The 69,941-nt window shown below is 54.7% G+C and overlaps 2 protein-coding genes across 8 annotated transcripts in view; one reads left to right on the top strand and one right to left on the bottom strand.

The window, feature by feature from the left end:
• The first annotated feature begins 13,031 nt into the window (after positions 1-13,031).
• On the top strand, positions 13,032-57,678 carry RGMA (repulsive guidance molecule BMP co-receptor a). The gene is made up of 4 exons (XM_025892988.2): positions 13,032-13,378; positions 30,547-30,662; positions 47,457-47,971; positions 55,213-57,678. Exons 1-4 carry the CDS (start codon positions 13,365-13,367, stop codon positions 55,933-55,935), a joined length of 1,368 nt encoding a protein of 455 aa, XP_025748773.2. The 5' UTR covers positions 13,032-13,364; the 3' UTR covers positions 55,936-57,678.
• Positions 57,679-67,785: 10,107 nt separating this feature from the next.
• The window catches only part of CHD2 (chromodomain helicase DNA binding protein 2), a 134,470-nt gene continuing 132,314 nt past the window's right edge, over positions 67,786-69,941 (bottom strand). For all 7 annotated transcript variants that reach the window (XM_073882290.1, XM_025893172.2, XM_073882288.1 and 4 more), the window contains one exon: positions 67,786-69,941. This exon is cut by the window's right edge and continues 1,308 nt beyond it. The gene's annotated coding sequence lies outside the window, so the exon portion shown is untranslated.

Raw genomic sequence — 69,941 nt, 5'->3', positions numbered from 1 at the left:
GGGTGCGATTCATTCGCTCTACTTTCCCTGAACTTTGGGGCCGGTAAGCGGTGTGGAGTCTCCAGGTGATGTTGAGAGATTTGGTCAAGGCCTGTACAATGTCTGCCACAAATGAGGGTCCATTGTCACTATGGATTTTTTTTAAAAGATTTTATTTATTTATTTATTTATTCATTTATTTATTTATTAGAGAGCAAGTGAGAAAGAAACGGCACGAGAGGCGAGAGGGTCAGAGGGAGAAGCAGGCTCCCCACCGAGCTGGGAGCCCGATGTGGGACTCGGTCCCAGGACTCCAGGATCATGACCTGAGCCGAAGGCATTCACTTAACCAACTGAGCCACCCAGGCGCCCGTCACTATGGATTTTTAATGGCAGGCCGAACCGGGGCACGATCTCCCACAAGAGAACTTGAGCTACTTCCCGGCTTTGCTCTGTCCTGCTCGCGAAGACTTCGACCCACCCAGAGTATGTGCATACTACTACTAGGAGATATCTGAACCCCTGCTCAGCTGCACATCTGTGAAGTCTACCTCTAGATCTTTGAAGAGGGTTGCTCCCATCCTCTGGGCAGGAGCTGTGGTGCAGACTGAGCATTATTTTTAGCACATGTTATGCATCGTTCACTCGTTGCTTGGCATAGTGCCGGCAGCTGACTGATGAAGTAGTGCTTCTTGAGAAGGGCCTCTAATGCAGTTTTCCCCAGATAAGTGAGTCGGCGGTGTTGCTTGACTAGATGCCCTCCGTTGGAACAAATATGCTCCCAACTGGCATCATCCACCATCCATTTTCAGTCAGGGTGGCCTCCTCAGCCATGGCCCATTCCTTTTCCTTTTTAGTGTAACTGGGCGGAGGGACTTCTTTCAGGGGCGTGAGGGCCATGATGAGGGAAGGGGCTCTGTCCATGTCCTCACTGGGCCTCATCTGCCGGATGATTTCCCTGCGCTATGGGTCGTCTCCGTTCTGGCGTCCCTTACAGTGCAGGATTGCTACTTCCTTTGGAAACCAGACGGCTTCAAGGAGTCTCAGTATCTCCTCCTTGTTCTTTGATAGCTTTCCCTGCTGCGGTTAGGAGGCCCCTTTCCTTGTAGATGGCTCCATGTACATGTACAGTAGTAAAGGCGTACTGAGAGTCAGTATAGATGTTGACTCGCTTGCCTTCACCGAGGGTGAGGGCTCGGACTAAGGCGTATAATTCAGCCCATTGAGCTGACCATCCAGCTGGTAATGCCTTAGATTCTAGGACTTCAGTGTTTGTGGTTACTGCATAACCCGCTTTCCGGGCACCCTCCTGTAGGTCCCGCAGATCTGGAGGGCTCGCGTAGACTTCCATCAGTCACCTCGGAGCAGTCATGGTCTGAATCCCCCTCTTCTGTGGGGAGAAAGGTTGCTGGATTTCATGTCCTTACTGTTCCGAGGGTGATCCACGGGTTTTCGCAGAGGAGCCCTTGGTGTTGTGCTAGCCGAGAGTTGGAAAGGAAGCGGTGTCCCTGTGCGGTTAAGTTCTTGCCCCAGGGTAAGTCTGTCCGCCTCCTTGATGAGTAGGACTGTGGCTGCCAGCGCCCTGAGGCACGGTGGCCATCCCACTGCCACGGGGTCCAGCTTCTTTGACAGGTAAGCAACTGGCCGTTGCCAGGGCCCAACAGTCTGGGTGAGTACCCCAAGTGCTATTTTTTCCTTTTCATGCACAAAGAGATTGAAGGGTTTTTCTACATCTGGTAGGCCCAGGGCTGGAGCCCGCCCCAGGGCGCTCTTTATCTCTGTGAAAGCGGCTTCTGCTTCCTCAGTCCAGGCAGGGGTTTCTCAATCCAGTCCCCCTAAGAGATCATAAAGGGGTCTTGCTATTGCTGAGAACCCAGGGATGCAGGTGCGGCAGAATCCTGCAGCCCCCAGCAATACTCGGAGGCCCCTTTTTGTCTGGGTTTGTGGCAGGGAGATGATGATCATTTTCCTCTCTGGCCCTAGTCCTCTTTACCCTTGGGTGAGGAGAAAACCAAGGTATCAGACCTGCTGTTGGCAGATCTGTGCCTTCTTCCACGAGGCTCCGTATCCCAAGTCTGACAGGAGCTGTAGGAGGGCCTTTGCGCATTTTGTGCAGTTCTCATGTGTCACTGGCGAGGAGAAGGTCATCCACATTTTTTTTTTCTGAGCCTCTTAGGTGCCCCCAGGGGTTGCTTTTTATTTTATTTTTTTTAAAGATTTTATTTATTTATTTGAGAGAGAGAGAATGAAAGCCAGAGAGCACGAGAGGGAAGAGGGTCAGAGGGAGAAGCAGACCCCCTGCCGAGCAGGGAGACCGACGCAGGACTCGATCCCGGGACTCCAGGATCATGACCTGAGCCGAAGGCAGTCACTTAACCAACTGAGCCACCCAGGCGCCCCTCGGGGGTTGCTTTTTAAACACACAGTTTCTGGGATATTCCCCCCATCCCACCCATTTTGATTCAGTGGGTTTGCATACGCCAGACAGTATTACACCCAGTGCTCATCACAACATGTGCCCTCCGTAATACCCATCACCTGGCTCCCCCATCCCCCAAATAGTTGCCTTTTTAACAAGGTCATCCCAGGTGACTCTTATAAAGGAGGTTTGGAAACTGCCTAAGCCTTGCTGTTCAGAGTGCGCCCAGTGGACCAGCAGGATCCGTATCGCCTGGGGTATCTTGTTTAAATTGCCAATGTCAGCCCTACCCCAGACAGACAACCGGAATCTGCCTTTGAACAGTGTAGTCGGCCCAGGAGAGGCATGGGGCAATCAGGCAGATAAAGGAATTCATGTCAGACCTTGTGGCCCCCGAGTTCGCACCGTCGAGCCTGGCAAAAGGGCTGCTGTATCACCGCGTCCCGCTGGCCCCAAAGATGGTCGCAGTCCTTTTGCTGAAAGGGGCCACTGGGGAGGTGACAACAGAATGCTTGGCCCCAGTATCAACCATAAAAGTCACTGGTTGGCCCCCCCACCTTCATTCTGACCGTGGGCTCATGGGGGCCAAGGAGGAAAGAGCCTGGTCCCCCCCAGTCTGAGTCCATTCCCTCAAGGCCTGTGAGGTCCTCCCCTTGGGGTTCGTCTTTGTAGTGGCTGGGCTTTTGAGCCTTTCCCCAGTTGAGACATTCATTTTTTCCAATGCCCTTTCTCTTTACGGTAGGCACATTGATCGCTTGCCAAGGGGGTTCTGGCTTTCCCCCCTTTCAGTGGTTGGGGTCTCCCCATCTTGGTGTTGTCCTTTTCTTTCAGGGCGGTGGCGAGGAGGCTGACTTTCTTTTTCATCTTTTTGTCAGCTTCCCATTTGGCTGCGACCTCCCTGTTCATGTAGACCTTATTGGCAATCTCTATTGGGTGATGTTCATCCCGGCAAAACCTTCTAGTTTCTGAAGTTTTTTTCTGATGTCTGGGGGCGGCCTGAGCCACGAAGGTGCTGTTTACCATCTGTTCGCTTTCCCGTGCCTCAGGGTCAAATGGAGCTTATATCCTGTAGGCTTCACATAGTCTTTCGCTGTAGTCCCTGGGGGACTCCCCTGGTTGTTGAGTGACCGAGGATACCTTAGTCATGTTCATGGGTTTCTGAGCTCCTGCCCGGATTCCCCAGAGGAGGGCCTCCAGGTACCAGCGGATGTGGGCCTGTCCCTCGGTTGTGGCGAAGTCCCATGATGGGTGCTCTTCGGGTGCGGCCGTGTTCACCCAGGCAGCAGGGTCGATGACTCCCGCTGGTGTGTACTCTTCCAGGTTCTGCCGTGCACCTTTTATTATTCTCCTCCTTTCCTCTGTGTTAAACAGGGTGCGGAGTAACTGTTGGCAGTCTTCCCAGGTTGGCCGATGAGCCTGGAAGAGGGATTCTATGAGATCTACCATGGCCTGTGGTTTCTCAGAGTAGGATGGGGTGTTACGTTTCCAGTTGAGGAGGTCGGTGGTGGAGAAGGGCTAATAATACATCATGGAATGGCCGGGTTGGACCGTCCCATCTTCAGCGCGGCTCTTGGGTTCCTGCATCTTTCATACCAGCATTTGGAGGGCGCTTGCGCCCTGGCCTGGGGCGCAGCCTGGCTGCTTGTCCTGGAGAAAGTGGATCCTTTGGGCCTGGGGGTGCCAGTGGGTCCTCTGGGCCTGGGGGTGCGGGTGAAACCAATGGCAACGGAGTGTCTGGAGCTGAAGGGCCAGGTGTAGACGATCTTGGGGGTACGTACAGTGGGGGCAGGTTTGGTTCATTCTCGGGATCTCCGGCTATGATTTGTGGAGACTGGGGCTTTTGCTGATTTTCTTTAGGTCACTTGGATGAGGTGATTAAGACCCTGGCCTGTCCCTGCCTATTGCAAGCGAATTGCACCCAGGGGGGAAGGGTCTGAGCAATTCCTAGCCAGGAGTCAATGTACAGAAACTGGCCAGGGTGTCTTGGTTCTCCTGTTATGACTCGCCATACTCGATGAATCACTGGGACATCCAATGTCCCTTCTGAAGGCCAACCGACATCAAAGGTGGGCCATTCCAACTCACATAGCGTTCTCAGCTTGCCGGGGTTCATCCTGACTCCATAATCTCCTGAAAACCCCTTCTTGAAATTTTTGATCATGGTCTCTAGAACCGCAGGTTTACCCTGCCCTGACCCCACGGTGATGTCCCCGTGTGCGGTGGCACAGAGACAGACGAGGGGGGGGTGCCTCCTGAGGTGAGGAAACCAATCAGATGCCCGTCTGGCCGTGTCCCGAAGGAGCTTAGGTGGGGCTTAGCCGTAGTGGTCTCAGCGTTGTGACTTACGGTCGGAAACTAGTTGGATGCCACCAGAGACCGTATGCCGTTCACCAGGGAATCACAGATGGGCCCACTCAGACTCCATAGGCTTCTGGGGACCTTAAGGGTGCCCGCCCGTGGAGTCACAGAATCAGTCCTCTTGAGCAAACCAGGTCGGACTGCACACTCACTCACACATTCACACTCCAGAAGTTATTACATTCCCTCCCTGGGAATCCCTACCTGTGAGACCTCGAAGAGGTCTCTGGGAGGTGATGAGGCTCCCCTTCCACCCCAACAGGGGTGGGCCTGAGTCCTGGGGCCCCAGGCCTTACCGGAATCTGACGTCGGGACCAGGTGCTCCCCTGCCAAATCTCCTCGAGTCTGGCGGGAACAGTGGATCGGGGCCAGCCCAAGGCGACAGGGGCAGGAGACTGCCAAAAATTAGGCAGGGCGCGCCTTCTCCATTACAATTCCTCATTCCATCACTATCCCGCCATTTCCCCAAACTGGTGGCAACAATGGGCCAGCACGGTTGGGTTTCCCGGTCAGGGAACCAAATGTTATGGAACCTGGACTGGATCGCCTGATGGAAGAACCAAGCGGCACCCAGAGATCTTGGAGGACTGGAGGTTTATTTAACGCCAGCGGGCTCAGAGGAGAGTGGTCTCCAAAGGTCTGAACCCCGAGCACAAACAAAGGGGGCAATTGATAGACTTCTACTTCTGCATACTTGGCACTTTTGGCGCGTGCGAGAAGCAGGGCAGGGAGAAGGACCCGGATTGGTGTGCGTGGGAAGCAGAGCAGGGAGAAGAACCCGGAAGAGCCCCTGGGCAAGGACTGGGACTCTCCCACTGGCTCCGTCGGCCATCTTAGGACACAGATTTTCCTTATCAAAATCAGTTATGGTATACCTAAGTGATGGAAGGGGAAGCTTACAGGATATGGTAGTTGTGTATTTGTTGAAATGGAAAGCAGTTCAAAATATACTGTTAAGTTGTAAGCATTTCTATAGTATAGTAAGCATAGGAGCACCTGGGTGGCTCAGTCGGTTGAGCATCTGACTCTTGCTTTGGGCTCAGGTCATGATCTCAGGGTCGTGAGACCCAGCCCCATGTCGGGCTCTGCGCTCAGTGTGGAGTCTACTTGTCCCTCTCCCTCGGCTCCTCCCCCCACTCGTGCTCTCTCTCTCTCTCTCAAATAAATAAATAATCTAAAAAAAAAGAATAACAAGTGTACATTTTTTTGGTTAATTCATCATTTCAATCAATAAATATTACTAAGCAAGAAGAATGCATCCAAGGGCAAGAGGGATAGCTCCCCACTCTCATAAAGATTGCATTTAGTGTGGTGATGGGGACTGGAGATTGGATAACAATAAGTAAGTAAGTCAGTGAGACAATTATCATAGTGTGAGAACTGCTATGCAGGGAATTAAAGTAGGGGGCATAATAAGAGATGTTTCTGAATTTTAAACTGAGATATGAATAAGAGAAGGAGAAAGGAGTGAGAGCGGTCCAGGCATAGAAAACAGCTTGTGCAAAGGTCCTGAGGCAGGACCGAGCTTTAGATGACATGTTTAGATCTAGCTGGACCATGTAGGTAAAGCCAAGTGAAGGGGCAGAGTGGTAGGTGAGGCCAGAGAGTGGGTAGGAGCTGGATCATGTGGGGTTTGGTAAACTAGGCTAAGGAACTGGGATTTTATTCTACGTGCTTTGGGAAGAATTGCAGGTCTCAAACAGGAGGTATGATCTCATCAATGTTAGTAAACTTCACCCTGACCCCTGTGTGCAAGAATGGATTTAAGGGCACAAGAATGAAGGCAGGGAGACCAGTCACGGAGGCTGCTGCAATTGCCCACACCAGGCTTAAGGGTGGCTTGGACCAGGGTAGCAGGTGGCAATGGAGAGAAATGGACACAGTCACCATTTATTTTGGAGTTAGTACCAACAGTATTTGCTAGTGGATGGATGACTCGGAGGACTTCCCCTCATCCCTCCTATTTCCCTCAGATGCTTCCAGCCCCACTTCTCTGCCAAGGTTCACCCATACCTCCTGCCTTTGGGTTCTGTGGGATGACTGGCTCCTTAAATGAAATCTCCCTTTCCTCAAACTACCTCAAGCTGCTTTTCGTTCCTTGCAAGGGAGGCCATCGAGCACCTGCCGTGTTACAATCCTCCCAATAGCCCTGTAAGGAGAGCACAGCTGTTGAAACAAGCAAATCTCAGAGAGATGAAGTGGCCTGCCCAGTTCTGAGTGGCAGAGCGAGGATTCACACCCAGGACTTCGGGGTCCAGAGCCAGCACATCCTCCTCTCCACCATGCCGGATTACTGAGACGTACCCAACTGCTAGTTGACTAGCAAATACGGCTAGTTAAGCACTGAAATCTCAGTTCCCTTGTTCCACAGAAGAAGAACAATGGCCACCAAACCACACTAATTTCCCAGCCTCCCTTGCAGCTAGGTGTGGACATCAGACTTTCTCCAGTGGAGTCTTCAAAGAAATGATGATGCAAGGAGAAGAGCATAGCTCCAACATGTTCTTTCCCCTTCCTACAGGCTGCAAGCCAGTCTTGGCAGTACGCCAGCTTCAATGATGCAGATCGCAATAAGGCTTTGGGGGGATTGTGGAACAATGACTCAGAAGGAGCCTGAATCCCTGAATGACCACATGGTGCTGAGTCTGCCACCAGCCTGGAAAGCCCACCTGGCCCGGGTATGTGAGAGAGAAAGAATATAAACTGTAATCTTTAAGTCATACTATTGTCACGTCTCTTTGTACAGCAGTTCAGCCTTAGGTTAACTGATACATCACCTCGACAAGAGCCATATATTTTAAATACCAGTGGCCTCTGTTGTTAAACACTAATTGAGCCCCTCAAACAGTACCTCCAGACAATGTGTAGATCCTTGAGTTTCCCCACTCCTGTCCATGGCTGAACTTGTCTAGTCCGTGGACTAGAGTCAATGCCTCATGCTCTCCTAGGAGTTCCTTCAAAACCCAGTTTAGGGGCACCTACGTAGCTCAGTCGGTTGGGCGTCTGACTCTTGATTTTGGCTCAGGCCATGATCTCAGAGTCGTGAGATCAAGCCCCACGTTGGGCTCCAGGCTCAGTGGGGAGTCTGCTTGAGATTCTCTCCCTCTGTCTTCCCCTCACTTCTGCTTTCACACACTCTCTTTTCTCTCTAAAATAAATAAACCTTTTAAAAAAATAAAAATAAAAAATAGAATGCAGTTTAAGTTGGAAACCAAAATCAACAAGACCTCCATCTCCATGCATGAGAATTTTTTTTACATACCATTATTTATAAAAAATATTTGAAGTATTACATGCTTCCTTAATAAATGCTTAACAATTGATAAAGCAAAATTTAAAAATCATGCAATCTAATGTTAAATCTGCTGGGAAAAGATCAATTTATTATTATTATTATTATTATTATTGAATTGGGTTTGTTCCAGAGAGGCCAGCTTCTGGGGAACACGGGATCTGGCTTTCGTATGTTAATAAATCATTTTACTTTTAAAAAATGTGGTTGGTTAGTCAGGGAGCAAGCCAAAAACCCTAGTTGATCATGATGAGAATTTATTTATATCAGCCTGTGAGCTTCTTCCCTGAGGGTCCAAATTTAGAGACCAACGTTAAGATCCACAGAAATAGGTGTGACTAAGTTACTTCCTGGTAAGTTCCACTGAATACTGAAATAAACCTAGTATCTCCCTGCACTTCTCCGTGGCTCACAAGCCTGACAAAGCCCTCCAGAGCCCACTAGGAAACAAAACCCAAGTCGATCCTGCCTCGAGATAACGAAGTCAGCTAGCCCGTCCCCTTTGCCAAGTCTCCAGGAAGGAATGCGGCATGCCCCCTGGCCTCAAGATTTCTAAATTGTCAAGGACAGGCTTCTGTGGGTGCTGTTGTGGGGCGGGTGGATGTGCTCGCTGACCACATCCCAGCTCTTCTCCTGCAACCACGGCTGCCCCAACCTTCCAGCTATTCTCATGACTAAAGCAGCCAGCAAAGCACAGTCAAGGCCCATCACCTCCTTCTGTTGTCCAAACTCATGAACAACAGTGAAGGAGTGCCTTATTGGCTTTCTATTCCTGAGGCTGATAATTCACTTTTTTCACAAAGAAAAAAAGGGCAAAACCAAAAACGAAACAAAAACAAATCCTTCATTTGCCTTGATTATAGTCCTTACCGTTAGAAAGCAAACAACTGGCCTATAGGAAAGAAGCCTATAAAAAGCAACAGTGAATTCATTAGGCCTTCTTTTTTTATGATGGGCACAGGCCCTGGGTTTTTGGCTTCAACACATATCCATAATATCAAACATGGAAAATCAAGTAATGTTCTCAGTATAGTTTTGAGGCTCCCTCCCATGCTGAGACCATGATGGTTGGTCTGATGGCCATGCACCCCTACTCCTTCCAAGCTTCTCCTCATGACTTCCCAGGCTCTGTAATGAGCACTTACTCCCTCTGATACTTTGATACCCCTCCACCTCCCAGTGAAGCCTCTGGGTCTTCCATCAGCCCCTACTTCCCTGTACACTCAGCATCTTGAGTCATGCTCTCGATAACATTGTATCAAGATTATTAGGGTCTTTTGCTGGTCTCCCACCTCCTATTTCTCCAAACCATCCTCCATTGACCTACCAAAAGTGCAGCTTTATCTGCCTCATTCCTCAGCTCAGTAACCTTCAGTGGCTCCCTATTGCTGATTCTGCCACGAAGGTTCTCCACGATATGACCCTCAACTCCCTTCTCTACCATCTCTCCCCAGTACCCACATTCCCACTAGATTTCATCACTCCTCATTGAACTTACCCACCTTTTGCCATCCCCCTGCCTTTTTCATGTGATTCCTCTGCCTGGAATACTCACCCTCCTTCCCATTCACCCACACACTAAACTCAAATCCATCCATCAGAGACCATCTCAAGGGAGACCTCTTCCATAAAGACCTTCCCAATCCTTCCAGCTAGCAATACACCTAACTTCTAAATCCCACTGGACCTTGAATTTGCACTTACTTTCCTTCTGTCTCTTGTTCCCCTCTACCTTGCAGCGTCAACTCCTAAGTGTCCATGGGGGCTTCTGAGCACGGTCTGGTTGGAAGGGAAGGTGGGGAGACAGGCCTTCAAAGCCACACTTGCAAAAGCACTGGTTTTACTAAAATGAGATGGGCAGGGAGATCAGACGGAGCTGCTCAGGCACAGACAACCCCCCACACACGCCACGCAGCCATGGAGACCTTCTTGCCCTTCTTTTCTTTCTCCCACTGGACTGCAAGTGTCTGAAGGGTAGAGGCTGTGTTCCTTATGTAAACTCCTGCCGCAGGGTCGAGCACAATACCAGCTGTGAAGAGCTTCTTGACACCAAGCGCACTGGATTTATAAGAGCAGACAGTGCCTCTGGGAGGCGTCCAGCCTGCACAGCTTCTTCCAGTCTGTGCAAAACAAACAAGTCTCCAGCACCCATTCCCTCCTGGCGTCTCACTGAGGCCAAGTGTGGGACAGTCAGTCCCTCCCCCTACGAGAGCTTCTGACCTGCTTCTCCTCTAAGCTGCCCTTTTACTTTTGAACCCGTGTTTACCCAGGAACCCATAACGGGGTGACCCCCCCATCCAAAGGGACAGCCCCCAATGCCAGCCCTGAGTGAAGAGTCCTGTCAATTCGCTTCGTGTTATTTTGCCAGCTCAGAAGACTTCCTCCATCAGTTTCATTGGGAATCCACCTTCTGAGGGTGCCCGCTCGGCCCACAGGCGCCACCCCTAATTTGAAGTAGCCAAGACAGCAAATTGCCCCACACCTTGGTCGCACCCGCTTTCCCTGCACTGGGCACGGGGCCTCCTTCCACCCGGCTCGAGCCCAGCAGCCCCACTGACACTGTGCCCTTCTCGGCAGGCGAAAGTTCTCCCCATAAAGTCAGGGCTTCCAGAAGGGGCATGGAGGGGGATCCAGCCACTGCACATATCCCTGAGCCAAAAGAGAGAGAGAGAGAGAGAGAGAGAGAGAAGGAAACAGTGGCCAAGACAGGGTGGGAGCCCCAGCTCCCCCATTTTCCTATACAAATGCAAGGCCAGATTTTGACCTCTCCCTTGGCAACTCTGCATGTGAGACAAGAGAGAAACTAATACAGACATGACTCTTGCACTGCGTTAGACATTCACTTCCCCCACCCCTTGTTTCTTCATGGCCTTACTTTTTTTTTTTTTAACACTTGAACCCAGGTTAGCCTATTTCCTGTTCCTATTTTTAAGGAATTCAGGGCCTCTGCAGTAAAGAAAGACAAGCATTCCCTGGAGCTTTCTATTAGGAATGTTTTTAGATTGTTGGTTGAAAGCATGTACGTTTGTTAACTTGCACCCTAAACACACCCCACGGCCTCATTTAACTCTGAGCACTCATATGTGTGTTGCAACTACCTGTGCATGGTTCCAACTTAATCAAGTACTTAATGAGCAGCATCAATATTCGTTGTCTTCTCCATGGGAGCCTATGCTCATCAAGTAACTGTTGGCTGTCTCCACAGCCTGTGGTTGAGCTAAGAATTGTCTGTCCTTTCTCGAGACAGTGAGCTGTTGGTCCCCCAAGATGGGAAAACCCTGCTGGGTGCTTTCCAAAGGCTTCATTTTAAAACAAGATGTTTCCACTTAACAGATCTTTTGCCAACGCCAAGCGATTTGGAAGAGCAGTAAGAGATCCACCATCTGGGTGATAGTCATTCAGAGATCCTTGTAGCGTGCCTATTATGTGCCAGACACTGGGGATCCAATGAGGACCTGCCCTCATGGTGCTTATAGTCTGGTGGGAGAGACCTACACTTATGGAAAGGTCAGCCTAAGGAATACATAACTGCAAAGTGAGATCAGGGCTTGTCAGGAAAAGCACGGGGTGCTGGGAGAGCCATTCCCTAAAGAAGAGATATTGGAGTTGAACTGAAATATGAATGTGGGGAGAGATTAGTTATTCACTGACTATTAGGTCTGGACACACACGCGCGCGCACACACACACACACACACAGTATAACTCCTCTATACCTAAAGAAACTGAGGCCCAGCAGAGCAAAATGTCTTGCCCAAGGTCAGAGCTAATTATAGAAACTGGCCATCCCAATACCTAATCCCTTCCTGCTAAATCACATGGATTTTATTTACATCCCCACCATAGATTATTTCAATACATTTGGCCAATAAAACGCAGAATATTGAGTTAAAACCACATCCCTCAAGACCACAAGCATAAATAACGATCGTGTTTTAATGTGGATGATACCTTTTCATTTTGCAAAGCCAAGTTCTCATCATATCAAAATCCAAGACAGTTTGTTTTCAGTAAGAACGGGAAGGTCATAACCCTGTCTAAAGAGCACTGGCAAATCTCTCTAACCGTGCAATGCTAATTTGGGCGTGAGCTGTGTGTTTAGGCTGACTTCATGCCCCAGCTGGGTTTCAGATTTGCACATGGCGACTGGGGGGCTCTTTGCTGTTGTACAGCAAGGGTCTCTCCCTGGACTCCGGAAGCCTCCGGGGATTTACCGCTGTCCTCGCCAGTGTGTGCCTGTGCTGCGTGGTCAAACATTCTTTTGAAAAGCCCGTGAGAATCCACTTGCAGTCTGTGCGCTTGCACGTAAAAGCCAGGTTCTGGAAAGAACCGCAGAGGATCACACTCTGACCCGAGGTTACCTCTGGGGAGCTGCTGCAATGGGGAGGGGATGTGACACGGTCTTCTTTTTATTCTAGATACGCCTGAGTTGTGTAGAATTGTACACAAGAACGTATTCGTGTAGTACGCATTTAATGCATGCGTATCAATTTTTTTAAAGAAAAATCTTTAGAAAAACTAACATCTCAATAGAACAAAGGTGCGTCTCCGCAGAGAGCAGAAGCGTTTCTTCTGGATGTTGACTGTCTATTCCCGAAACCTGAGAGTAACTCCCCCTTGACCAGCACAGAACTGAAGGTGGAAAACGTACCCTCCCCTGCATCCCAGCGGGAAATTTGGAAAGTTGGAGGCGCCTCGAGGGTCGCCGCACTTGCGGCCCGCGCCCCCCTTACGGGTGCATTTCGGCAAGTCGTGACTTCACCGCGCGCGCACCCAGACCCCCCGCAACCCCCCAATCAACCGGTGCGGGTGCCGGAGGGTGCGGCTGCGGCGGGGCGGGGCCATCCGAGCCCGCTCCCCCACCTCCTTTCGCGTCCCCTCCCCGCCAGCCCCGCCTGCGCTCGCCCCCCGCCCGCGCCCGGGGCGCCTGGCCCGCCCCCTCCCCTAGCGCGCAAACGAACCTCGCAACGCGCTCGGCGGCGGCGGGCGGGGGCCGGGCGGGGGCCGGGCGAGGGAGGGGGCTGGCCCGAGCAGCCCGACTTCGCAGTTGTCTCCCGAGCGCGGGCTGCGCCGCCCAAGCCGCTGGGCTGGGGAAGCACTAGCCGTGGGCTCCCGGGCCGGCTCCTCCAGGCGCTCGCGGGCATGCAGCCCGGGAGCAGGCGGCGTGCCCCGGGCCGCTGCTGAGCCGGCCGGGGCGGCGGGGACCAGCGCCTGCCGAGCCCCTCCCACCTTGCCCCGGGGCCGACGAGCGGCGCCCCGGCACCCCCTCTCCGCCCGCAGCCCCGCCAGCGCCACCCCCCGCGGGCCGCAGGGGCTCATGCAGCCGCCAAGGTAAGCGCGGGCCGGGAGCGGGGCGGACCCGGCTCTGACATCCCCGAGACGCCACCCGCACTTGCGGGGGCCACGGCACTGCTCTGCTCCTCCCCATCCCCGCGTCTCATCTTGCTCCGGTCTTGCCCAGATTTGGAGCTTTGCTGCGCCTCGATCGCTTTAGCTCTTGGCAGCAGTAAAGTTTTTGTGGTTTAGTATTTGCTCTTTTTTTCCTAAAATGCTCTCCCCGGGCAGCCGGCAGCGCGCGTGCTTGGACAGACCTGGCGAGCGTCTCTTCCACTGTGTGCGGGCTGGGAGCTCCCTTTCTCCCTCGCTGGCAGCCGCACCGGGCAGCCCGCGCAGCCTGGGACGGAGCCGGAAAGAGGGCTGTCCCGCCGTGAACCCCCATTGGCGCGACTCACCCGGGTCCCCTCCTTCTGCCCCGCGCCTGGCTGCCTAGGCCAGCTGCAGAGCCGCGGGACAAGCGCCTGCCCCCGGGGGCGTCGGTGCTGCACGGTGCGGGCTCGGGTCCGAGCGGTCCTTTGAACGGGGAGCACCAGCGCGCAGGAAGGTGCGGGACTTGGGTTCAGTGCTAAGGGGCCCGAGTGGCCCCGGCGTTCCTAAGTGGACGGGTGGGCCCGGCGGGCGGGGCACAGAGACGATTCCGCGCCCGGGTGGAGCGGTGGCTCATGCCAGGGAACTAGCTGAAGCAGGGGTACAGGTGTATTTAGGGGGAGGGCCGACGGGGGGTAAGGGACGCTCGGTTGCAATTCTTGATTGCATCCTGTTAATGTAATTGCATTAGATCTGCTCGGAGGCCGAATCAATTCCCCCAGATTGCGATTTTTAATGGGAGCCTGCGAGTTGCTATTATGTGGTGTGGTTTCGGAAGGCGTTGGATTGTATTTATTTTTATAAATCGGGCGTCTCGCGGACGGAGCAGGGGAAATCGCGCCATCTAGCGGAGATTGCAAGCTGCGGGTTCCTTTTAGGCAACGAAGTTGGGTGTTCTCGAAGTAGGAGACTCCAGCGCCAGGTAGAGAGAGGCGGGATGAGCCCTCCAGGGAAGAGTAGTTATGCGTGTATCTATAGTCGGGCTGAGCTGGGGCGTCCCGACACCCCCAGTTCAGCACGCCAAGCTCAAGGGACAGAATTACAGGTTGTACTGCAGGGCAGGCTGTCACCTCGAAGAGATCCGTCACCTCCGATCTGGCTTTAGGGTCCGCCGGCAAAAACATACACTGTTACCTGCCAATAAGTGGATACCCGTCATTCGAACATCTTTTGCGGGGGAAGGGGGACAGAGACTGCTGTCTTCTCCAGTGCATCATAGAGAGGGGATTTTTCAGGCAGATCTTGAGCCATGACCCCTAGGAAAGAGATTGGCGGGGAAGGGCAGCTGAAGGACAAGTGGGAAAGGGCCTCCCGCTGATCTGCGCAGGGACGGGAGAGTATACCAAAATGGTATTTTTTTTAAACGCAACAAAGAGTTTCCTGATGTTCCACTGCCACAGCGGGTGACAAGCAAGCCCCCTTTATAAGGGATATGATCTCCAGTGAACGATGGGGCTGACTTTGCTGGGTGACAAGCCCAGCGGACAAAGGCTCTGGGTGGGGCACCCACACATCCAGGCGGGCTCCACATTCTCTGTGGCTGGTTTTTGCTGCCACCTTCCAGGCCGGATGATACTAGCAATGAGCTGAGTTCTCCCTATTCTAAAGGATACCTTGGTTCCTTGGAGAGCAGCATGGTGGTGCCCTTATGGTAAAGACCCTTGCCACCTTGAAATCCTCTTTCCTGTGGTGCTGGGGAAGGAGGCCCCAGATCCCTTTTCACAATAGCTCTGCTCCTACCTCCCCCCCCCCGCCCCCGTGACAGACCAGTGCTTACATTCCAAATAGACATGTGGCATGGGGGGGACGCAGGGGCGTCTCTGCCTCCCCCATGCTGTCTCTTCCTTTGCAGGTGTTTATTTAATAACCAGATTTGTGACCAAAAGGGTCTTGCAGTAACCTGGCCTCTTATTCAAGGAGGGCTTCTCTGACTTTCGCTAAGAAACCCCTTACAAGGCATGACCACTGTTCCCTAGTGTGCATAGTAACACAGAACAGAGCTGGGAGAAGCTCCTATTTTATAGGACCCTTGACTTGGCCCTTCGGCCTCCCCACATGGGGCCAAATACGGGAATTCTTAGATGAGGAGATGCAAAATAAAACGAACAGGTACTGAGCATCTCTGACATTGGGACAGGAAGTCTTTCAAGCCATCGCTTCCCTGATACTGGCATTTCCATTTCTCTAAAGGTGCTGGCATTTCCATTTCTCTAAAGAAACTGAGGTCCAGACTTAACATATATTTACCCTGAAGAAGGGAGGCTCCAGGCTCTCCCACCTGTCTGGTATCCAGCCCCATTCAAAGGACAGACTCCTGTTTTTCTTATTTTGACTGAATGATAGTTCAATGTCAGCCTCCCTTCTTTTCACAGAACAGAGCTATGAAGGAGCAATGAACAGGGCAGTGGATAAACTAGGACTGCCTTACCCAAGTGTGCATGCATCCAAGGTCAGGCAGAAGTCAGTTTCCTTGGCGACAAATAAACATCTTTTGAAAGGATGCCCAGTTTCTTAACCAGGTGTGACCCTATGAATAGAAAACGCAGCATCGTTTTAGAGTCTAGGGGTCAGGAGGCAAGAATGCCTGCTGATGGGTGAAACTTGTTCTAATTCTAAGGGCGGTAAGAAGAAGACATTTTGAAACTTGGGCAGAAATTTTGTAACGGAGTAAATGCAAATATCTTTTATAGCCTCACTTAAAAAATTTCAAGTCGCTGCTACTTGATGAATATAAAAATGCCCTCTGTACTTACTTGACTTATAAAATTATTGTATCCAGATTACTAAGGTGAAGAAAAGTGTAGCAAACACTGTTTATGCAGGAAAAAATAACAAAGCGACCGGTTGCGTTTACTTCTGGTTTTTCAGTTGTTTGTTTAAAGCAACACTACAAGATGAGGAACTTTCTGGAATCAAGATACTAGATTTGCCAGAGTCTGAAAAATCTGGCAAAAAGTTGAAAACAAAAGATTCTTTCAGCTATCTGGTAAATCAAGGCCAGTTCCTATAGATTCTGCGGCCTCCACAAGGCAGAGCAGAGATCAGCAGATATGAGTAAAAATGCCCTAAAACTTATTGATTTGTATCTGTGAGGCATTGTTTAGTGGTTACCATCCTTCATGGCCGTTACTTATGTTTTCTTTTTCCATCTTTGGGGACTCTCCTACTCAAGGTCTTTGAAGCAGCTTGCCTGGCTGATAGCAACAATTTGTCCTGTTTCCTGATAATGCTCAGCTCTTCTGCCCTTGTGAACCGAGATATTCTGGCCAAGTCCTCAATAAGAACCTCAGTATCATCCCTTTATTCTTCATACACTGTTCTTCTGAAGATGGACGCAAACATTTTTCATCCTCTTTAGGAGCTCTGAGGACTTTCCTCTTGATGGATGACTTTTTGAAACGAGCTTAGGTGGAAACACACAAACACACCAAGATTCACAATTATGGCGTCATAAACGTTCGTGTTATAAGCCTTGGCGGCCACAACACAAACACTCAACTTCAGAGTTCAGTCTCCTGTTAGTCTTGTATATATTTCATTCATCTGTGCCATGGTGTGTCTGTTCCCAGCTGGTTAGCTACTTAAAAACCAGGATACCTCGTTGTTCCAGGTGCTTCCACAAAGGTTTCTCCCCTCTATCAAAGCCTGATCCTCTTTTGTGATCATAAGATGTTTCTGGTTACCACCGGCCGGGATGCCGCATTACTCGGCTCCCCAAGAGGCTTGCTCAGAAATCATCTGCTGGACAAAAGTGACTTTGAAATTCGCTGCCAGTGTGCACTTTCAGCTTCTGACCCTGGCATCCTGGAGAACAGACTGCTTTCATAAGAATATATCCCTTGGACTGCTGCGAGTTGAAGCTACTCTGGTGTTGCTGCCTCTGCAACCCTTTCGTTTGGCCACATAGCCTGGGGGGGGGCGGGTCTTAAATTGATCATAGCCCCCCCCGCCCCCCCCCGAGCAAGTGCATGCCCTAGACAGCAGCCACAGAGTCCCAAGCAGATGTAAGTCCTAATGACTTCCCCAACGACCTCTGTGATAAAGTCTCCCCCACCTCCCAGGGCTGTGCCCTGATGCACCCCTTAGAAAAATCCCCCGTGGGGCTCACCAAAAGCCCACTCTTTTGGTTTGAATGGACCAATCTGGCCTTAGCACAGAAACCCGCAAACGCTCTACCCATGCCCCCTAATGAAGGCTTGAGTCCCCTTCCTGCCTCTCTGTGCACTCTCCACTGGCTCCGCCCCACCTGGCCCCTTGAGATGTGCCCTGCTCTTCCTCTAGGTTCTGTGAATAATAAATTTCTCTATTTCAGTTTCCCCTGTGGCTCACCATTGAACTATGGCTCGCCACCCGGCACCCCGGGCTCCACTTAATTTGACAGATTCCTAACAGAAGAACACGTGTAAATGCATATCTCATTCACAGAATCGTAAACACTGTAGGGTTTCCTCAAAAGAACTGGTACTTTGGAAACAATAAGAATTAATGTTTGTTTGGAAATTTGGGTGTATAATACACTTTCCTTTACATTTAATTTAATATCCAGCATGGAAAGAGGTAGAGTATAAATAATAAATAGATTTTTTTAACACCACTGCATTTTCTCAGATGGGGTTCCATTTATGCAAGAGAGGCAAAGCAATGAGAAATGTAGAGCTTAGAGACCAGGCTTACCTGTAGACACTATGAGGTTCACGACAGCACCCCCTCACAGGTCCAGACCTGCTGGTAACCCCTCCCTGCTAAGTTTGGCAGCTCATTTTGCACCAGAACAAGGGACTCATGGGACATTCATTTATGTTGTCTCACACCCTTCAGTGCAGCTAAAACAGTCTGATATTCACATTTCAGGAGACTGATTTCAAAATGCTTACCTTACTATCCAGAAGCACACTGGGCTTTGTATCTTTAAGTATCTCAAGAGCATATGGTAAAGAAAAGCCAGATGCCACCATTTTCTTGGCTGTGAGGGTGTTAGCTTGTTGTTTTTTTTTTTTTCTCTCTGCTGAGATGCCTAAACTCCCAAGTGTCTGATTTCTTTATGAGTAAATGGATGCTACTGGCAGAAGCTCCAGACCTCAGGCCTAGTTAGAAATGTATTGCCTCCCTTGAGCCTGGGCCAAGAGTCAATGAGGACAAAGGAAACCCAAGCCAAGATGGCACCCAAGCCTTCCCTTTCCGGGTCAGTGACCAATCTCTAGGGGCAGAAGCCCACCTGGCTTAGAATTTGAGACAGTGTCTGGATGGCTTATGGTCTGAAGGGACTGCAATGAATTGATACTCTAGATAGGTTTACCTAAACATCTTGTTGTGTAATATTTACCTTGTCGTTCAGAGGCTACATCCAAGTAAACACTCTATGAAAACTTGACCTAAAAATACCATTTAGTCTCCTAAAGAAAGAAAAGGAATTCTATAACTACTTTGACTTCCCTAAGTCTTAAGGGGCTGGGGGAGATTGTTCAGGGAAGTTGTTCTTTTCTTAAAACATGTTTAAATTTGTGTTTATTTCTGGAAAGCAGCATATCTCTAAACATATTCTCCTTTCTTGCATTCTTTTTGGGTTTTTAAGGTAGGCTCCACTCCCAACGTGAGGCTTGAACTCACAACCCTGAGATCAAGAGTCACATGCTCTACCAGCTGAACCAGCCAGGTGCCCCGCCCCCATATTCTCATTTCTAACACATAACCCACTATTATACAAATGGAGCATATTATTGGACTAACAGAAAAAAGTAAACCCCAGGTGAAAAAGCTGGGAAGCAGCTGGGGAGAGAAACACTGAACTTGGCATCCCAAGGTCTGGGTCTGAGGCTCTTCCTACTCTGATCTTCCTAGTGACCTTGGACAAGTCACTTAATCTTCCAGAGTTTCAGTGTCCTCATTTATGAAATGAAGACAGTTGTCCCATGACACAGACGAGACAACTCGACAGTTAACGTGGGAAACTCTGCTGTATTGTGGTTGCTCAACAGAACTTGAATGTCACTGGTGATGCACTTAGAACCCACCCAGGAGTCAAGGATATCCTGGCATCCTTGGGGAATTCTGCAGATCTCCCCCCAGTTTCCACACAGACAAAGGCTCTAGCAGAATCGGGCGCACAATAGACACTCTGGTCAAAGCCAAGCGATGGTTCTTGTCCGTGATATAAAACTAATATTGTCAGCTACTTACCAACACTCACTCTGTGCCAAGCATCTGTTCTCAGTGGTCTGTATTGTGTTAACACGTCTAATCTCTGTAATAACCCTCGGAGGGAGCTAGAGTATATCCCCACTTTACAGATGAGATCATTGAGATTTAAGGAGCCCATGTTCAGACCGCACATCCTCAGCTGGCAAGCGGTGTTGACTCTCTCATATCAAAGCGAAGCCTCCAACAAATGTAAAAGAAGAAAACAATGCTGGAGGAGGATGTCACGTAAAGGGACACATTTGTTCATGTTTCTGCATTGGCTCTTTTCCCCACCTCCCATCAGCCAGCGATCTTCTTTATTTCAGCTTTGCATTAGCCATTCTAAACAGTTTTGAATTTGATGAATAACTTGGTTATCTGTTTCTATTGCTAAATGTCTATGGTATTTGTGCTTGGCACCAAATTGTTCATTAATCCAAATCCTCCAGCCTTCTGCCGGTTGAGAGAGAGAGAGACAGACTCACTGTCAGTTCAAACAGTTGCCATTTGGTGGATAAATGGTTCCAAGCTGGTTCTTCTCCCCAGTACTTACTGGAATGGGGAGAAGTAAACACTGGGTGGTCTGTTCTCCATTACAGGAACCTGGTGTGTCTTGGTATGGGTATCCAAAAGTTTCTTTAAAACAAGAGGTTACTGGGGCACCTGGGTGGCTCAGTCAGTTAAGCGTCCGACTCTTTGTTCCAGCTCAGGTCATGATCTCAGCGTTGTGGGATCGAGCCCCATGTGGGGCTCTGTGCTCAGTGGGGAGTCTGCTTAAGATTCTCTCCCTCTGCCCCTCCCGCCATTTGCTCGCTCTCTCTCACTCTCTCAAATAAAATAAATCTTTTAAAAAAAAGAGGTTACTCAGTGTTTTTGAGGCATGGTTTCAGGCATACAGGGGTATTGCTGAGGATTACTGCTGAAGAATTTCATGGTGACACTCAAACATAAAAAAAAGTCACTCTTCAAATAACATTTCCTACTTGCTCGGACACATTTTTACTTGGGGAACCCAGAAATGTTACAGATGAGGCCCCAGAATGGCTCCTTGGAGTCAAGTGCGGGCAAGGCCAGTTAGTTATAGGATCCCTAGAGATGCTAGAGCACGGAGCTGGCAGACCCCTCCAGGGGCAGCCAGGCCATGATTCTGCAGATTGCAAAGCTGAGGATCCAGAGACAGGACAGACCACGAAGGGGCCTCCCAGCTCAAGGCAGAGCCGCCCCAAATCCTAGGCCTTTCTCTCTCTCCCCAGATGCACTGCAATATCTAGAAGGTCTCAGTTACCACACTGACCGCTAAGCACTGCACAAATGCTATCCTTCTGTAGGCAGAAGAATTTGCAAGCTGTAGACCAGATGGTAGGTCTGCTCCAGCATCACAGTCCTGAGGCTCAAGAGGAAAGTGAGGGGAGGGGAGACTTTCATATACGAAACTTCCAATTATATACTAGTTTGTCATCCCCAGAGGGAGAGAGGCGAAAAGCATCGAAAGAAAAAGTGTTGGCACCTCCAAGAGTTTACTGCGAACCTCAGAAGTCAAGAAGGAGAGGTGAGAAAAGGCGGAAGGGGGTGCTCAGCTCCAAATACCATGGACATGCAACCCCAGAAAGTGTTAGCCCGTGATCAGGAGGGCTCCAACCCAGCCTGAGTAGGATTGGAACACAGAGGGAGTCTGGGCAAGGGGATGAACACATAAGGTGAAGCAGGTGTAGTAGAGACAGAGGGGAGCCCTGACATCTCTTGCCTGGGAAGGAGTTGGGGAACTCATCAGAGGTGGCATGACAGCTAGGAGTCACCCAAGCTCCGCTCTGCCACCAAGCCAGCCAGGTGACCTCGGGCAGGTTACCCACCTTCTGCAGTGTTAGTGGGGGTACCTGTGAGCTGTCTAGCTTCCAGACGAGAGGGGACAGAATCAGCATCTTTAAACGGGAACGAAGTCCAGTTAGAGCAAAGGATGAGGTCTGTCTGTCCATACATCTGCAAATCCCCTTTCACTGGTGAGCTCAGTTCTTCTCTGACTGCTTAGCCCCTTCCATGATGGAAGAGTTCACGGGAATGTTTAACCGAAAGGAAAGCTAAAATGGGAAATACCGGGCGCCTGGGTGGCTCAGTTGGTTAAGCCACTGCCTTCGGCTCAGGTCATGATCCTGGAGTCCCGGGATCGAGTCCCGTATCAGGCTCCCTGCTCGGCAGGGAGTCTGCTTCTCCCTCTGACCCTCTCCCCTCTCATGTGCTCTCTCTCTCTCATTCTTTCTCTCAAATAAATAAATAAAATCTTAAAAAAAAAAATAAAATAAAATAAAATAAAATGGGAAATACCTACTGGGAGGGAGCAGTCAGAAGGTTGCTAATCATTTGGGGAGAAATGATAGCTAACGAGCTAGATTGATTGCTTTTTTATATGTGCTTATATGCCCATGGAAACATCTAGAAAGATGCACATGAAACTGTTAATAGTTATTGCCTCTAGGGAGGCAATAACTCACTTGACAGGAAGTTGATTTTTTTAACATGTGCATATATTACTCTTTCAATTTTTTTAAGATAAATTTGATGCTGGAACGAAGGACATGGAAAGCCCAGAAAACTGTCCTTCTATATGGACTCTGGGAAACAAACTGAGGGTTTTAAAGGGGAGGGGGGTAGGGGGATGGGTTAGCCCGGTAATGGGTATTAAGGAGGGCATGTATTGCATGGAGTGCTGGGTGTTATACGCAATGAATCATGGAACACTTTAAAAAAAGAAGAAGAAGAAAATTGTCCTTCTAGCATTTTCTTTTTTTTTTTTTTTTTTTACAAAATCCCTTTTATATCTTCCCAGCACAGTGAAAATGTCCATGCCTACCATCAGGGGTATGTTTCTGGGAGGTTCTGCAGGGGGTGGGGGGTGAGGGCCCACTCCATACTGATGTACCAAGCCCAGCCAGTTCACCAGGCTCTGAAAGTCTCCAGCCTCTGCTCCTGAAAGCAGACTCATGAGCAGGAATGTTAACCCAGGGGGCAGTCTGATGTAGTGTCCCAACAGGTGAAAATTTGATGGAACGTGTTCCAGACCGTGAGGCTGATGGAATGTAGATGTCACCAGTCTTCACCATGAATGGTCCCATTTGTTAAAGAAGTTACTGACAGAGACTCCCCACCACACCCCAACTCTGAGAGACTAACGAGTTTTGTAGAGTCCCAAGTGGATTTGCAGTAACGACCAAGGGGAGTAAACGCGGGGCTCCCGAGACACCACATGAACACCCATCTCAGAGTACTGAGCACGTGGTGTGGAAATCATTTGTCTCCACATCTGACTGCTCCCCTGGGCTGCCAGGAGGGGCCAGGACTGACTGCTGCCCTTCTGAGAACCCCCAAAGCCCCCATTCAGAGTGAGTACCCCAGTACACGGTGAGCACTCGTTGAATGAGTAAAACAGAAACACAATAAATAAATAGGAAGAATCTGTCTTCTGCGGGGACAAAACAGTGTTACTGGTCTGATCACATCCATTTAAAGCCATGCCCAAGAGCAAATAAAATCTGCTAATGTGTCTTAAATCCATATGAAAGAATTCAAAGAAAAAGTGGGATACGTCTTCAGTTTCTTAAGAGAGCTATTGGAGGGCGCCTGGGTGGCTCAGTTGGTTAAGCGACTGCCTTCGGCTCAGGTCATGATCCTGGAGTCCCGGGATCGAGTCCCACATCGGGCTCCCTGCTCAGCGGGAAGTCTGCTTCTCCCTCTGACCCTTTCCCCTCTCATGCTCTCTCTCTATCTCATTCTCTCTCTCAAATAAATAAATAAAATCTTTAAAAAAAAAAAAAAAGAGAGCTATTGGAATGCCAGGGGACTCTGTGTTTCAAAACACCACTAAAATATTGGAATAAAATCTCCACGTTTTAATTACTAAAAATAAGCATCCCTCATGGTGAGGGAAGGAACAGTGTACACACAGGACAAAGGAAACCTACGGCAAGAGCTGAGAAGACAAGATAGGCCAAAGGCTTTCTGAAGTCTACAAGGAAGGGGTCCTTCGTGCCAGAGTAAGGACAAGACTCACAAATGCTTTGGACGAAGAGAGGAAGGGAGAGGCCCTCTCCTCAATCACCATGGAAACAAACAGGTGAGGGAAATTCTATAGCCCCCTAGCCCCCCCACCATCTAGAGGGAAGGGAGCAGGGGTAATTAAAGATGGCAGCCACGTCCTGGTGGGCAGAATGGGCACTGATCTTCCGCACTGGACCTGCACCCAAGGGCATACACCCTGGGACCCCCTGCCCACAAAAGGAGCCCCCCCATCTAGGAAGGGTCACGCTTAATAGCCTCTCTATGGACTGTATACTAAGAAGTAATATCACCAAGCACATTTGGAAGTCCCAATTAACTGGACCAAGCACAACACACTTTCTGAAAAGAGAACATGAAACCAGAGGAATCTATTAGTATTCTTGGAGGAGGTAGAAACAGGCCTGGAGACGAGGGAGAAACCCAGGGATGAATTATGTTTAGACTTTCAAAATTCCTTCTGAGAAAGTTCCACCCCAAGGGTCACTCGAAATAGTAAATTGCTCCAGAATGTGCGGGGAAACGCCACGGGTTGGAACTGTCCTTAGAGACAGGAAACAAAAGATAGGATAAACAGGTACTTTGCTGGATGAAGAATTATAAACAGTGGGGATCCCCAAGGATCACCGGTGCTCCCAGGCTTAGTTTCAATGTCCATAGATCATCTGAAGGAGCGAATGCTCAGATGCTTCCAGGCCTGCAGATGAAATGAAGGGTCTGGAGACGGAGGGCAGACAAATGGCGGATGACCGCAGGGCACGCTTATGAGTTAGCAAGAAAATGCACATTGCAGCTATAACAGGGGCAAGCCTCAGTTAATGCATTTAGGAGCACCGCATCCAAATGATAAAACAAAATGGACTCCATCCAGCCTGTTTACAGCCCAAAAGGGGATCCTGGGGGTCTTTGCAAAAATGTTTGTTTCCTAACGGCCGTGCAGGACCATGTGTGTTCAGAAAGTGCCAAAATGCTTTCAGAAACTGCTTTGGGAGCTAAGCCTAAAATAGGATTCTCCCCAGGCTATACCCATTCCCCCAGAGAAAAATACCTCAGTACTATATAGAAAAGTAAGTAAAGTCAGCACCCAGGTAAAGGACTTGCCTGAGAAGCTGGACTGCTTTGTTCTTCAGTGTGAAAGATGAAGCAAAAAAGATGATATGGTCAAAGTCTATAAAGCCTTGAAAGTTATTGTGATGAAGGGGCACCTGGGTGGCTCAGCGTCTGCCTTCGGCTCAGGTCACGATCCCAGGGTCCTGGGATCGAGCCCTGCGTCAGGCTTTCTGCTCAGCTGGAAGCCTGCTTCTCCCTCTCCCTCTGCACCCCCCCCCCCCGCTCATGCTCTCTCTCTCTCTCTCAAATAAATAAATAAAATCTTTTAAAAGAAAGAAAGAAAAGGAAGGAAGGAAGGAAGGAAGGAAGGAAGGAAGGAAGGAAGGAAGGAAGGAAGGAAGAAAGAAAGAAAGAAAGAAAGAAAGAAAGAAAGAAAGAAAGAAAGAAAGAAAGAAAGAAGAAAGAAAGAAAGGAAGGAAAGAAAGGAAGGAAAGAAAGAAAAAGAAAGGAAGGAAGAAGAAAGAAAAAGAAAGAAAGAAAGTTACTATGATGAGAAAAACAGCTTTAGTTTTTCCAAGTTGCAACCTATGCATTTTACAGTAGGAGAACCCTGCTCACACCCTGGACATATAGATCAGAACTCAGGTTTAGGGTTCCGGCTAGAAGCCCCTGCTTTGCTTTTCCCAGGGTAACTTTTGAATTAACCCTTAGGGTTCAGTCCAAGAAAAGTGAGTGACTTCCACGCCCACGCCCTGTAAGCAGTAGGTGCTTCTACCCTGCTCTCTGTCTCCTGCTCTTTCTCATCCTGGGATGGAGGGCTGCCCCTTGCCTGGCTCACTGTGCACCCGACCCATCCTGCTCTTTCCAGGACCTGTGAGTAATAAATCTTGTGACTCTAATTCCTTGATGTGGGCTATTGAAACTGCACCTTCAATCGAAACAGGACTGTGGGTTTCACTTGCCCAAAGTGGGAGCTTGGATGCTGAGGGAACCCCCTGCTGACCCCACGTGGGAGGGGGGCTTGTGCCCCCTCATCGAGCAGATCATAATCTGCAGATTCTTAATGCAATACACCAGCTCTGGCTTCTCAGCACAGTTACAGAGAGAGTGAACAAGGTCTGGTTCATCGATCTGAGACGACCAGACCCCACAGGAGCCCTTGAAGTTTGAAAGAGGAACTTGAAGTTTTATTTCAATTAAAGAGAACTGGGTCCCCCTCTCAGTTGTAAATTGAAGCAACTGAGTTCCTCAAGACATGGCACAGGCAAAATGTTTTCAGAGGTAGGGGGTGTAGGGGATGAGAATAGGCTCAGGTAATTTTACCAGTAAATGAATGATGGATTAGGCGTCATGGACAACGTATCTCTGCACTTCGGGAGGCTGGCGAAAGGACTTCTTGGGACCCGTGTTGGACCATTAGCTCCCTCCTTGCTGGACGTCTGTGCGCACAAGGGAGAGAATCCTCAGTCAAACCAGTTTCCGCAAAATAAGGAACTCTGTTGGCTTCCACAGCTGGAGCTGGTACTCATATAGCTCAGAGGGGCTATAGTGAGAATCAGTTACTGGAGTGGCATGGGGAGCCCTGAAAGTCTCCATCAGTCCCAGAAAAGCTCACCAGATAAAGTACAATGCTAGTAAAAACAGTATGCCAACTCTGCCGACCCCGCTTCCACCCGCCAACCCTCATACACACTGGCCTCCCCATCAGGTTGCTACCTGCAGACCCATCCTATTTCGGAATCAGAGACCGGGACGGGGCTCCCCCATAGCAAGAGTCTCAGGACAGACACTGATTGGTCAGCTTGGGTCACGTGCCAGTCACTACTTTATTGAAAGTGATTATTAAGTTATCTGTCTCGCCTCAACTTTAAGTCTAACAGGATACGCTGATGGAGTCAACCCAAGTCTTAATGGGCACCCAGGGTTGATGACGTGTGATGCGACTTTCCAACCTAGCAAATCCCTACACTTTAGTCACCTGAGAGAGCTTGTTAAAAGTGCTGATGCCCAGGCTCTACCCAGGGATTCAGATTCAGCTGCTCTGGAATAGTTCCTGGGCAGTATTACTGCTAAACTCCCCAGAGTGGTCTCCCCAAAAGACTAAATCTCTCCTCTTCTTGAGGCCTCCAGTGGGACTCCCAGGTGCTAAAAATGGACACCCTAGCGGAGCACGTGCAGGCCTTTCACGTGCTTTCCCAGGCTCCTGCTCTGTCTTCCTGCAGCCTCATCCTCAAGGTTTTCCAGCTCCTCAGGCAGGCCACACCTTGGGACACATTATACTCATTGTTCCTTCTGCCTGGAATCCTTGCCCTGCTCCCCCTCCCTTGCCTACCATCTCCCCCCACCCCCACCCCCCACACACATACCACCTTCTTCCGCACTGGGAAAACTTCCCTCGCCACCCTGCACCCCAGTCTGAGCTGAAGGCCCCTGGCACCTAGGTTCTGTGTCTCAGCTGTCAAGAGTCTGTGTTCTGCTTTATCGAAAGTGATTGTTAAGTGATCTGTCCTCTAGCCTTGACTTGAAGCCCAGTGCGGACTTGCATCACTGGAATCAGTGGCCCATGCAGCACATCAGGCGTGGGCTTGGTGTGCTCAGCTCTACAGTTTATTAGCCAGTCATTGGATGAATACTTGACTTTACTCAGCCTCAGTTTCTCATCTGCAAAATGGGGGTGATAGTAGAACCTACCTTAGCTTAAAGTGTCTAGAAATGTACTTAGCCAGCGCTTGACATAATGTGAGAGTGTGTTGAAACATGAGCCATAATTACTGTCACTCTTACTAAAAATGAATCCTTCAAAACACCCCACAAGACACACCACCTTTTCAATAAAGCCTTCTGCAGGCAGTTATTTGCCCCTCACCTTCCTCTAATATTGGTTTCTACCAGCAGTCAAAGATTGGGGCCTGTCTTATTTATTTCTTTATCCCCCAGGGACTAGCATGCAGTCGTCCTGAATATACATTTATTGACTGATGACTCAGGCCCTGGATTTGGGAACACCCTGTTTGTACCCAGAGGCAGGGAAAGCTGGAGTCCCTGACACCCCTCGCCCCTGGGAGGGCTTCTGCCTTATGTAGAACCTTGCCTTTCCGAAATCCCCTGTCCCTCCACCACACAGCCCCAGTGCCTAAAGGTGGAGGGTGGGGGGGCTGGGCCCAACACAGCCAGGGTTGGGTGATTGGGAGCAAAAGCCATGCAAGGGAAAATCGCTAACCTGAGGCTCAGAGTACAACCTAGGGACAAACCCGTAAGTGGTCACCCTCTATAATGGGAACTGTTTATATGCAGTCAGCTATGCTTTGAGTTAAATGAGTTTCTTTGGTGGATAGACTGCTGAGTTCCATAACCCCCAGTGTTCCAAGAATTTCTTATTGCAAAGACCTGGTGGAGTTGTCAATAAGCTGGTTGGTTTGGCCAGTATAGACAGATCGCTCAAGGCCAACATGACCCTATCCTGCTTTTTTGGGGACTGGCTTTCCCTTGATAGTCTAAACTACATAAAGGCCAAATCTCCACTTTTGTGATGTCCAAATTCAGTCTCACACATCTCTCCTCGTGAGGAAAAAAAAAAAAAAAGGGAGAAGCCCTCTGCATCCATCCCTTTCCTAAATCATGTGCTTATTTATGTCCTAAGAATTGGATCTCCTCACAAAATGGCAGCCAGTCTTGTAGCAGGAACTCTGGGGCATTCCCATGGCCCGGTGGCCCTCCCAAACTATTTGGTTGCAATCTCAGGGTGACAAGATTATCAGCCTGCCCCTACAGAAGAAGAAATTGAGGTACCGAGGCTCCAAGTCCTGCTTCCAAAGGTCCACCCTCAGGCAAGGACCACATCGGAAAGGCTTTCGGGTCTTCCAGAGCCCGCACAGCTTGCCCCCCTGGGCTGCATTCCCTGCTGCACATGCCCAGCAGTGCTTGTGGCTGAGTCACTGTTGGGGCTGCCGGGAATGCTGATGGATCCCCTCTCTCTCATGAGCGAGAAGCTCTAGAACTAACTGTGCAGGGCACAATCCAACAAATGGTGTTAATGGATGGACCTCGGAGGTGCCTCTGTGCAGTCTGGCTCTGTGCCTGCCTCGGTGGGTCAGTGCTGCCCTAGGAGTCTATAGAATAAACCGTTACATCTGGCCCAAGAATGCCATGAGACCCCTGGATTGTGAGGTGCTGGCCTTCCACCAGACAGAACCGCAGCATTTTGCAAATCAGGGCTTAAAATGAACCCCAGTTTGGGGAAATGATAATTACAGCCTGTTGGACTGAAGCCTGACTGACTATTTGGGGGAAATGCGGTGGCGCAACTTTAAAGGCGACTAGTTGCCTTCCTGGTATTTTTGCCCCCAGGGAACAACAGCTTCCTGTCGCCCCATGGCACTGCTGGCTGAGACCTTAGCCCCCTTTCTCACCTGTTTTGCAGAAGCCAGATTCAGAAGGATGACTGCTTGGGTTGCGACTTCACGGGGACAGTGGGCTTTCTTCCCCTTGCCCAAAGCTTGCTTCTCCAGAGCTACACTCCCCTCCTGGCGGACAGAGTCCTAAGTGCAGGGGCAGGCTTGCCGCCTGTGTGGCCTTCAGCAAGTGAGGACTGCGATAGTGCTTAAGAGAAACATCAAAATTGGATAGAAATACAGAATTTTTTTCCAAAGAACCAGATGAGTAGGCTTGGAGGAGAGGTGAGGGGGGCCAAGGGAGGAATTGGTTCGACGCAAAACACTTGCCCTGGCCTATTTGCGTTCCATCCAAAAGATGTTTCTCAGGGCAAGTTGCCAGTCTCTTAAATATCCCAACAGCGGCAGAAGAGCTGCAGGTCCTAGGCAACCTTGGGGAGGAGACATTTTTCTCCTGGAAAAATAAGCGACCGAGTTAAGGGAAGTCACCACCCTGATGCCCTCCCAAGAGCGGCCTTGGTGGCCTTGCCCTGGCAGCCCCAGGAGGCCGGGCCCGGCGCACCGCAGAGACCGCTGTATCCACACCTCCTCCGGGGTGGCAGCCGTCCTGCCGCCTCCGTCAGGCTCTCAGGTCCCCAACTCGGGAGTGCAGCCAGGGCAAGTACCGGGGAAGCAGTGAGGTGCTCGAAGGGGATGCCGGAGGCCCAGAGCCCAGGTCGGGTGGGTGGCCCAGGGTCTCGGCGGGAGGGAGCCTCGTGGTGCGTTGGCGGCCGAGAGCCAGCGGACCGTCCCGGACAGCCTCGGACAACTCGGAAGCGGATTCTCCAGCCTCCTGCCTGGGGGACACATCTGAGTGAGAGAAATGAACCAGGGGGTGTGGGTGGCGCCTTCGGGACGGCAGTCTGGTTGGGACGGGGTCCTGGGGTTTGTCTCCCAGCGCAGTTTCTACTTGGGTTGGATATCTACAGGTTGGATGGGGGGGGCGCTCTGCAGGCCGTCCGGGGGCGCTGGGCCTCCCCTGCCTGGGCTGCCGCGGGGGTCGGGGAGCCGGGGCGCACCCTGCACCCCCCGGGCCCGGGTTCCCGAGCTCCCCGCAGCCAGCGTCGGAGCCCCGCCGCCTCGGTCCCCGCCCAGCTGGTCCCCCCCTCACCCCCCGCGGGCCGCGCTGAAACCCGAGCGCGAGGGGGCGGGCCGCGCGGCGGCTGGGGCGGCGGGGCCGCGCCGACATTGGAGGGGACCCGGGGGAGGGAGGGCGAGGGAGGGGCGCGCCGTGAGGGGGGGCGCGCCGGGCGCCCGCGGCCGAGGGGGAACGAGCCTCCCGGCTCGCTGCTCCCGCCGGCGGAGCGAGGCTGCCCTTTCTCCGCAGCGTGATTTATTTTCCTCTTCTTTTCTTCTAAACTCTTCTTCCAGGGAGAGGCTAGTGGTAACAGGCCGAGCTGGATGGATGGGTATGGGGAGAGGGGCAGGACGATCAGCCCTGGGATTCTGGCCGACCCTCGCCTTCCTTCTCTGCAGCTTCCCGGCAGGTAAGGCACTGCCCCCGGCGCGGGGACGGCCGGCCGGGCCCGCTCCCGGGCCTCGTCGCGGCCCCTCGGCCACACATCTGCTAGCCAGTCGGAGCTGAAGTTCGCCGGCAGCCCCGGGACCCCCGCCTCCCACTTCCACCGGTCTTTGTTTCTCCCGCGCCCCGCCGAGAGCGCGATGGATGCCCGCGGGGACCCGGGGGGCGGAGGGAGGGGGGGTGGAAGGGCCCCGCCTGGCTGCCACGAGAAGGAGCCGGAGCAGGGAGGTCGCAGAGGCCGGGGGCGCCTCCCTCCCTCCGAGAAAGGGGGTGCCGAGGACGCGCCCCTTAGGGGCCCCGAAGGAGGGGGGAGGGGGAGGGATCGCCGACTCGCAGCGGGGGGCACTTTCTCCTGCAGCTCGCCCACCAGTGTGCGAACCTGCCGGGTGCCCAGGGGTGGAGCTGGGGCCGCCCCTGAGGTCCCAGGCGCGTCCCCGGCCGCCCCCTCCTCCGGGACCCAGTGCCGTCCCGCCCCCACGCGCCTGCCCACGCGGGGAAGCCCACGGACCAGGCTCACGCGAGCCCGGATTCCTGTTTGATAACATTCCGCGTCGCCCCCTGTTTGTTTTTATTGTGTCAGAAAGGGAGAGAATTTCAGAATTAAAGCTGAAAAAGCCATCTGTTTCCAATGAATCCCCCATAGTTTTTCACAATGTTTTTGGCAGATCGCTGCTTTCAAATTCCTCCGAGCCCGGACCTCTTGTTTTTGTTGGGGGAAGGGAGGCCAACTCCACAGAGAAGCATTTGTTCCTTCCCAAACGCTCCAGTTTCTTTACTTTTTTTTTTTTTTTTCCTTTCGGGGGGCGGGGGAAGGCACGAAACTTAAATCCCCGGTCTGTTTTCTTTATAATGTTTCATAAAACTTTATTTCATTTTGGCCATATGCTACTCACAGCCTGGAAACGCCAGTTAAATCCTTTATACCCATTTTTCTCTTGCTAAAAATACAAATAAACGCAGTGTCACGGGCCAAGTGGTCCCCGTCGCAAGGCGGGATCTCCCGGCCGGCTCCATTGTGTTGCGGGGTGCCGAAGTGTCCGTCTGCAGAAGTGCGAGCTTGTTTCGCCCTGCGGCCCGGACGCGAATCCGCAGCCCCCGCGCACAACCGAGCTCTTTGCAAGAAAGAATTTCAGTTAGACTGGGATTGGGTTGTTTTGTTTTGCTTCCCAGCCAACTGGGTTTCAGGAACTGGCAGAACTGGGCAGTCCGGGCTCGGCCTGGCTGCAAGTTGGGGCTGCGGGCGGGCAGACCATGCTGGCGGCGGTAAGGGGCAAGGGATCAGTTTACCTTCTCGCCCCAGCCCCGCTCCGGGGCCTCCGGCGCCCGCGGAGGCCAGCGCGCCCAGCTCACTCCGCAGCTGCGCGGCCCAAGGGCGTCCAGGAGAGCCGGAACCTGCTCCCAGCTCTGGATTCCACTGGGGAGGCCCCAGCCAAGGACAAGATGAGAGGGAAGGGTGTCAGTGACCCAAAGAGCCCTTGGACCCCCGTGCACCCCCGTCCCGAAATATTAACACCCCTTATACTGAGCCCAGCAGCGGGGTGGCCTACTCCCTCCCCCCACACACACCTTTTAAAAGGCAGTTCCCCCTTCTACAGAAGGGTCTGGCTGACAGGCTGATTTGATTCTCTTCCCAAAACTAACAAACTAAATAAATAAATAGGACAGTCTTCTTTAAAAAGAAATCCACCTTTTGGAGAAGCAGGACTTTGCCATGTGTGTGCATCTTGGTTTGGTCTAGATAAAGATCCGGCCCATTGGAAGTTTTATCAGATGGGTTGATAAATAGCTTTTGTCCCTTGGCTGCCTTGGGGGATGTGATCTCAGCTCGGAGCTGAAATTGAGAAGGGGGGCTTAGAGGCCCTTAAAACAACACCTTCCCGCTCTTAAAGGGGCAGCGCTTGTTAACTGCTGGAACTGGACAGAGAAAAGGGAGGGCCGGCTGGAGGGCCTCGGAGGTAGGAGGCGGCCTCCAGCACCCCGGTGGTGGCGGTGTTTTCCGTGTTGCTCATTTCATGTCTCCATCTGAAGAACTTTATTTTAAAGTATCCCCCGCCCCCCACGGTCCCAGGAAAGCTAGTGGGTTATATAATTCACAACGCGCATTCCATCACTTTTGTTTCCTAGAAGCCCATTTCATTTTTGGCTTCAAGGCTGGTAACTAAAACCTGGCAGATAGAACAGATAGCTGCCGCATGGTCATGCCAACTGGCTCGTGTTTCTTCTAATTTGAGGCCTTGACAGCTACATTTAAGTCAAAATTGCCCACCTTACTGAAAACTGAGCTTCCAATCTCCCCACACCAAATACACCGGGGGCTCCAAACACTTGCGTGCTCAAGGACTCTGGATCAGAAGACAAGTTTCTTAAGTAAGAGATGAAATGGGTCATTTACGCCACGAAGAGACGGACAGACTGTCCTCCTCTTTGACCCAGTGGCAGAGGGGCTGATCTGCACTAAAGTCGGAGAAGCTGCAAGTCCAGTGGAGAGCCAGGAGGAGAGCAGGCTGGGTGCTGGAGAAAGCACAAAGGGTAGGCAAGTGCAAGGCATGGAGACCCCCAGGGGCCCCGCCTGCTGGGGCCTCTCCCACTGAAGACAGGTGGACTCTGGCTGGAGCAGGCCGGTGAAAGAATAGGTTTGTTCGGCGCTAGTTAACTTGAATGGGCTGCCAGGAGTAAATACATAGGAGTGCGAATTAAATTGGACATAGTTCTGTGGAGAAAGATCCCTTAACCTCTGTGGACTGAGAGGGTTTGTGTCTTTGGAGAGAATTTGCCAAGTACTCGCTCAGTGCCTATGGCACACTGGCGGGCCTACTGTGTTCCTGACTCAGTGACAGCCCTCGGGGCCCTCTCCCAGCACGGCCTGCAGACCCCCAGCCTCCTAATGGGAAAGGGCTCCGTGGTGTTCCTCGGGCTACAGGGCTGTGTGCTGGGATGATGTTGCGCCCACAGTGGATGTGGATGGACCAGTGGCCCATGTCTAGCTGCAGGGCGTCGGGGAGGGGATAAATAGATGCTTCTTAAACTTTGAAACCTCTCTGACTTCACAAAACAAATTTCTAAGAGAAACCCGTCAAAGGGTTGTAGATACGTTGGCGTGCCTCCCGTCAACATCCTGTGGATGCTCTGTACTCTAGCACAGGGCTTCTTCGAGTCTGGTCCCTCAGCCTCCCCTGGGAGCTGGTTAGACATACAAGTTCTGGGCCCACGCCAGACCTACGGAAGCCCATACTCAGGGTGAGACCCCGCAGTCTGTACTCCACCAGGCCCTCTAGGGGGTTCTGATGTGCGCTCCGGTGTGAGGACTGCTCTTCTAAGGATCATTGCCTGTCGTTTCCCCTCGCTCCTTTCCCTTTACTTTTAAACTGCACCTGCTACAGAAATATTAGTCCTCAGGAGGGAAACTAAGGCTCGGGGAGACCAAGGCTCTGTGCAGTGTTCAAGTGCATCTGTGTCATTATGGAGATGAGAAAAGTTCTCCCAGAGCTGGTGTTTAGAAATGTGCAAGCAAGTCAATTTGCTTAGCACATTTTTGTCCTCCCAGTGGGACTCGGTGTCCCAAAGGGAGAGAATGAAGTGATGTCTGGTTGCAAGAGCCAGAGGACAGCAGAGCCAGCTAGCAGGTCGGCGTGTGACACAGCAGGGCCTTGGTTCCCAGGGAGGGTGGGATGTAAGATCCTATGGATGGTTTGCCCTTTAGCTCCTGAGGGTAAACTGGGCATAAGGAGAGGATTTCTGGTCTTGTGGCTGAAGAAGGGAAACCTCTCTGCAAGGTTCAAGTAATTGCTAGCAATCACCCCAGAGCTCAAAGGAGAAGTGGGGACAGGTGATCCATGGGCTCAGATAAGGACGCTCCGTGCAATGGGGAAGAAGGGGTAAGACCTTACCCCTGTGGGGTAAGAGGTCGGGGTGGGGACCTGTTTATAAGCTGGGGGACACGTGGTTCCTGCGAAAAATCCTCTCTTCGGTGAAATATGCAAGGCCCTGCACAGAACTGGGCAGAGAACCCCAACTTTATGTTTTGATTGAGTGGTTAGCTACCATGCTGTTCTCATCTTGGCTGAATTTAACCTGCGGAAAACTGAAGGCGCTGTTTCTTCTAGAGTGACCAACTCATCTTAGCACACCCCGGGCTTTTCTAGTTTTAAAGCTGCAAGTCTGGTGTCCTTAGAAACCCTCTCAGTCCTGGGCACACCAAGATGGTGGCTCACCTTAGATTCCCCCCTCCCGCCCCCGGGACTAGTGCCTGGTTTGAGTATGTTAGCGAGTGCCCAGAACCATAAAGCCCTGAGTGGGACGTGGGCCTGTCCATTCAATCCATGCTTGGGGTTGGGCCTCCTTCCTACACCCTTTCCTGCCCGTTCCCATTGTCTCCTTGCTACAAGAGCTGGCCAGCCCTAGGACCTGCCTCTCAGTGGCCCTGCCCCGTGCACACCCCCAAATGAATTGTTCTGAAAGTCCTGCTCAGGAACTCGTGCCTCCTCTTAACACTCTTTGGAGCATTCAAAAGGAAGGACCCTCCTTCTTCCGGGCCCCTGAGCTTTTCCCAGGCCTCATTCCCATGGCTTCTGGCACATCCCCAGGCTCCAGGTCACTTCTGCCCACACACACACACCCCGCCCCCGCCACACATACACACTCTGCCACCATCCCACCACACCTTCCCTGTGGGCAACCCCCAGGCTTGCCCAGTTTGGAATGGGAATGCCCCCTTGATCAAAGCCCAAGTTCAGTGCTGCCTGTCGGGGTCTGGTGCCGTCCCTCCAACGACCTAGACACCTGTCCCGTTGGCTACAGACACCTGTGCTTCCTCTCAGCCTCATTGCTTCGTGGGTCTTGGGTTTTTGTCCTCTCCTAGATCACCAGTTCTCTTTTTTTTTTTTTTAAGATTTTTATTTATTTGACAGAGAGAGACACAGCAAGAGAAAGAACACAAGCAGGGGGAGTGGGAGAGGGAGAAGCAGGCTTCCCGCGGAGCAGGGAGCCTGATGCGGGGCACGATCCCAGGACCCTGAGATCATGACCCAAGCTGAAGGCAGACGCTTAATGACTGAGCCACCCAGGTGCCCCTCACCAGTTCTCTTAATGAGGGCAGAACCCCATTTTCTGTTTCTTCATACCCTTCTCCTTGCTGCGCACCCTGAACACGCCCCACGAGATCCTGGGAATTATAGGGCCCTTGGGTTTTTGGCATTTCTGTGTCATTTTTTCTCAAGAGACAGAGACCACAGGGTTCCCCTCCCAGACACCCCAATCTTCTTTCTAAAATAACTTTTTTTTGGTTATAAAAGCAATACTCATTTTTAAATCTAAAAACCAAAAAGGATAAGTAAGTAAATGAAAATAACCCAAATTCCGACCTCCCACAGACTTCCATCACTACTTAAGATTATGCACATCCTTGGAGACCTAATACCTTATACTGTTCTCTCCAAAGTATGATCATTTGAATGGAGAACGATAATTTTTAAAGCTCTTTGCATTTATTGAGTGGCCATAGTATACCAGGCGCTCTGCCAAATGCTTTAAATACAACACCTCATGAGATCACCACACCTTCCTCATGGACGTCATCGCTCCCACTGTCCTGAAGAGGAGACAGAGGGTCAGAGAGATTGCCTCACATTACACAGCTAGCTAGTGACAGAGCCAGGGGGAGAACACAGACCCCTGCCCTTACCCATATCCCCTGTTTTGAATAAACACGCTCATTAAGTTTGTTTTGTGGCATATGAGAGTTTGTGCTGTGTAGCATGTAAGGCTTTAAGGTGAGGGAAAATAAGGAACAAAATTGGGAGAGATTCGATAGCAGAATGAAGAGTGACCGCATTTCCTGCGGACCTAGCGTTTTTGCCTCCTCCCAAGGGCCCTCTCTGCTCCCTATCCATCCCTGGCTTAGTATTTCAAAGAAGAAGATGCCACCCAGCCGTAGGTCAGGAAAACAAGTTGGCAGGGCTGACATTGTGCAAATTTTCCCAAGTCAAATTTATGTCTTTTGGGTTTTGCTTATTTATTCATTTCATGCACCATTTCACCCAAGCAGTCGGAATACCGAGACGCCTATTAAAGTGATCTGTCTGCACCTAGGTCCCTGCAGAAAGGAGCCCATTATTGCTCCCCATGCTGAGGAATGTCCCATGAACACAGGCTCACACATGTGTGCGCCAGCCGGGCATGTGCCCAGCTGGCATGCCTTTGCCCTCCCACTGCAAGGGGGGAGGTGGTGAGGCCAGCCTGCGGATGGTGGTGAGGGTGACAAAGCCACTTCAAATGAATTTGGAGGGACACCTGGGTGGCTCAGTCGTTAAGCGTCTGCCTTCGGCTCAGGTCATGATCCCAGGGTCCTGGGATCGAGCCCCACATCAGGCTCCCTGCTCGGCGGGAAGCCTGCTTCTCCCTCTCCCACTCCCCCTGCTTGTGTTCCCTCTCTCGCTGTGTCTCTGTCAAATGAATAAATAAAATCTTTAAAAAAAAAATGAATTTGGACCTGGAGCGGCCAAGCAGATGAACCCAGGGTTGCTAGAGGAAAAGCCAGGATGGAAAATTATCATTATGAGAGCCAGCCCCTAGACTCAGGAAAAGGGGTTACGCCTCAAAGCACCAAGACCAAATTGCTCACCTGAGAGCTTCATTTATATCGGAAAAGTGGTGTCTTTGCCCATAACCACCCTCCTTGTGGAACCCGGGGTAGCTCAGCTCTGTGCCCTAGACAAGATGCTCAGGGCATGGCATCTCACTCCCCGCTCAGCCCTTGGCTGGCATGGGTCCCTCTTATCCAGAGGAGCCCTCAGCCGCCTGACGGCCAGGCCTGCCTGTGGCCTTTAGGCCTGAGGCGAACACAGGTGCTTTTTTGAATGTCCTGTTTGCCATTGATCTAGCCCCGCATGGCCCCAGTGGGAGCGGGGGGAGGGTGTCCAGTTTGGCAAGCTGAGGTGTGCCCTTTTCCTTGGCACTCGGCGTGCTTTCGTGTAGCAACTTGGCATGCGTGGCTGGGGCGGAGCAGCCCTGGCTGGGTGGGAGAGGGGGCAGTGCTTCCTGCCTCGGCTCAGTGGGTGGCAATGGGGCCCTTTCCCCGCGGGGAGGGGGGGCACCGAGTTAACCCCCGGCACCCCAGCCTACCCACCGCCCCTTCCTCCGGTCACTTGAGATTCTCTGTGAAACTTCCTCTTGCCTGACTCCTTCTCCTATAGGCCGGTTCCTGGAGGAAGCTCTGAGAAAAGATCCCAGTGCCTTCAAGGGAGTGGCAGGCTAGGTGGGAGGATCTTGGGCTGCACTGGGGAGGAATGCTTTTTAGGAAAGACGACCACTTCTGGCTTGCTGCAAGTTAAGTAAGGTAGGGTCGGCTGCACCTGACAGAATACCCAGGCTGTCACCTGGGTGTGTCCCTTGAGGTACCTGCTGTCAAACACGTCGATGTTGACGCCACGATGATCCGGTGCAGTTCCTGCGGGAGACACACAGACGGGCGGGTTCCGGGCATTTCTGAACTCAAGGAGACTCCAGGACACTGCCCAGGCCAGAGGGAGCCACATACTGGCACCAGCTCCGTCCACTGCCCGGGCCTTGGTTCCGTGCCGAGGGGACAGAATAGGGTGGAGAATGGCCCGCTGCTCCCACTGCTCCTGCCAAAGCCAGAGTCCCATGCTGGGGGCCCTCCCCACCTCCTTCAGGCCCCCCATCACAGCTTGATGATAGGAGGGGAGCCCCCATGCCTCCGCGGCCCAGAGCGAGCGGGGGACAGCAACGGGAGGTCTCGGGCTTCGGCGGACTAAAGCCACCTTCCGTGCACCTACTGAACATTGGCGGGGGGCTCCCCACAATCAGCCACATCGAGTCTGAAATCCTTAGGCTGGTGCGGCAGGGTCCAGTCAGGAAAACAGAACCACACGGGGGTATTCGCACAGAGGGACCTGACTATAGGGGACTGGGGCGCTTATGGAAGCACCTTCGGAAAGGCCACTTGGGACCACGGAGGCACGCGCACCGCAGGAAGCCTATTCCACCCGTGCAGCGTGGGGGACCCAGGGAAGAGGAACTGGGAGGGGGGCCGGGTCTCCGAGGCGGATAGGGTGATGGAAACAGCCCGAGGCCAGCGCCCACTTATGGTGGTATCTAACGGAGCTGGGGAACAAGAGGAAAGGGGTTTGGAGTCCCCTGGCCACCCCTTCACACAGCAGAGGAAAGCACTTCGGAGCTCGGTGACGTTTGCTACCAGCAACCAACCAGTATTTCGGCTCCAGCCAACCTCCGCTGTTCTGGAGGCCGCTGTGCTTCCAGACCTCCGTCCCACGCGACCTGCCAAATCCCACTTGCCCTTCCAGACCTGGTTGACAGAAGTTTGGTAGCTGCCTCCACCTGAGCAGAGAGACCCACGGAGGCTTGTTGCAGGAACAGCATGAAGCACCTGGTAGGGTCCAGAACTCCCAGCGAGTAAATGAATCCAGACAGTTATTGTGCTCGGGGTCCCCCCCCCCCCCCCCCCGCCACGTTGGACAAAACCAACTCGATCACAGGGCTTGTATTCCAAACGAACCTTACCCCTTTAAGAGGAGGCAGGTTCTTCCCCTCTGCCGGCCCACCCCACCCCTCCTACACAGCCACTGAAACCCGATCTAACCTCTTTGCACGCGGGTAATTTATTGGTCTATTGGGCTTTTCTTGGTGGCAAATTGCATTGTCTTTATTCCTGGGTTCTGGCCTTGGAGCGGCTCACCGCATTCCTGAGACTCGTTTCTCAGGGCGATCCTTCACACCCCCTCGGCGCACAGTGAAATAAGTTTTATTGGGCTTCTTTGTTATGCAAACAGGGCGGTAATAGTCAGCCTATTATTCCGAAAGATTGGGCTTGATTAACAGTTCAAAGGAGGTCTCTGAAAGCAGCTAATGCCGCGCTGGTGCATAAATATCTTCCTCCTGCCCGGGTGGGTACGGCTGATGCTCCGAGCTCCCTGCCCCCGGCTTGCTGTTTCCGAGAGGCGAGGCGCTGGGTTGCTATTGAAAGGAAAGGAATTAAGTCAGGCCGGCTGTGAGGCTCTGATTCCTCTCGCGGGCACATCTCAGCCCCCAAAGGAGGCAGTCCGGAGCCCACCTCCCCCCCACAAAAGTGAAGTGTTACATATGCGGGGTGCCGGGGCACGTGCAAGCCCCCAGCCTCCCCCAGAGACCTGGCAGAGCCCTGGGTGGGGGGTTTTAAAAAGGCATCAGATCTGCTAAGATGCTTTGAGTGCGGGGTGGGGGAAGATGAGGGGCCCCTGCTCTTGGGAGGTGACCCCTCAGCTGGGGCGTCGATGGATGATGCAGACCATTCAGTGAGGGCCAGAGCCCCCAGAGGCTGAGGAAAGTGACACGCAAGGGCCGAGGGGTCATCTTCAGTGTTTGCAGGGTGGTCCCATGTGAGCCTTTTCTGTGTGGCTCTAGACAAGAGCCGAGGCCCCTGGGATATCCCTGGAGGCAGATGCAGGTCCCCAGCTGGAGCTATCTAGAACAGGAGGGGCCGGTCCTGCCCCCACAGGCTTCGGGTGGTGGTGGTGGAGGCTGGCTGGAGGTGGAAACCGGTGACCAGCGACCCTGGGTGTCCCTCAGGCCCCCGGGGTTCTAAAACTCCATGGCACATCTTGAGAAGCCAACATAGTTTGGTCACAAAGTGATCATTAGATAAAGTGATCTTGATTAAGTCGATGGCACAGAGAGACAAGGAATTCTGGCCCCAATTGCACGAGTCAGGAGCCGCCCTGCCCAAGTACATAGCGGCTAAGATGGAAATGAAGCTCCGGAGAACTGACTTCCAGTCAGGTTCTTGATCCCCCGGCCCTGTGCCTATTAGCGGTCTTGGATCCATCCAGAGGTGGCCAGAGGGCCAGAAGGGGCCACTTTGCTGTCTGCAGGAACCAGGCAGGGAGGGGGCAGCCATGACCTTCTGTCACCCCAAGAGCACCAAGGGCGGCTCACCCTGCAGAGCCTGGTCTCCTCTTCCTGCCTGCATGAGTTGCAGTAAGATTTGTTTCAGCCTCTCCCACTTTCCTCTCCTTGCGTCCTTTCCTGGATGTTCACATCAGAAAAAGTCCAAGGCTTCCTGCCTGGAATTAAGGCCTCATGCTTTTTCTTTTTCTTTTCTTTTCTTTTCTTTCTTTTTTTTTTTTTTTTTCAGATACGGGACATAAAAATCAGCCCCTCTGTGGTTTCTTTGGCAGGTGACACTGCAGCCAAGAGCTTGCCTTTTGATGCTGGGCCAGGTTACATTCAGGTTCCTGACCTGGGGTGGCCTCCAGCCCATGATTTAGTGGAGTAGACATGGGGCGGCAGGATGACTCCAACAGAGGGTCGAGGGCCCCTCGGCTCTCCACCCGTGGGGACTGTCCAGCCCTGGCATTCCCTTCTGTGTGACCCCCAGGAAATGACAGCTCATGCATGACCACCTTTAGGCAGACAGGAGCCCTCCAGGAGGGCTGGAGAGAAGGCAGGGGTGGGGGGGGACGGGAGCCCCGCAAGTCCGGTCCCAGCCAGTCCCTGGCCTCTTGAAAGCCATCCCCCAACCCTGAGCTCTAGCTCCTCCATCTGTGGTGGGAGTGCTTGGCCGGGAGCCTTAAACGAGGGCTCACCGTCCATTTGGTGGGTGGTCACTGACCTGAGAACCTAGGGGTGGCGATGGCCCGACGTCAGGAACTGGGTGCGGTCAAAGAAAACACATCTCGCTGTTGGGAATTTCAGGACCTGGATCCTTCTCAGCTGGTGTCCCCCGAAAGGTAGGGCACAAGCACTTTGAAAAGCAGAGGAAAGAGCCCCCCAAAGCCTGTTGGCTGTGTGAGCCAGGGGTGCGTGCACGTATCAAACGGAGAATTCTTGCCCACCAATTCAGAGTAGCCGTGAGGATCTGGCGTTCGAGAGGTTTGCAGTCCACACGGGCCAGGGAAGATCGGGGCGTCATTATTGTCATCATTATTTACTTTTTGGAGAAGCCTGTGTGTCCTGTGGGTCACACCCCCTGCCGCCCCCACTGCGCTCCCCCGCACGTACGCATGCGTGCCGCCCCTGCCCCGTCAGCGCCCGGAAGGGCAGAGCCTCTTCTTCGTCGTCTTTGTGGCCCAGAGCCCGTGGGCTCGGCCTGGTGTGTGTGGAGGTACCTAAGGGGAAGGAGGAGGGGGCTATGTAATGCCGCTAGGCCTCAGTTTGCCTGGCTGCTGAATGGGGATAACAAATAACCTTAGGGCCGTCATAGGATTAATGGAGATACCTGTACAATGTGCTGCATATAGTAAGTGCTCAGCGCACATTAGCTGTTAGGCAGACCTGAGTCTCCCCCACAAATTACTATTTAAGCGAGCCAAGTTAACACAAAACTGACTTCCACTGAGCTTCCTTCCAGTGTTCTCGGGGTTTGCTTACATCAGCTCCAAGGGTCCCTGAAGCTACTGATGAAAGTCCTGACGCATCTCCGTGGCACAGAGAGCAACACTGAGCTCAGAGAGGTTGGTGGATTTGCCCATGGCCACACAGCACTGAGCGCCAGAGCTGGAATTGGACCGTGAGCATCTGCCTCTAGAGCACATACCTTTAAACCCTCCCCACCAGCACTGCCTCCCAAAGTCAGGTCCCCCGGTTCCCGAGAATCTCCAGCGTGGCATTGCCCAGTGACACAAAACCTGTCACCGGCCGCCTTGTTGACCCAGTGCAGTGTCTGGGTGGGGAAATTGCAAGTGCTCTCGTTTTCTGTGTGTCACGGGACCCAAGGTCTGTTCCTTTATTCATTAACAAGAGCAAAAGCTAACTTGTTGAAATTGTGCTACAGGACCCAAAGTTTCTGATTCCGCCATCTCTCAGGAAATGTCTGGGTGGAAGAGGCATCGTGGGGCGCCTTGGACACCAGAGAGGAAGGGATGGCTGCAGGAGAGAAGGCGGGGCCCCGCAGCAGGAGGAGGAGACTGGGTCCCAGGGGCTGGTGGGGGGGAGGGCAAACAAGAGATGAGAGCTCTCTTCACCGCCTCCTCCATGCCTGTCCCCCTCAAGAGGTGGGAGAGTCATCCCAGCCGAGGTCACCCCTCGGTGACCACAGGTCCTTTCAAGGAGAGGGGACAATGGAATAGCAGAAGCCAAGTCCACCTGGTCTTCTGGCCCCTGGCCAAGCGAATGTCTCCAGTGATCTGGCTTCTGCAGGGGGGCAGTCAGGAGGGCCCAGGAAGGGGAGGAGAGACGGGGCAAGGCTTGTAGTTCCCAAAGCTGAAAGTCAGGCTGCCAGGCATGGTCGGGTTCTGGTGGCAGCTCTTTAACTAAGCTCTCGAACCCACACCTCCTTGCTGTGTCCTCACGTGGCCGAGGGTGAGCCCGCGCTCTGGTGTCTCTTCCTAGAAGGACACTAATCCCATCATGGGGCATCCACCTCATGACCTCATCTGAACCTCATCATCCCCCAGAGGCCCCCCCTTTCCAAGTACCATCACATTGGGGTGGGGGCTTCAACATAGGAATCTGGGGGGGACACATTCAGTCCATCCTATCCTCCCCCGGAAAAGACAGTGAGCGTGGTGGTGGGGGAAGTCATCCCGGGTGGCGCCCAGCCAGTCATGGCCGATCCGGGTGGGCTGCAGGATGGGGTGGTCAGTGCACTGAAAACAGCTGTATGCACACTCAGCGCGTCCAAATCCAGGTGGGGGGCAGAGCCCAGCCGGGGCCCCAACGTGAGGACGAGGGCAAGGTGGGGGAAGGGACACCCCAGTCCAGTCCAGTGTCCTCCCTGTCCCCGCCTGTGACTTCTAGCCTCTTACCTCACGGGGGTGGAGGTGTTTATCGCCCTCTGAGACCTTTGTCAGGGCCCCCGTTTGTTGAGCGCCCACGGGGTCCCAGGCGACCAAGTGCATCTTCTCATTCAACCCTTGGCAACTCTCTAAGGTGGGTGCTACCTCCAGTTCATAGAGAAGGAAAGTGAGGCAGAGCCAAGTTCCCACAACTACTGGTAGGGGACAGAGCGGGACTTTGAGGCAGACACTCTCCCTCTGGTGCCCACTGCCCACCACCCCATCTGGCCAGTGTCAACCTTCACACCTCTCCAGGTCTGTCCCTAGTCCTAGGTGATAGCAACGGGAACATTCTCCAGACCACTGAGAAACGGGATCAGTGGGACTTCACGGGAGCGAGGGCCTGGAGGAGTTCACCCCTGTGTGGACCCTGCCTGGGGTGGAAGGCCTACCTCTTGGGTGCAAGGGCAGCCCCAGAATGACCTCGGTCGCCCCCTGGGGGTGGTGAGCGGAGCTGCCATCACCTCTCTTGGGAGGCTCTGAAATGGGGAGGGGAGCAAGGGAGGGAGCTCCACTGAGTTTGAACTGAGAGATGAAAGGCCTAGTTTCCAAGGGTCCAGGGCCTGCGGAGGGGGGTGGGGGTGCCCAGGACTGCTCAGGGTTGGCAGCTGTGTCCCTGCTGGGCTTGTGCCTTGGGAGAGCTGCCTCCTGACCCTTTGCCCCTCTGCACCCCCCTCCCACCCCAAAGGAAATGCCCCATTCACACACTCCGGACTGGCTGGGCTCCAGCAGGTTCGCACTTGGCCCTTTCGTGACCATTGAAACGAAAATGGCCCAACTCTAAAGAAGTGTGGCCAGAAGTGTGACCAGCAGCATGGGCCTCCCTTGGGAGCCTGGCAGAAATGCAGAGCCTCGGGCCCACTGAGGCCTGCTGACTCAGCCCAGGCGGTTGGTGTGCATGGGGAGGTTTGAAGAGCGCTGCTCTGAACAGAGGATTAAGGGCCAGCCGCATCTGTACTGGCAGATCCCACTTGATGACCCCTTTTCAGGGCACCTCTGTAGAATTTCAGTCACAAACCCCAGACCTGCTGGAGAACTCTGCCTCTGGGAAGCTGCTCTGAGCCATTCTCAAGGCTGTGAAGACATCAGTCTCCTATCACCACCTGTGGAGTCGCCCCTGGGTGGGGAAAGAGCCACAAACGGGGGTCAGGAGTGAGACACCCCGCATACCCCACACTGTGTGCAGGCTGGTCCTGCCCCAGACCCCGTTCCTGACCCCTGCCTTCTAGCCGCTGCCCACGCTGGAAAGCGGCCCCTGGGAACTGGTCTGCAGGGGCAAGGCCACGGAACGCCTGGGGACCACGGGCCTCCCAGCTGGTGGGGTACTCTTGCAGGGAGAGGCTGAAGGTCACTGGTGGTGAAGCATGCCCTTGAACCACTCAGCGGCTGGTGGGCAGAGGCGATCATATGTGCTAATTGTATAATGTCAAGGAACTGCCCTGGGTGTGGGCTCTTGGGCCCAGCAGGCCAGATGCAAAAATCCTGCTTCAGCTTCTTCCCAGAGACCTGGGGCCAGAAAGGCAGCCAGCTGAGCCTGGCTGTGCCCCTCAGGGAGGCGGGCAGGGCCGTGGGGCCTGGCCCTGGGGCCGCGGGGAGGGCTGGCTGAGCTTAGGCACCAGCCGGAGACAGAGTCAGTAGTTGTGACTTGGCTGTCTGCTGTCCTGGGTCAGCTTTGGCGGAGCTGAGGCCCACACAGCTCCTGCTTGGGTTGCTGCCGTCTGGTTGTAAAGGGGCCGGTGGTGGCCTTTCTCCCCTTTGGGCATGCTGAGCACCCGAGGGGGACCCGAGCCTGGCTGCAGGCAGGGCTCCCGAGGCTGGCGGGCTGGTGGGCGGTGTGGGCACAGCCCGGGTGGCCTCCACTCCGCACAGGCCCGTGTGCCACTCAGAGCGTTTTCTCGGACGTCCCGATCTCCATGATTCTGAGAAAGCATCGCGGGTCAGCACGCCCTATGCCCGGAATCAAGGAGGCTGCCTGAGCGGGCCATGCGTGGGGGCAGCCGACCAGAGACGGAGAGTAGGTGGCCCCTCAGCGTGTTCCTCTGCACGGCACCCCCTCCACTCACACCTACCCCCTCTCCTCACCTCACCTCCACCGTGAGGGACTCCTTCACCTTCTCCCACACAGGCCACATTAGCCTTTTGCAAGGTCGGTTGGGCCTTGCGTGTCTTCTGTAGTTTGGCGAAATATGAAGACAGCAGGGCCAGAGAATCTTCTAGCTGCCTTTCAAGGGACACCTGCCGGCAGGAGCACACATCTGTGGGAGGGAGACCTTGGAGGGAGGAGGTTCTCAACAATGCCTTTCCCCTGTTGACCCCAGGTGCCTCTTCATGGCAATTACCCCCCCTCATTCACCAAATCTGCTTAAGTCAGCACGCCTCTTCAACTTAAAATAAAGCTATGAAAATGGAAACCCTGTAGCTCTTATATCAAATTTGCTTTATTTTTCCTAATACACATTTAAGTAAATCTGCAACTTCTCAAAAGAAAAAATGTCCACCGAGACTTCACCGGAAACAGCCTCGTTTGTCAGCAGTGGGGCAAATACAGGGGAAGTTAGGAGAGCAGCCCGAATGTTAGGACGAGCACGGGCTCCCCCATGCCCAGGTGTGTGACCTGGGCAGGTCAGCTTCAGCTCACGCAGGGGCCTGCGGAGGCCTAGATCTCTAAGAGATAGGCCATCCAGGTGTCCGGGCACAGGGCCGATGCTCAGATGTTCCGTAGCCTGCCCTTAGGTATTTCTGTCCCTGGCTTTATTGGCAACTTAATTTTGGAGGTAAAAAGCCAGCACCACAGAAGCAAACTGACTTTTCCAAGGGTTCTCAAGCCAGGCTAGGGGCCTGGTCAGGAGCAGCTGGAGCGGTCGTTCCATCCTCCTGTGGATCACTCCAGCTTTGGGCTGCAAGCGCAGAGGCCAGGCCTCCCAGCCAGTCTGCCAGCCCCTGTGCTCCTGGAGCCTGTGTAGAACCTTCCTTCCTGCCGCCGGTCTGCATGCCTGGCCACTGAAGTCACTAGGGACTGTGCAAAAGAATCGGGGAGGCCAGGAAAGGGCAGGCTCCAAGATTCAGGTGTGTTAAAGCCACAGTTTTCAGGCATGGTCCCTCGTAGCTAATTGTCACTAAGGTCTCAAAGCTTGCGAGTGACTTTTTAAAAAAAACATGAATTAAGGCCAGACCCAAGGCTATCGCTCTCCGTTGCTTCCCAGCATGCTCTCCTGAGCAGGACAGAGGACGGAGGGATGGAGCAATGGCAACCAAGAGGGAAGCTGCCCTTGCTCTTGCAGACAAGCTGGCCGGAACCAGGCCTTCTGGGACCGGAGCTCATGGAGTAATCATACTAGCCAACATTCACTGACCTTCTGCTCTAGTCAGTGCCATTCTTGGTCCTTAACCACTCTGACCAACCTCCTAAGGTACGTACTACTATGACTCATTTTCTAGGTAAATCTAATGAGGCACAGAGAAGTCCAGGGCTTTGTACGAGGTCACACAGTAGCAGAGCCCAGGACACATAGTGGGGCTTAATTCCCAGCCACATTTCTGTTGAGCGTGCCAAAATGCTTGGGGATAGCTGTGACGGTGTCAGCAGACGTCAAAGGTCCAAGGGTGGCTTGTCAGCCCCGGGAGTCCGGCTGCCCAGGAACACTGACCACGCCGCAGGTGGGAACTGTGGGAGGGGCCTCCACGGGCCCTTGCGGCAGGCCGCTCTGCACGCCTGGCCCCTTGGGGTCACCCCAGGCCGGAGGAAGGCTGGGAAGGGCAGGTTCTGCACCGCACGCCCACCTGCGGGGATGATTTGCCATCGGGGCGCGAACGTGCAGCGCGGGTGGCGCGTCTGGGAAGAGATGTCCTGGGGCGTGTGCCGGCGGCGCTGGTCCATGGGGGTGAGGAGGCGGGAGCCCGCCGGCTGGCCTTGACAGCGTATCCCTTCCTTCCCCCCCCTCCCCCCCCCCCCCCCCCCCCCCCGCCGCCAGCCACGTCCCCGTGCAAGATCCTCAAGTGCAACTCTGAGTTCTGGAGCGCCACGGCGGGCAGCCACTCCCCGGCCTCGGACGACGCCCCCGAGTTCTGCGCAGCGCTGCGCACCTACGCCCTGTGCACGCGGCGCACGGCCCGCACCTGCCGGGGCGACCTGGCCTACCACTCGGCCGTCCATGGCATCGAGGACCTCATGGGCCAGTACAACTGTTCCAAGGATGGCCCCACGTCGCAGCCACGCCTGCGCACCCTCCCGCCGCCCGGCGACAGCCAGGAGCGCTCCGACAGCCCCGAGATCTGCCACTACGAGAAGAGCTTCCACAAGCACTCGGCGGCCCCCAACTACACGCACTGTGGCCTCTTCGGGGACCCGCACCTCAGGACTTTCACAGACCGCTTCCAGACCTGCAAGGTGCAGGGCGCCTGGCCGCTCATCGACAATAATTACCTGAACGTGCAGGTCACCAACACACCTGTGCTGCCCGGCTCGGCCGCCACCGCCACCAGCAAGGTAAGGGTGAGGCTGAGGCTTGGGCGGCCCTGCTGTTGCCAGGGCCCAGACCCAGACACCGCCTGCAACCCGCCCCCCCTCCCACGTTCTTATTTCCAGTAAATGGGCTGTTTACAAAGGAATGTTCTAGAGGGTCTTTGTCACGAGCTAAACCGACCGGGAACCACCTCTTCACGTTGCCGAGAGTGTGATATTTCTCAAATGCTGGATGCTGCCTGCTAGGGGTTTGTGAGATCTGTTTTCTGAGGTCAGAACCCAGCAAAAGCATGTCACTTTTTTTTTTTTTTAATTGGCCAGGGTAGAACAGGCTGGCCTAACCAAACACCGATATGGAAAGGCAGATTGCCAGTGCGTTGTACAGGGGAAGGGTACACATTTCAGGAAGCTGAGCTCCGGTTGTGCGCATGCGCCTGTGCGTGCTTGCGGACCTGGGCAAATGCAGGGTCCAGGTGTAAAGGAGAAACACGGGCCAGAGCACTAGACTTCAGGCTTTTGGGCTGTTCTTTCTTGCCCTCAAACTGCGTTTTGGTAGAACTCCGGTATTAAATCCCGATAAAAGAGAAGCCTCTCTGCAGGTGTGTCTCCATCATTGCCCCCACCGAAGAACTCCGTCCTTCCTGGACACGTGGACCCAGCACCCCTGGAGGTGATGGCGGTCCTACCCAGGGGTTCTCACGTTCACACGTTTACAAACTGAACAGATTTTAGAAGATAGTGATTCCAAGTCCCCCTCCAGGCTGGTGTGACACCAGATCTCTGGGTGGGCGTGTGTGTGTGTGTGTGTGTGTGTGTGTGTGTGTGTTTTTAAAGCCCCCAGTGATTCTGGCACGGATGGGGTTAGGGACCCCGGCTTAGAGGCCAGGGCTCAAGGATGCTGATGGGGTCAGCAGGGCTGCAGGCTACCATCCTGCCTTTTCTTTGCCCCGTGCCTAAACGGAGAGGTTGCAGCCCCAAGGCAGAGCGGCTGCAGTGTCTGGGAACACAGGGAGATGGAACAAGCCAGGATAGAGAAGCAGCTTACTGAGCATCCCAGGGGCCACCCATGCAGCTTTCCCTCCTCCCTCAGGCCAGCCCTGCCTGGCTGGAGAGCTCCCTTTGACGCATCCCCAAAGTGGGATGTGCCTCTCAGCCCAAAGTGCAGTGGGCTGGGAACGCTGAGCTAGCATTTGACCTGGGCCAGGTGGCTCTGCAGATGGGCATGTTCTCATTTGCCATGAGTGGCTATCCCCATCTGGAGCCCCAGAGGCCGCAGAGAGCCAGTCATCTGCTGACCCCAGAAGGCCTCAGACTCAAGTCCTGCTCACAGGGCCACAGCCAGAGGCAGCCACGGATGTGGCCCGTGGCCCAGGCACTTGGACACCCCCATCTTCTCCCTTCCCTACGTGCTTCCAGGAGGGTCTCCTGTGACCCCCTATTCAGACCTCAGCCCGAAGGAGCAGCCTCAAGGCCAGGAGGCTGGTGGGCTCTCAGAGTGCAGGGGATGGGGACCCATGTGCCACCTCAAGTCCTGGCCCACCAGAGCCCCCGAGGGATTCCAGATTGGCAGTGGGTCTGTTTTCCTAGGAAAAGCACGTTGCAAAGCGACACGTTGGCCAGCGCCAGGCTGGTCCACAAAGGGCGTTTCTGTTCCTTCTTGTCCCTCCACGCCCCACAGGAGGACAGCGAGGTGACCTGGCAGCCGGGAAAATTCCCGCCATCTCCCTCTGCCCTGGTGGCCCCCACATGCCTCCAAAGGGTCTCTTTCTGGGCCCAGCTGCAGGATAAGAAACAAGTGGGTCTTTGCCCTGTGGACGCCCTAGCAGGCCCCTGGCACCAGGCCGTGCAGCCTGGTGGGCGGCAGAATTACGGCCAGCACTCTCTCCAGCCTGGCCGCCCTCTCAGCCCTCCGCAGAATGGGGGGGGGCCTCGTCAAGGACCCAGCCGCCTTCCCTGGGGCCCCTCCACCTACCCACCTCCCTCCTTCCCTAGAGCCAAGATAAATGAACGCCAGGAGCCTGAGGCTACAGCTTCTAAATCCAGCAGCAAACAGACTGTGGGAGGGGACCCCGCCTCCCTGTCCCACCCTGGCGGGGGCACACAAAGAAGTCTAAGGGTATGAGAGCGACGTGGACCTCAGAAGCCCGGCCCCTCCTAACCCAGGCTGGTATGAGCACCAGATGTGATAACAGCACCAAGCACAGACCTGGGAGGAATTATGGTTTGTGACCGGCGAGGCAGGGGGGTGGAGCAAGAGCCTTTAGGGCACGTCCCATCGGGTCCCGCAAGCTGGGGTGACATGCCCGGGCTTAGAACCCCTGGATACCACACTCAGCTCTTGCCAGGCACAGCCTGGGACCCTGAGCCCAGCGATGCTGTCCCCAAACCACATGGATTAATGATCCAGGCACTTGAGGGTGTTCTTCAAAGGCCCACTCGGTTCCAGGTTCCCAGGCACTGGGCAGAAGTGCCCAGTCAGGGATGGGAGCACCTCTCTTCCTATCCCAGCATGGAGGCTCCAGAGAGTAGGGGGCTCTGCAGCAGAGCTTGACCAACCCGGCCCCTCTCTGCTGTGACCTGGGGTCACCTCAGTCTCCCCAGCAGGCTGAGAGCCCCGCAGCCTTCTGTTACCTCCTCACCAGCCAGGAGGCAGCACGAGGCTGGGCCCCCGGAGACCCAGCCGTGACAGGGTCCGTGTCTGTGGCCCAGTCGGTCTCAGGCCCCCGGGCAGACCGGGTTACCTGGGTGAGAGACACCAGTCTCTGCTTTCCAGCTTGGCCTGCCCGCGCCTGTTCTCTTGGGCCTCTGGTGCGCAGGTGCGTCAGTTTTGTTCATTCGTTGATTCCGCAGATGTTGACGAAACACCGCTTTGGTGTCAGCCTCTGTGCGGGGGGGGGGGGGGGGGGGCCTCCCCCCTGGCCACTCCCAGGCTGATCGTGGAGGACCAAAGCAGGCAGAGGGGTGCTTGGAGTGGATGCAGGATGCTCTGCCCGGAGCACTGGGGAGGGCCTTCTCCAAGTCCTTTGCAGAGCTTGGCTCGGAAGGACAGGGGCAGAAGACTGGCGGAGGGACAGGGACTGGAGGGCAGCCTGGAGCCTCAGGGGAGGCACAAGAAGCCAAGGGGCTGTTACGTCTGAGGGGGGTTTTGCGCCTCCCCCCAAGAGCCCTCTGCCAGGCTCTTCTGCCCACCTGAGCCCACTGCCCTCGGCCCTCCCCTCACCCCGAGGGGCCTTGGCTCGTTTCCCGGGACCCCGGCAATATCCAGCCCGGCCCATCCCTCCGGTTCTCATAGGTGGCCAAGGTGCCGTGTTTGCCAGCCCACGCTGACGTTTTAGCCAACCTCCCGCCACCATGGGACTTCCTTCTGTGCTCAGCCCCCAGCTCCACCACCCTCCCTCCAGCTGTGTCGGGAGCACCCCCATTGTACAGATGAGAAAACCGAGGCTCCGGGAGGGGAGGAGCTCGCGCCTCCGCCTTCCTCCCCCCTCCCCTGTGCTGGTTCTGCCTAGAACTCACCATCCATCCCATCGCCTAACTCATCTCCTTGGTCTGTCGCCCCCCTGGAGTGTGAGCTCCTTGAGGACAAGGCTCTTGGACTCTTTGCCCGCCTTGTGTGGGTACAGCCCCTAGCGCCAGGCCTGGTGCGGTGAAGGGGCCTCGGGCCCCCCTGGGAAGGGGGACGGCAAAGACAAGAGTGGCAGCCGTACCCCTGGCCGAGCTAGCAGCGAGCCGCCCGGCTCTCGACAGGCCCCTTCATGCTGTGACTTGTGGTGGAGTCCCTGGCGCTGGTGCCAAGAAGAGTCTAGTAGGCTGTCAGCCTTCCAGGAGCCTGTCTCCACGAGAGATGACTGTTAGAGGGAAACCAGCTTTTCCTGTTCCAGGAGACAGATAGCACTTGGAAACCAGCAGCGCCCCCCCCGCCGCCCCCCTGCTCCCCGGCACACCAGGCAGGGACACCGGAGCCCCTCGTCGCTCGCCCCCTCCCCAATGGCAGGACCACCCACTGCCCAGACCACCCTGGCTGCACCTCCCCCCCCCCCCCCCCCCGCCACAGGCAGCATCCACAACGGGGCAGGCGCAGTGGGATCGAGAGAAGGAAGCAGCAGGAGGTGGAGCTATGAAATGGGCATTTTTGTCGGCCAGGGATGGCAGGGTAGCGGCAGGCTCCTGGGGTCCGATGGGTAGGGCTTCAAGTGGGATGGAGGGGCTGCAGCCACCTGTGACATCCCACAGCAAACCTGGGGTGCACTGCTTCGCAGGACTGGGCGGTGGCCTCCCCGGGAAGCATGGAGAAATCGAGTCCGGTGCCCCAGAAGCCGTGCCCGCCCTGGGCCTGGACTCTGGCAGGGCGCCCAGCCTCTGGCTTCGGAGCACCAGCCCCTCCTCGTGCCCCATGTGGACAGCAGAATGTGTCCCCATCCATCCTGACCATTCACCGGGCCCCAACAGGCACAGCGCCAGGGGCCCCAAGACATCCAGGGACCCATGAAAAAGCTTTCATTTGTTTTCAAGTCAGAAGGAAAAATCAGCATCATCCAACCTCGACTGTATTCGTCGACACCAGTGCGGTCACAAAATGTAATTTTAATGTTTGTGGAGGGGGCCCACAAAGGCCCAAGAGTCTGAAGTCCCCAAAATTCCCAACTGCGGCCTGCCTCTCATCCTCAGCTTTCTGAGTATCAGGCTGGGGGGGGGGGGGGTAGTTTCTCTCTGAAGGTCCAGGCCCCTCGTGCACTCCCGGCCCGGCCCAGTCACCCACACGCTTCACCAGTGTGAGCAGTGATGAGACAGCCTGGACACCTCCGGCCTGGGCCCTGTTGGTTTTTGCTCAGCCTAGAACTTTAGCTTTGCTCCTGAGACTCCAGGCTGAGGCCGCTCCCTGCCTGCTGCCCCCTCGGCCTCCTGTCTGTGCCCCTGGCGTGACACACACACACACACACACACACACACACACACACACACACACACACACACACACACACACACACACCGCCCTGTAGCCACACTGCCTGGCCTATGGCCTGGCCCCAGACCGTACCCTGGGCCCCGGCCTCTCCGGGCCCTGGGCCCAAGCTGAGGTCCTTCACAGCTCCCCTGCCTCCCCCTGCCCGCAGGACCTGCTTGCTAGGCCTTCATTTTGCCCCTCCCACTGCCACATTGCCCAGGGCGCCCAAGCACAAAATTCAGCCACGGCCAAGACATCCGGGGCCCCCTCAGCCTGCAGGTACGGTACCCCTCAGGGATCCCATTACACAGCTGGCTAGGCCTCTCCCCTCCTGGGGGCAGGGGACAAGTTCTAGGACTGGTGGCCCAGGGGGGTGAGGGCAATGCACAGGTTAGGGGTCGGGGCTTAGGGCACCCACCCCAAAAGGCCTGGGTGCCCTCCTGCCCCATGACCTGGCCTCCCTCCCTGGCCTTGGGCCGGAGTTCAGGTTCCAGCTACCCTTGGTTCAGGGGGCAGGGGTCTTCAAGCCCCCAGTGGTAAGAAGTTGGCACCTGGGCATAGGAATGAAGGGGGGGTGGTGGTTTCTCTCCCAGATTGGACTCCTGTCTCCAGCCCATGCAATCTTCCTAGTTAGGATTAGGTGGGGAAAGAGCAGCCTGGCCCTTCAGCCAGGATAACAAGGGGAAATGCTCGCTCCCCAGGCTGTTTGTCTCCATCCGTCTCCCAGGCCTTCCCACCCTGGGGGCTTGTGGCCAAAAAGAGCCCAGGGGCTGGAAACCAAGAAACTAAACCCCGTTCTACCTCTTGTTGGCTGTGTGACCTTGCGCGAGTCCCTTGACCTCTCTGAGCCTGACTTTTCTCCACTCTAAATGGGAGGTCATGTCATCCGCCCCACCATCTGCTTCTCCTCCAGCAGCTCGGCCCAGGCCCTCACCCCCGGCTGCAGGCGCCAGCAGACATGGGCCTCCCTGCTCCTGCCCTCACGGGGGCCGCGTGCCCACCCTGGAGCCCCCACCCCGCCCCCCGTCTTCCTTCGTCTGACTGGTGCCCTCCTCGTCGTCTTCCCCCTGCTCACCTCCGAGGCCTGGCTGGGTGACCACTCAGGGCAGCCCTGCCACAGTGGCCTCTGCAGGCCTCGGCCCGCCCGTTCTTTCTGTGAGCATGAGCCTGTCCTCATCCACCTGCCGTTATGCTCAGCCAGGGGCTGACAGCCCTTTCGAAGGCATCTGGCCGCAGGTCTGCGGGCGGCTTGAGAGATCACGTGAGATGGTTGGGGACCATCTTAGTTGCCTGTCACTGCTATAACCACCACCACAAACTCAGGGTTTCCAACGAGCAGAAATGTCTGGTCTTGTAGCTCTGGAGGTGAGAAATCTGAAATGAGTCTTTCAGGGCTAACACGAAGGCATTAGGAGGGTCCGTCCTTCTGGAGGCCCCCAGGAGCCTCTGTGGAAAGAGCCTTCCCCTCTTCGATGGTCCCATCTCCCCCTGCCTCCATCTTAGGAGGACACGTGTGATTCTATTTAGGGCCCACCCAGCTAATCCAGGATAACTTGGCCATCTCAGTGTCCTTAACCTAATCACGTCTGCAAGGTCTCTTTTGCATAGAAGGTAACATTCACTGGTTCCAGAAATTAGGGTCTGATATCTTGGGGGCCGTTACTCAGCCTACTATAATAGATAAGGAAGTTTTATTTTTAATTAGCTGGGCTTTTCTTTTTATGGTCCACCTCTATATATAGTAAATGAGCTGGTTTTCTATTTAGGGGAGTGATTGAAAGTTCCCATTCTAAGTCCGCTTTTTTTGTTTTGTTTTGTTTTGTTGTTTTCAATAAAGCAAGTTGGGTTTTGTGTGTTTTTTTTTTTAACTAAGTTTTTCATTCCAGTATGGTTCGCATACAGTGTAACATTAATTTCAGACGTACACTGTAGGGATTCCACAGTCCCGCACGTTCCTCCCGCTCACCAGGATAAGCGTGCTCTTCATCCCCATCCCGTTTCCCCCCACCCCCCCCCCACCCACCTCCCCTCTGGGAACCACCTGTTTGTCCTCTACAGTGAAGAGTCTGTCTCTTGGTTTGTCTCTCTCTTCTTTTTTCCCCTTTGTCCTAGAGTAAAACAAGTTGTTTTAAAGAAAAAGATTAAGTGCATAATCATGCAGGTGGCACCAAAAGGTGACCAAAATGGGGAGGGACGGCTTGGGGCATCATGGGGGCTCCTCCCGCCCCCAGCATCGCCAGCATGGGCTGGGCCTGCCCTGCACCACCATTTCGGCACCACTAAACCCCTCTCTCCGTCCCCTTCCTCCTCCTCCCTGCAGCTCACCATCATCTTCAAGAACTTCCAGGAGTGCGTGGACCAGAAGGTGTACCAGGCGGAGATGGACGAGCTCCCCGCCGCCTTCGCTGACGGCTCCAAGAACGGCGGGGACAAGCACGGGGCCAACAGCCTGAAGATCACAGAGAAGGTGTCGGGCCAGCACGTGGAGATCCAAGCCAAGTACATCGGCACCACCATCGTGGTGCGCCAGGTGGGCCGCTACCTGACGTTCGCGGTCCGCATGCCCGAGGAGGTGGTCAACGCCGTGGAGGACCGGGACAGCCAGGGCCTGTACCTCTGCCTGCGGGGCTGCCCCCTCAACCAGCAGATCGACTTCCAGGCCTTCCGCGCCAACGCCGAGGGCCCCCGCCCGCACAGGCCAGAGGCCGCCAGCCCCGCGCCCGCGGCCCCGGACACCTTCCCGTACGAGACGGCCGTGGCCAAGTGCAAGGAGAAACTGCCCGTGGAGGACCTCTACTACCAGGCCTGCGTCTTCGACCTGCTCACCACGGGCGACGTGAACTTCACGCTGGCCGCCTACTACGCCCTGGAGGACGTCAAGATGCTGCACTCCAACAAAGACAGGCTGCACCTGTACGAGAGGACTCGGGAGCCGCCGGGCCGGGCAGCCGCCGCGGGACTGCCCCCCGCCCCCCGGCCCCTCCTGGGCAGCCTGCTGCTCCTCGCCCTGCTCCCCACCTTCCTGGAGGCTGTGGCTGTGTAGGGCAGAGAGGGGCGGCTGCCCGTCCCTGAGCCAGTGGGCGGCTGCAGGAGGGCTGGGCCGGCGGGGGTGGGGGGGTGGGGCGGGGTGGGGGGGAACGGCCCTGCAGGGTCTGCAGGGGTCAGGAGAGGAGGCAGCCGCTGCCGGCGGGCTATGGACGGTTACCTCAGAGCTGCCCTGGGCTGTGTGCTGGCAAGGGCTGGGGCAGGGGGTGGCCTCTCCCCCCCCCACCCCGCCCCATCCGTCAGGGGGCCGTGAGAGGTCGTGGTGACTGGTGCTGTGATGTTTGTGACAGTTGAGCTGTGTGAGGGGGGGGCCGCTCCCCTCCACCTGCCCCACAGTGTGAATGTGCAAAACAGAGCCCCTCAGGCCGAAGTCCCCCCACCCCTGCCCTGCCAGAGACACTGGGATTGATCAGAGTCGAGCTCCTCCCCGCCCCGCCCCCCCCGCAATGCACTGAAACAGGCCCAGCCGACCGCTGCCCGTGCCCGCCACACGCACACACACTCACACGAGCACACTCGCACACACTAAGCTGAGGGGCTGAGGCATCCGCGAGGCTGGACCCCCCCCAGGCGGGGCCTCCTTTCCCCTCGGGCCTTAGGACGACTCTGGGGGGCTGCTCGGCATCTTTAGCAAATTGTCATCCTTGACCCAAAGGTTGTGCCCGCCTGGTGCCCTCCTGCCGTGGCCTGCCTGTGAGCCAAGGAGAGACTCCGGCGCGCAGCCTGGCTGCCGGGTCCCTGCTCCACCCGGGTTAGCAGGCCCCTGCCTCCAAGCCGGCAGCTGGGTCAGCAGGGGCTGTCAGCACGAGGTCTGAGCGACGCCGCTCACGGGCTCCCATGCTCCTCTCGGGCTCCTTCCCTCCCCCGCCCCATGCTTAGGAGGTCACGTCCTCATTTCTTAAACGTTGAAACAGAAGTACCCCTTGCTTTCTGTCGCCTTCTTTCTGGCAGGTGGCAAGAGCCCCCGGGCAGGGGAGCTTGGGCTGCAGGGCGTGGGCAGGAGGCGCAATGGACAGGGCCAGCTGGCCTGCCCTGATCCTCTTCGTTCCCCTGACCTGCCCCCCAGAGCCCTGCTCCCCACCAGTCCACCCACGTCTGCAGGCTGGGGAGAGGAACAGGGTCTGCAAGCTTCTCAGCCCCGAGCATCCCTGGCTGGTCTCGTCCCTCGAGTCCCCTCCCTTAAGCCCGTGGCCACACAGCCAGGAGAGGGGGCTTGCCGCTGAGAGCCCTGGCGCCCACCTCCGGCCAGCCCGGGCTGCCCATCCGAGGAGCCCTGAACCAGTCCCGCCTCCGCTGCTGTCCCAGAGAACCCAGGGACCAACACCGGGCCAGGCTCCACACGCAAAAGGGGCCGGAGGGCGGTTCCCACAGCCCCGCACTGTCCCGGCCCTCCGGTCTCGGTCTCGGGGCAGCCCTTCTGCTGTTCCCCAGGGACCTCTCATACACTGGCGCAGGAGGCTCCCCGCCTCCCCTCCAAGAGGTCCCCTTTCTCTGCCCGACCCCAGGGCAGGCAGGTAGGAGGCTCGGGCCCCGGCCGCCCTGCTGGTTTTTAGATGGTCCCTGTGTTGGAAGTAAAAAGTGAAGCACTTTATTTTGGTTGTGTTTGATCGCGTTCTGCTTGGAAGTGGGGACCCCTCACTGCGTCCTTGTGTCTGCGACCTGTGTAGAGTGTCACCGCATGTACATATTGTAAATTATTTATTAACGGCTAAATGCAAGTAAAGTTTGGGGGTTTTTTTGTTTTGTTATTTTCTTTTGGACTGCGTGTTGGAATTTGCTTTCTGAATAGACTGGCTCCTTTGGAGGGGTGGAGGGTTGGCTTCGATGGGGGGAAGGCCCCTGACGGTGTGTACGTCCGGGCGCAGCTAGCCCATGTGTGTGCGCACGTGAAGGGGAGCTGCGGACACTTGTGGGCCGTGAAGCCATTTAACGGAAGCTCCCTACTTCTCTAAAATTATTTTTTCTCCTTATGGGGCTTGAGGGCTCCAAGTGTTCTTGCCCCAGTGAGGCTGGAACGGTTTTGGGGACAGATGATGGCCACATGGCAGAGGGACATGAAGGGGGTGGGGGGCAAGAGGTTGGGTGGGGTGGCCTCAGACTCAGGATGATGCCATGTCGGCTGCCCCCGTCAATCTAGGAGCCCTAGAGCTGGGACTGTGGCTACTCCTGCTCACACAGCCCAGGGCCAGAGTGATGGCTCCGCAGAGGGGATCAAAACTTGCTTGGAGCCAGGTTCCCTACTAGCTGTCATCACATTTCACCTCTTAAAAACCACTCGATGAGTCAAGAACAAATTCATGCCCATTTTACAGACAAAGAAACAGAGGCTCGGAGAGATGAATTGATTTGCCTAGGGTCCTTGGCAGGGCAGACCCAAGAGGTCCTTTTTTGTCCTGTCTGGGCCTGCTCTTAACACCAAATGTCATAAGGGGGAATAGCAGCACCGTTAAGCCAGGCCACATCCCGGGGTTCTCCCCTTTCCTAGCCCTGTGACCTTGAGCAAGGCACCTAACCTCTCTTGAGCCTCTGATTCCTCCTCTGTAAGGTAGGGAGTGCCCATCCCATATGGTTGTTGGGAGAATCGGTGAGTTAATTCCTGTAAAGGACTCAGGACAGGGCCTGGCACACAGCGAGTGTGCCAGGGCTGGTATCCCTGCTTTCCCAGGGCACGAGGGGTTGAGTGAGGCTGTGGGTGGGAGGAGAGGGGAGAGAGCCACACAGACCCTGGGAGCTTGGGAGGGGGGTAAGCTGAAAGGCTGGCGAGGGCAGGAATCCAGAGAGTGAGCATGTAACCCATCCAAACCGAAGAAGAAGGTCAAAGGCAGGAAGGGAGAACCTTCTAGAACCCAGGTTCCCAGAGGGAGCATGAGATTCCGGTCATTGGCAGGTAGCAGCAGACTGGAAGGGACAAAATGAGTCCGAACATACCTACACATCTTCTCTTGTTGCCCCAACTGCCAGGACCGGTAGGCCTCTCTCTCTCTCTCTCTCTCTCTCTCTCTCAGTAGTAGCCGGGGTTGGAATAACTCACAGGGGAGGCGCCACGGAGGCAGCAGAGCCTCTGGCACTTGACCAGCGCGGAAGAACCGATGATGGAGAAGCCAGGGCACACAGGATTGAAACTAAAAAAAATCCCGTTCACCATCAGATGAAAATGCTGCGGCACTTGCCAGAGAATATTCTTGGTTTGGAATTCGTTCAGGACCCTAAACTTAACCAGCTGGAACTCTTTCCCAGTACCATGCTACTAGTAGCCCATGAACATGGAAATTTGCATTTCATCATGAATATGGAACACGGAGTCTTGAGCTAAATGATCCCCAAGAAGTGGCTTCATCTTGCACTGCCGGCTGGGTTTGGAGCAGCCTCCTTTGCCAGCGAGATGCGTGCGGGCCAGCCGGCCTGGAGGTAAAAGCATTAGCAGATGGAGGTGCGTCTCCCCTCGCTGCACCCCAGCACTCTGATGTGTGGCAGAAGCTCTTGGAGATTTTGTGTGGCCAACCAGAATTCATCAGGAGGGAAAGGGCTGCTAGCAACACACGCATGAGGGTCATTCATAACGAAGGGGTCAAATTCTGGGGTGAAAACCCTCACCGGGACCCCTGCGCAGAGACGCATCCGAGCCAGGCGTGACTGGGGCTCATCAGTGATGCCAGGGAGCCCCGTGGAGAGGGGCAGGGCGGGGCGGGGGGGGCGCAGCACTTGGTCTCGGGCTGCAAGCCCGCTTGGCGTCCAAACTGGCTCTGCCCGTCACTAGTTGTGTGGTCTCCTTTGGATTTTTGGAGCCTTGGAGTCCTTATTTGTAACACGGAATTATGAGTCCCTCCCTCCCGAGGTCATTATAATAAAAATGCAACGAGCTCATGCTCATACACTGCCTCGCACATGGGGCCCTGAGCAGCACCGCGAGGCCACCCAAGATGGCGGTCGCTTCCCTTGGCAACGGCGCATGCTCTGCATTCAAGCGCTAACTCCTTCCGGGCCGCCTGTGCTGGGGGCGTCTGGCCGAGTCCCCACAGACAGACTTTCCTGCGTTCTCGCTGGAGAGACCGGTCAGTACACAGTGACCCGATCGGATGTCCCCGGGGGACAAGCACCGCAGGGGAAAGGGACGCGGGCTCCTCAGAGAGAGAGAGAGAGAGAGAGACCCACCCGGACTGGAGGAGGGTGGGGAGGAGCTTTCATCCGGCGGGGTGGGCGTGGGGGGGAAGGGGGGACCTCTGAGCAGATCAGCTGCGTGCATTTGCGGGACGAGCCAGGCAAAGAGCGGTGGAGACCCTTTTGGGCAGAGGGCCTGGCCCGCCAGCGGCGGCGTTTGAGGGGCAGCGGGAAACCATGGGACTGGACGGCCTGAGCGCACGGACCGGGGTCCAGGTGAGGCTGCCGAGCGGCCGGAGGGAGCACTGCAGGCCCACCAGCGAGGGACGGAGACTTGACGTTTTGTTCCAGCTGCCAGAGGAGGCCGTTTGCCGCCGTGAGCAGGGGCGGGAGGTGTCCAGCTTGGGTTTTAATGGAATCCTTCCAGGGAGAAAGAGGAAGCCGGGCGCTCCGGCACGGAGTTAGTCAGAAGTGGGATGGGGGCAGGGGGGGTGCCGGAGGTGCCACGAATGACCCACTTCGGGGCATAACACGATGGAGCTACAGGCCGGGTTTGCGAGTGGGAGAACCAGGGGTGGGTGCTGAGCGCCTGGGTAAACTGTGGCGCCACTCACTGAGCCACGGAGGAGCGCGTCTGGGACACAGAAATCAAAATTTTACTTTGGGACACAGTGGAAACCACATGCAGCTGAGTTGTCTTTAATTATTATTATCATTATCATAGATTTTATTTCTTTATTTTGAGCGTAGGGAGGAGCAGAGGGAGAGGGAGAGGGAGAGAGCGAATCTCAGGCAGACTCCCCGCTAAGCATAGAGCCGGTGGGTGGCCTCCATCCCCTGACGCTTAGATCATGACCTGAGCCTAAACCAAGAGTCAGATGCTCAACAGACTGAGCCACCCAAGCGCCCCTGGATTGTCTTTCAAACTTAAATTAAATGATGTACACTGCCCAGGACCAAATGTTTACAGAGCGCAGGTCTCATAAAAGGAGCTCCCAGGACAAAGGGAAGGTGTTGTCCTTGAACAAGCTGGTTGCAGTGCTGTGGTTAGTAAGATTGGCAGATGTCACTTGGTGGCTAGTCCCAAGGCCACGCTCCAGCAGAGAATCTCAGGAGCCCCACACCTCAGGGGGGCCCAAGGCCATATGCTTGGAAAAGGACAGCTGGGCTCCCCAAGATGGGGCCTTACCCCAAATACCAAATTAGGCAGGGACCAAAGTTCTGATCGTGATGGGGAAAATGATATTAAAATTGTAAAACGGAAAATTCAAAGAATAGCAAGGAACCCCTGGGAGGGGCGTTATCGACTCCCCACAGCTACTGGCTGGTGTGCAGGAGCCTCCGTGGGCTAGAAGGAGGCCCGTCCCATTCCTGGACTTGCCTCTTGCTGGCTGCGTGACCCGGGACTTAAGTATCCTTGTCTGCACAAGGAATGTGGTGGCCCCCCTGCAGGGATGCTTGGGAAGACTGGTGCAAGAAATAACAATATAGGGAGCACGCCCCAAGCAAGCCTTACACCCCAACAAGCATCCACTCCCTCCGCTTCTCATCCCACTGGGTCACACAGCCTTCGTGGCTCACTGCCTGAGCCGGTGTCCAGGGGAAAGCTCCAGCACGCTAGGCAGGCCCCTGGCCCTTCCTGCTCCCAGGCTGACTGAGATCGGGACAATCCCACCCTCTAGCCTCACACGCGGGTCTCTCCCACCAGACACTAAGGGCAGGGACCCTACTTTGTGCCATGGGTTCATCTCTCAGAGATGCTCCAGAAATCACATCTCTTTGGTCTGATTAGCCTTACTTGTCCAACTCTTGAAACAATTGAAGAGTTCTTTGTCCAGCTCCCACCTTGGCTGGAGAAGTTTGGTGTTCTGGCCAGGGGTCGGTGGGAACCCTACACGCCCTAAGCAGGAGTCTAAGGACCTCTAATTCCATGGAGGTCCCCATTTTCCCTGGGGAATCAGCCCCACCCCACCCCCGAATCTGTGGGCCAAGAACCCCACTACCTGTTTCATCAGCTTCCCCTCAGCTACCTTCCCCATCCTTCCGGGCTTTCTGCACTTTTGACCATTTGATCACTTCCTGCCTGTGACCCAGATCTACGCCCTGAAGGAGAGGAACAGAAAGGAACACTCTCAGGAAGGCCCCCAGCAGAACGGACTTAATTAAGAGATGGCAGGAGCGCGCGTACAAGGCGTGGCGTGGTGGGGGTGTTTCTGGGATCAGGGGACGCCATCCCAGGCAGCCTAGACCCCAAGGCCAAGGCAGCCACATCACCTTGTCCAGAGGAACACTGGGACCGCTCATGGATTCTTCCACATTCGAACCCATTCCTGCTCACCTCACGCCTCCCTCCCGCAGGAACCAGACAGAGGCCGCTTAAGGCCTGATGCGTTTGTTTTGTTTAAAGTGGTGGTCAAACCTGCTCACCGTGTGGCAGGGGTGAGATGCAACCTCATTCTCAGTGTCAGCTACCTCCACCAGGAGGGCACAATCACAGCACCTCCCCCACCCTCTCCTCCTGAAGAGCGAACACCTACATACGACCCTGACCTTGAGTCTTGCAGTTGCTTTGACAATTTCCATGACACCCCAGAAGGCAGATGCCATGGCCTAGTTTCCAGATGAACACCCACACCCATGCCGCCTACCTACTCTTCCCTCGAGGGCGGAGAAGGGGCTCGGTGAAGTCAATCCAGGGTTCGGTCCTGGGTTAGCAGGGAGTGAGGTTAGACCACGGCCGGGAGGCTGGGTGAGTAGAGGGAATTCAAACCTGGACCCTGAAGAGAGGAGGGATGGGAGAGATGATCCCTCAGATCTGAAGTCTGAGAGGCTTAGGGTTCCAGAAGGAGACGGCGCCAGGGTGGGTCAGCATGGTCCAGGGGTGGTCATCAGCTTCCCCAGGTGGGGGAACAAGCCTTCTTAGCAATCCCAGACATGATCCAGCTGCTGCTGTAGACCCCACCCCCATTTTAATGGGGACTGGAGTCACCCCAGCATGACAGCTACGTTTTTTGGCCACCTGCCATGTGTCAGGCACCCTGCCAAGTATTTGATCCAAGCGCTGATTTATCATGGTGGAGCCCCCTTCTGGCCACCTCCCTCCTGAAGTTCAGGTGGCTTGAAGCCCAGGCTCCATCCAAGAGAGGGGGCTTGGTTCGCAGGGCTTGCGGGTGGCCTTCAGGTCTAGGGCTGGGGGCCTGGACCACCAGAAACCAAATGCCAAGGTAAGGGCCAGGGCCCCTCTCCCCTGGGCATTACAGGACAACAGCAGCATCCCCCACCTCACCCCTGCAGGAAGGATTAGGACTGAGTCACAGGGCCTGCCGGAACACGATGATGACACGGGTGCAGAGGTGCTTGGGTGACGGTGGAGGAAGCCACTGAAAGAGGCAGTGACAAGGTGGCCCTGAGAGGTGGGAGGAGCTGGGGTGGAGTCCAAGTTCTAACACTCTCCTGGATGTGTGACCTGAAGTCTCGAGGCCTCCTAGCCTTTATGAAGACGAGATTATTAAAATACAAGAAAGCAATGGGCCGGGCCCAGAGCTCGACCCCCAGTAGCCATCAGCAGATGATGGTCTCTGCTCACGGGTGCATCCCCCCGTGTGGCTTCATTTACTCTCAAGTCTAGGCCACCAACAGCTCAGGGTCCCCAAACATACCTGGCGAATGTTCAGACCCCTTCCAGGGGCCAGTATTTCTCCAGGCCCTTCCTCCATGGCTGGAGTTTTTATCATTCATGAGGCTAAATATAAATTCTTAATTGTAATAAATTGTAATCATAGCTCCTTTCCACCATAAAACTCAGACACGTTTACTAATCAAGCCCAAACAAAACTACAAAACCATGTGATGAAGGTGGGGTTGTCCAGGGCCCCGTCATTGGCGCCAGGGAGTGACTCGGGTCCCCTCTACTTTCCACTCTTTGGACCCTGTGAAACCTGTCACCGTGCGTCCCCCTGTCCCCTGGGGAAGGAGCCCTGACCCCTTGGCTCCGATACAACCCTACAGTCCTGGGTTCTTTTCTCCTTCCCACTCTTCCAAATGATCCAGGGCTTGCTGAAATTACTTCTTTAAAATGTTCATCAAAATGGAAACCCTGGTCTGAGCCCCCGCCTGCTCAGCCCCCCAGGGCCCCTTCTCTGGGCATCTCATAAGACACGGCTCCAAGCCCAGCCCCCGCACGGCCCACGCGGAGGCCACAGCTGTGACAAAGTGGAGGCACCAGGGTGGGCCTGGGCTCTGATGGCATCTGTGGGCACAGGGCAGGGCCAGACGGGAACGGAAACGGGAACAGCAGGGGCCGAGAAGGCTGCTCAGCGGAAACCACGCTTGAATTGCATCTTGGAGATGAAGGAGATTCGTCAGGCCGAGGGAGGTAATGGAGGGGTTAGAGGGACCGCAGCCTGGAGACCAAGCTCTGCAACGAGTATCTGCAAGAGGATGCATGAGCAGGTGGGGGCCTCCCGGAGAGTGACCAGCAAGGGCAGGTCACAGAGGGCTTTGGCCCCAAGCCAGGGAGCTTAGAGCTAAGCGGAGGGTCGGGAGGAGCTGCAGTGATGCCTGGGCCTTGTGGCTCGGGACGTCCCTCTAGCGGCCACACGGAGGGGAGAGGGGGACGAGGCCGGACCCCGAAGGAGCAGGAACCCGCGCGTCCCCCAACCATTGCGTCAGTGAATCAGGGGCCGCCTGGACGGAGAGGGCGGGGCCACGGCCGGTCAACCCCGACCCCGCCCGGGCCTCCAGCGGCTGGAGCAGGTGAGGCTGGCCTCGTCCCGCCGCCTCTCCTCTCCCCCATCCCGTGTCACACTTCCTGCAGGGGTGAGGTGGCTCCCCGCCCCTGGCTCCCGCGTGCGCTCTGCGGCCAAGGGAGGCCGCCCGCCAGGCCAGAGGAGTGACGGGGAGCCTCTCCTGGGGGTTCTGTAAACTTAAGTGTTGGCCGCAAGGCAGGCTGTTTGTGGAAATCTGCTGCCCCCTGCAGGAAGATTCCAGAACCACATTCACTCAGGACCCTCAGTCCGGGAAGGGATAAGAACTAACTGCCCCTCTTCCAAACACGAGGGGTAGGCCCCCAGCTCTGGTGGCCGGAGTGGTCTCCGCTGGGTCTGAGGATGTCTCAGCACCACCCTCTGAGGACGACAGGTGCCAAGCCTATCTCACCCACCCTCAGTGACCTTACTCGTTCCACCAGAGCCTGGCAAACTCCGTTTACCCGACTTCTGTAGTTGCGGCTCGCAGAGGGAGGAGAGTAAGCCCGAGAAGGCCGGCTGGTTCAAACCCAGCTCTGTCCCCTTCCTAGACCCATGCCTCCCCGACCGTCCCCCCGTCCCTATGCCCATCTCCTCTTTTCTTGGCACTTAAGTGACATTTTGTCCTGTTGTTGGGTCTAGGTGTGCCCTGCCAACCCTCAGCTCAGAGGGTGGGGCCCCCGTCCTGGTTTGCCGAATGTGCGTCCCCAGCTTCCAGAACAGGGCCGGCCCACGGGAGGCGCTCAAATCTTGGTCAAGGGAAAAACTTTCTCTCTTGTGACTGTCTAGTCCCCACGGCACTGTGAGCTCCCTGCTGGGCCTTCCTACCGGGGTTTAATCTCCTCCTAGAGAGAGCCCTCTTCCTGGGCCCCTCCAGTGAGCTGGGATCCGAGAGGAGCAGCCCTGCTGGTCTTGGAAGGTTCTGGGCTGACGGCTGCTGGGGCCGAATGCTAAACTGGGGCTGCCCTCTGGGCTGGGCAGGTGCCCTCCTCAGTGTCCTCATCCTCTGCCCTCCCAGCAGGGACTGGTGAACACTGTCTCCCTCTGGGTAGGTCTTAGGGGGCGGTTTACAGGCCTTTAGCTAACACCGCACTCTCCTGGTAAAACCACGTGAACCCGAGAAGCCAGCTCCTTCGTGTGCAAATGAAGATGCGCAGGCCACCTGCCCAACTGCACACAGGGAGTGGCCGAAGGGAGACAACGCACGCCCTTCCTGCCAGCCCCCTGTAGACCCCCCGGGGCCCCCCCAAGGCCACCATGGTGCACAGGGTCAGCGCAGACCACGCTGTAGCAATGACAATCCCCTTTTGGGTCACAAAAAATTTTAAGAAAAAGATACCAAGTGCGAACCCTCCATGGGGCAGCTGGCCCCAAGCAGGGGAATATTTTGCCTGCTTTTGAGGGGGAAAGCCTGCAGGTCGCAGACTCGCCCGTGTTCCCGCACAAAACCAGATCTCATGGCCACACAACCGACCGGGAAACACCCAGCCCTCGAGCCTAAGGAGTTGGGGGGGGGTCCCCCAGCACCATGAGGGGCCTGATTTCTACAGCACCAAGAGTTTTTATTGGGTCGGGCTCCGTCTCTTCCCCAAGGCAGGGAACAGAACAAATACACAGGAAGGTTGGGAGGCAACGGGCCGAGCGGGATTCCAGCCTCAAGGCGTGGCGGGCAGGGCCCGCGCCGGGTGGGCGCTAAGACCGGGCCTCGAAGGTAGACCTGGTGCTGCTCCTTTAAGAGCCACAGGTTAGAATCCCGAGTCCAGACCCGTCTGGCAAACTGCAGGGCCTTATGTTTCAATAAGCGACCTTCTGTTGGTGCTAATTGAGGAGGACTTGCTTTGATGCCAGACGTGCGAGGCCCGCCAGGGAGCAGGGAGGGGGCCGGGGCCTGCTTCTTCCAGTAAAAGGCAGGCTTCTTGGCAGCCATGGGTTTAGAAGCCGCGTTGCTATTGTAAATCATAAGCTGATTATTGCAGCGCTTTAAAGTTTCCCAGAGCGGTTCCAGCCGAGCTGTGAGTTGCAACACGATTGCTAGTTGGTTCATCGAGTTATCAGCAGAAAGAACCCTCGACTCTTGAGTCTTTGACTCAAGAACTCTAGGCACTACGAATCCCAGCCTCTCCTTCCCGCCCAGACCAGGATGAGCGAGGGCCCCTGCCACCAAGCCTCCGGGGCTGACAGTCACAGGAGCTAACTGAGCAAACACACGGGTTTATTTGGTATCAAGAATTAAGAGCTTTGCAAAGATCAGAGTTTGGTTTTGCAGTCCCCAAAGTACTAGCAAAACCCCTTGGGTCTGGCAAACTCCTCCAACTCCTACTCAGACGGGATCTCCACCCGCGGGCTGTGCCACGCTTCCTCTGTCTGGGCCTCGCAAGGGCCGAGCCTGCCCCTGTGCCAAATTGCTAGAGTTAACATTTGTGTCAGTGTTTCCATTATAAAATGCCTTTTTCCCCCCTTCATGAATATATAACCCAACTGTTAAATTAACCTCAAGGCAGTGGGCTGGCAGACACAGTGTTTTCACTTCCTCTGGATAGGGGGCGGTGCGGGACAACACGGGTCTTCAAATGCACCTTCCCGGGCTCCTGGGCTCCATCCCCGGCACCAGCAACGTGGGAAGCTAAGGGAGGCTCTGCTCCCATCAGGGGCTGCAGCTCCTCCGGCTCAACCCTCCTCACCCCGCCCGGTGCAGGGACGCGGGCTGAGGACTCGAGCTGCTCGGCTAGGGGCTGTTACCTGTGGCGGGGGCTGCTCAGGGACAATCTCAGAAACCTGCGGTGGTCAGGTCCCCGGCCCAACACCACAGCTGGTGCCGGAAGGAAAAACGATGAGACTTTTAACAGGCTCCATTTCAGAAGCCAGCAAGCAGTCTGAAGGACCCAGGAGCCAGGGGTGCAGCCAGTCAAGAGTTCACGCCGACGCCACGCAACGTAACAGTGTTCGCCCGATTCTAAAAATCCTTAGTAACACTTTTTAATATACAAGAATCAAAAGTACAGCAGTTTTACAATGTAGGAAAATTTAATACATACTATATAAACAACATTATTTACATCAGAAATCACTAGGACAGTGGCATTTTTCACAAATATAAATTAATTACTGTTTAGTCAACAGGTTTTAAAAGTCCACAATTTTACAATAAAGAAAAACCACCCGTCCCCAAACGCGTGGGGTACGGACGGACTAAAGCAGCCTGGACCCTTGGCCTGGCTCTCTCCGCCCGACACGGCAGCCCTCAAACAAGCCGGAAGACCACTGGCGCTGGGCCCCGGGCCACCGCTCCTGCTGACGAGTGGATTTTGGTCTGTAGGATTCCAGTGTCCCTGTGTGAATTCATAACTGAATCACGTGTGCACCGCACATCCTGACGCAGCTCTCGGGCATCAGGCTACAATGTCTGCAGCACGATGTGAGAAGTGTTCTGGTTTCCCGTGGAAGGGTTAAAGGAATGGGGGGGGGGGGGGGGCAGGGGCCATCAGATCAGGCTCTGCGGAGGGCCTAGCTGTTTCTCTCCAGTCTCTGAAAAAACCACAGTGCCATGCCTGGACTTTCACGGCATCCTTGTGCAGGGTATTTCTTACTCAGATCTCAGGTGATGCTAACTCCCCACCCTCTTCCTCAACCCCTGCTGTTTCTACCCAATCATTAAATTCTTCAAAGCCAGGCTCTGCACACCACCACCCTCGCCAATTCCTGGGGCAGTTTACCCCATCCACAAGGGAGAGAATTCCTACCTGTGCAAATGTGTTTGTGATAAAAGCATACAATATACTGATTCAGGTCAATGAGGAAATGCTTTTTTCCCAACCCAGTCTTCAAACATACTTCAACACCTAAAATAGTTGCTTTTATGGGGATACTGTAATTTTATAATCAATTTAACACTGATCTGGTGAATATTGCCTTTTGCTACATCATATGGCACTAAAAGTCCTGAATGTAAACAAAAGGAAGTTCCTTTTTCTTCATGATGAGACATCTTTGGGAATAACTCACATCTCCTACCAACTTCAGAGAAAATCACCCTTGCCGAATTTTGAAATTCAGGGCCTCCTGTAAGGGAAGGGTGATGCCGTGCCTCCCAGAGGACACAGCCTGACTTCCCAGGGGAGAGACATGCTGGGGCTCATCCCTCCCCCCCCATCCCAAAGGACCAGGCAAGCCAACCTAGCCTTCCTCTTTGGCCTGGGCAAGGAAGACACAGGGTAGTGTCAGTACTGTCAGCAAGAAGCTAAGCTGGTGGTGGCCAAAGCGGTGACTCTCACAGAGCAGTCACAGTGGGATGACTGTGGCCAGGGGCGCCTATGCATTCCTTTGGGCTGTGCCCCGGGCCTGCTGCCCCACTATGAGCCCACGCTGAGCAACGCTAGTACCATGAGGAGATGAATAAGGATGGGACAAGGACCACTAAGCTCCCAACACGAGCTGTGAGGACCCAGACTCTGCTCCGGAACTCACCCCTGGCCAGCCCCAGGATGCTGCATACAGCAAGCAGCAATGACCCACCAAAGCCATGTGTGCTCCACTGGGGTGCTGGGACTTGAGGATTTCTTAGTAAAGGCATGAATGGTGCTTCCCAGGGTACCGGCAAGTAAGTGATGATCATTTTATGAAGTCCTCACAGGTTAGTTCAGGGAGTTTAACCCTGTGCGTGCCCAATGGGAAGGTTTTCACCAGCTCTGAGCCTGGACACATTTAGGCACGGTGTAGGTTCAAGTCAGTTATTCCATCCAGAAAGGCCTTTGGATACTCAAACAATACTGGTGATATCTAAAATGAATAAAACGGAAGGCCCAGTATCAGAACGAAAGGAGCCTGATGAATTGGGTGCAACCAACTTGCCTTCTGACTCCGTTCAACCCTGGCAGGACTCTGTCAGCGCAGTCCCGTCCTTGGGGGCTTCCTAGTTTGCAAAAACTTTAACTTAGGTTTATACTTTCTTTGATCTCATTCTAAAAAAACACCGGAGTTCAATTCTACTCATGTCCGACTAGCTGTGGGAGCCTGTTCCCCACAGGTCACTGAGCTTCACCTGCCCACCCGCCACACGGGGTCAGCAGACGTGTGCCACGCGCCGTCTACTTCTTCACGCTGCGCGAAGGGAACTAAAGTCACTACGAGGCAGCTGCAGAGACGGAGCGGGCACAACACCCAG

This window comes from Callorhinus ursinus, unplaced genomic scaffold, assembly GCF_003265705.2.
Source record: "Callorhinus ursinus isolate GAN/ISIS: 27379988/994484 unplaced genomic scaffold, GSC_fseal_2.0 scaffold45, whole genome shotgun sequence".
Classification (NCBI taxonomy): Eukaryota; Metazoa; Chordata; class Mammalia; order Carnivora; family Otariidae; genus Callorhinus; species Callorhinus ursinus.
The sequence above is the reverse complement of the archived record's forward strand: the minus strand, read 5'-3'. Positions and strand labels throughout refer to the sequence as shown.

Bases quoted from the DNA above. Each gene is read 5' to 3' on its own strand.
- RGMA (XM_025892988.2), top strand. The intron at 30,663-47,456 runs GTAAGGCACTGC...CCCCGCCGCCAG, and splicing joins TCTCTGCAGCTTCCCGGCAG to CCACGTCCCCGTGCAAGATC. The intron at 47,972-55,212 runs GTAAGGGTGAGG...TCCTCCCTGCAG, and splicing joins CCGCCACCGCCACCAGCAAG to CTCACCATCATCTTCAAGAA.